At 32.2% G+C, this 64,985-nt stretch overlaps 2 protein-coding genes across 2 annotated transcripts in view; one reads left to right on the forward strand and one right to left on the reverse strand.

The window, feature by feature from the left end:
- LOC127709506 (zinc finger protein ZFP2-like) overlaps window positions 1-6,300 on the reverse strand; it is a 7,350-nt gene extending 1,050 nt beyond the window's left edge. The window contains exons 1-2 of the mRNA XM_052215113.1: window positions 6,000-6,300; window positions 4,945-5,208 (exon numbers count right to left, since the gene is read on the reverse strand). Of these exons, the coding sequence (XP_052071073.1) occupies window positions 4,945-5,208; window positions 6,000-6,300 (565 nt within the window). The remainder of the gene's footprint in view (window positions 1-4,944; window positions 5,209-5,999) is intronic.
- A 20,297-nt stretch (window positions 6,301-26,597) lies between these two features.
- LOC127707580 (zinc phosphodiesterase ELAC protein 2-like) lies at window positions 26,598-60,168 on the forward strand. The gene is made up of 21 exons (XM_052212176.1): window positions 26,598-26,992; window positions 31,591-31,641; window positions 32,317-32,390; window positions 32,727-32,791; window positions 33,465-33,519; window positions 34,906-35,109; window positions 36,363-36,451; window positions 38,057-38,115; window positions 38,837-38,897; window positions 41,498-41,549; window positions 42,421-42,577; window positions 43,639-43,860; window positions 46,445-46,575; window positions 47,273-47,363; window positions 48,602-48,740; window positions 49,359-49,513; window positions 51,538-51,646; window positions 54,282-54,402; window positions 57,266-57,344; window positions 57,976-58,123; window positions 59,894-60,168. The coding sequence occupies exons 1-21, from the start codon at window positions 26,628-26,630 to the stop codon at window positions 60,059-60,061; spliced, it is 2,595 nt and encodes an 864-aa protein (XP_052068136.1). The 5' UTR covers window positions 26,598-26,627; the 3' UTR covers window positions 60,062-60,168.
- The last annotated feature ends 4,817 nt before the right edge of the window (window positions 60,169-64,985 follow it).

Genomic DNA, 64,985 nt, shown 5'->3' on the forward strand with positions numbered 1-64,985 from the left:
GGTATATTCTGTAACAAGTCCTTTTAACTGAAATAAAACTCATTTCATGTTCTGATATCTTCTTTTCACAGTCTTGTTGTTATAATGATTTACTGCTGCAGACACTTATTTCCTCTTTTTATTCATAGAAGATGTATCACTCTGTCAATTTTCCCTGCAAACATAAGAAAAGTAGTAAGAACAAAGAAATTGTAATAATAGCTTATTAATTTTGTTGTTGAATTCTACTGGTACTGAACAAGCTCTAAATAGAAGATGCAAAACTACATCATATGAATGTTTTAGTTTATGATTATTTTATTCGAACAATTGACTTAAATAGAATCAGACACAAGTTTTACTTCTGTATACAATAGGATAATAATATTATATTAAATTGAGTATGCATACATACAAAATTATTTAATTCTAACATGAGTATAAGTTAACCAATTTGAAAATAAAATGCAAGGCTCAGCTTGATATGACTGACCACAGAGGTATATAGACCAATTTGAAAATGGGGCCCAAAATCAGAAATCTAACTTAACGATTAGATTCAGCATATCAAAGAACCTCAAAAATTCAATTTTTGTTGAAATCAAACAAAGTTTACTTTTGGACCCTTTGCTTCTTAATGGGGACCAATTTAAAAACGGGGCACAAAATTAAAATTTTAACTTAACAGTTAGATATCTCATATCATAGAACCAATAAATAATTAAACTTTATATGTCTTCAAACGACAAAGTTTAAATTTGTACCCTAGGGACCTCAATGTGGACCTATTTTAAAAAAGAGGCCAAATCTATATACAAGTAACAAGGTTTGAAAAAATAAAATAAAGACTTTGAATTAAACACAATTGAAATTGGTCAAGAAAAAAGCAGTTTATACATGTACAAAGAATAAACAAAGTGTTATTTTTGGCCCCTAATGCCTAAACTGTTAATATGGTTAAGGCCATAACCCCTAAAATCAATCCAACCTTCCTTTTGAGGTATGGAACCTTGTGCTGTCATAAAGATACATTAACTTAAATTTGCGACTGTATAAATATATCATAGATATAAGAAGATGTGGTATGAGTGCCAATGAGACAACTCTCCATCAAAGTCACAATTTGTAAAGTAAACCTTTATAGGTCAAAGTATGGTCTTTAACACAGAGCCTTGGCTCACACCGAACAGCAATCTATAAAGGGCCCCAAAAATGTTTGTCAGTTCAAGGGGAACCTTTAGTGATGGGGCAATGATATTTGGTATTCATTTGTATTAGTATTGGCACATCACATTTCCATGGAGATTATTTGGCCCTGTACATTCAGTCATGTTTTTTTTATGCCCCTGCAACTGAAAGTTGGGGGGCATATTGTTTTACCCCTGTCCGTCCGTCTGTCCGTCCGTCCATCCCATTATGGGTGTATAGTTAATCCGCATAACTCCTCCTACAGTTTGAATCCTAGGAAGTTTTCACTTTGCTGTCTGTTTGTACATATATTGAAGGTGTGCATGTGGTCAGGGTTTTGATTTTTATTAATATTTGCTCTTTTGGGAGATAGTTGAACTTTGTCAATTTTTGGAGTACCGGGTATTTACTTTCATAAGAGGAGCGTTTCCAGATAACTCCTCCTACAGTTTGAATGCTAGGAATTTTTCACTTTGCTGGCTGTTTGAACATACATTGAAGGTGTGCATGTGGTCAGGGTTTTGATTTTTATTAATATTTGCTCTTTTGGGAGATAGTTGAACTTTGTCATTTTTTGGGTGTAAGCGGTTAAATGTTATAGTTATTTTAAAATAACACTTTGCATCTGCGGGGGCATCAATTGTGTCTCCTAGACACAATAATATCTCAAAGAAAGTCCTACATTGACTTTGTTATAATACAGTTACTTCAGAGTGGAGTCACTTTGTCTAGTTTTCATTTCAATTTTACACAGGGAAATCACCACATTGGTTATGATACATATAAAAAAGATGTGGTATGATTGCCAATGAAACAACCCTCCACAAGAAACCAAATGCCACAGAAATTAAGAGCTATAGGTCACCGTACGGCCTTCAACAATGAGCAAAGCCCATACTGCATAGTCCGCTATAAATCACAAATGTAAAACAATTCAAACCAGAAAACTAACGGCCTGATTAATGTACAAAAAAAAAATAACTAAAAAAAACAAATATGTAACAACAAACAACAACCACTTAACTACAGGCTCCTGACTTGGGACAGGCACATACATACAGAATGTGGCAGGGTTAAATTTGTTGGGGGAATCTCAACCCTCCCCTAACCTGGGACAGTGGTGTAACAGTACAACATTAGAACGAACTAAAAAAATCAGTTGAAAAAGGCTGAACTCATCAGATGGATACAAATAGAAATACATACAACAAAAACACAGAGTGGACGTGGATGGGTACTTGTACATCCCAACAACAAAAAGACACTTAGTACAAATCTGAGAGTGCAGATACTGACAGCTAGTTCAAAGCCAATAACAACTTAAAAAAAATGCATCTAAGAATAAATTATCAATCAGTACACATCCAACATCCAATGGATTTAGTGTAAAGACATCATAAACAATCAGAGAAAAACATGACCTGGTGCAATGCCAAGATACAGGAAATGACAGATTGTAGATCCATGAAAGTGCATATGTATATAATAATAATGTTTACTAGGGTTGTAAACTATAGATATATTGAGAATTTTATCACATTGTTGTTTACAAAGCAAAAGCAACACTCATATTAGAAGTAAAATAAAGCTTTCATTATGTATGCTTAAAGAAGATAATATTATAACAGTAAATAAAATTCTTTTTTTTTATCCTTTCAGATGAAGAAACTTTCAAAAGAGTGGAGCATTTAGAAGACAAAACAATCAAATATTATTTGTTACTATTTCAGTAACTTTTCAAATGTTAACTGTTTAGAATATTCTTAAATATAAATATAATTGAATTTAATGTGGAAAGTGTTTTGTTTTTTTTAACATTTGGTAACATATGCCTCTGTTAGGGACAATTTTTTAATCATAAGCTGATTATTTTTAGATTTTAGATTTGTCATGGTAAACCTGCGTGGGACACAACTCTTGTAGAATGAACATTGTAAAATAGCTAGTCTGTATTGAATTGTTGTTTGGTATACATTTGGTTTTGCATTATTTGTTGTGCAATTTCGAATTCGACTTCTTTTCAAACATTGTATAAATTTAAAATGTAGCTGACTTTGACATTGGTATCCATACTTTTAGATTTTTTTATGAATTGTCAAACAAACGCGATTATAAAGCAAGAATTTCAAACAAACAAAAAAAGAAATACTAACAGGAAGATTCGAAAGGTTTCAAACATGTAGAAATAGTCTCATGGTTTAAATAAGATTTGGATTTATATATATATATATATATATAAGTTTTAATGGATGCTAAACATCCAGCCGCAAATATTACATACATATTCAGGATGATAACAGGTAAATAAAACATGCATATGAGGTAACTGATAATCAATATAAGACAATTTATTGATGTATAACTCACTTTTACAGTACTTTTACCATAAAGAACCAGAGAAACTTCTTCAAATAGAGATGACTAAGAACAAAAAATGATATGTGACGTCAATGAGTGCAACAAAGACAATATTTCATTTTTCCAAGTGGCTGCTTCACATAAAAGTCTTGTTGTATTATCACGTTTATATCACGTGGCTTTATATTAAACGTGAATATCACGTTGTATTATTATGTGGATTTATATACAACGTGAAAATCACGTGTGACGAATGTTTATTTCACGTTGTGCTCACAACGTGAATATTACGTTTCTGCTCGTTTCACGTTGTACTCACGTGGTGTGGACAATGTGAATATCACGTGATTCCAATGTTAAAATCACGTTGGAAAAAATTGCCTGTGTATGTCTTGCCAAATTTCCTGCATTTTGATACTTATTTCCACATGTTTCACATTTGTAAGGTTTATCACCTGTGTGAACCCTCATGTGAACTTTTATTGTGTAGCTATCAATAAAACTTTTATTACAAACATCACAATTAAATTTTTTGTCACCCTTGTGGTTTCTAATATGTCTATTGTAACGTGACCGAGGGGAGGTCAACACCGACACAGACGGACGGACATAACCATACTATGGCACGACAATGTATCCTGTGGTAATTTCCAGTAACTAAATAATGCGATATATATTTACAAGTTTATTAACAAATGTACATTACTTCCGACTTATTGACAAAGTTAGCTACAAAGTTAAAACATATAAACTTTAAATACAAGTCCTCCAGAATCTACTGATTCAAGACTTCAAGGAAAATCACATCCTTCCAGTATCACAGCTGATACACAATCTGCCAGTCTCTGCCCAACTGACCTTGATCATAGAGTTTAATTACTTTCACTCTAGACAAAACAAATAGGCATAACTTATTTTATTACCCTACACCCCAAGACATCGCTACTTGTCTTAATTACATCTGACAGTTCAACTTTAACTGCAGATAATAAAACTAGCCATTTGTCAAATTAGCCTTGCGTCATTAATTTTCTCTGTACACAAATAAACAGTTATAAAGTCAAATTAACTAGAGGTCAATATTTACAAAACATTAAAATATTACACTATGCAGATTGCTATTATTATTGAACATCTGACCACAAGTGTCACATTTATAAGGCTGGTCGCCATTATGTGTTCTCATGTGTCCCTTTACAGTGTAGCTTTCAGTAAAACTTTTATTACACACACTACACTTAAAAGGTTTGTCGCCACTGTGGGTTCTCGTGTGTTTTATCAAGACACTTCTGTAACCAAATCGCTTTCCGCATACATCGCATGCATGAGGTTTCTCGCCGGCATGATTTTTTTTATGTCTTCGTAAATTACTGATATTACAAAGTTCTTTGCTACATATATCGCATTCGTACATTTTACGGTCTTCATTATTGTGTAATAAACCATGTTTTTTTAAGCTGACATTGCAACTAAATTTTTTCCCACATACGTCACACTGAAAAGGTTTCTCTTTAGTGTGAGTAATCATGTGTTTCTTTACATAACCGCTTGACACAAATGATTTTCCACATACATTACAATAATATGGTTTTTCTCCCCCATGTGTTCTCTCGTGTTTCTGAAGGTTTCCTTTCATATTAAACATTTTACCACATACATTGCATGTGAAATGATTAAAGTTTTCTCCAATATGTATTATCATGTGGGTTTTAACGCTACTTTGCACACTAAATTCTTTACTACAAACGCCACATTTAAAAGGTTTTTCGCAATTGTGCGTTCTCATATGTTTCTTGAATTCACTACTTTTACCAAACTGTATCTCACATACATCGCACGTGTATTGTTTACTTCCGGTATGTGTCTTCAAATGTTTCTGAAGGTTAGTTTTCAGACCAAATTTTTTGCTACATACTTGGCATGTGAAATGTTTACGATTCTCAAGGCTATTTTGCTCACTAAATTGTCTAAAGCACACCTCACATTTTAAATATTCATCGCCAGTGTGTATTGTAGAATGTCTCTTTAAGTTACTTCCTTCCTTAAACCGTTTCCCACATACATCGCATGCGTATGGCTTATCAACAGTATGTCTTTTCACGTGTCTTCGAAGATATTCATTCGAATAGAATCTTTTATCACAAATATCACATGCATAGGTGTTTTGATTGTCCTTTTCTCTGGTATGTATTCGCACGTGGTTTTTGGCGGTTATTTGATTGGCAAATGTTTCTCCGCACACGTCACATTTGAAAGGTGTATCACCAGTATGAATTATCATGTGTTGCCGTAAATATTGATTCAGTCTAAAAGCTTTATCACATAATTCACATTTGAATCTTTTTTCGTTTGTGTGTGTTGTCTTATGTATTCTCAAACAAGTGTTCCATCTGAAACTCTTTCCACATACATTACACTATAAGGTTTATCATCGGTATGTATTCTGATGTGTCCAAGTAAAATTTTATTCATACTAAAACCTTTATCACATATATCACATTTGTAAGGTTTATCTCCGTGCGTTTTCGTGTGTATCTTTAAGGCATCTTTCCAAGAGAACACTTGGTCACATATAGCACATTTGTAGACTTTATCGTGTATTCTTTTATGACTTCTCAAATTTTGCCGCACAGTAAACCTTTTATTGCACACTTCACATTTGTAAAGTTTTTCGTCACTGTGTGTTTTTATATGTCGCTGTAAGTGTTGATTTTGACTAAATCCTTTGCCACACTCTGTACATTTGTAAGGCTTTTCACCCGTGTGTATTCTCATGTGAATATTGATATATTGCTTTAAGCCAAAAGCTTTACCACATATTTCACACTTGTAAGGCTTTTCTTTTGAATGTCTTACCCTATGCATGGTCAGGGTTCTTTTCATATCAAAACTTTTACCACATTCTTCACATTTGAAAGGTTTTTCTCCACTGTGTATTCTCATGTGTGCTTTTAAGGCGTCATCACGAATAAACCCTTTACCACATTCACCGCATTTAAAAGGCTTGTTTTCTGAGTGTAAGAGAACATGTGATTTTAGCGATTCTTTCTGAGGAAATTTTTTTCCACACACATCACAAGTAAAAGGTCTTTCACCAGTGTGTTGTCTTGTGTGTCTCTCCAGTGCACTGCTTGAACGAAAATTCTTCCAGCATACGTTACACTTTTGACGTTTTTCACAATTATGTATTTTCATGTGTGTCCTCAGACCTGATTTCAAATCGAAAGTTTCATCACAAGTGTCACATTTAAATGGTGTGTCTCCACTGTGTCTTCTCTTGTGTTTCTGTAAGGATTTTTGACTCGCCAAACTTTTCTCGCACACGAGACATTTATAGGGTTTTTCGCCTGTATGTATTCGAACGTGTGCTTCATAAGTTTTCTTCTTACAAAACCTTTTACTACATACATCACACCGAATAGGTTTTCCACAAAAAAGTCTTCCACACGAACCACAAGTGGGAATTTTTTCATTATTTCTACTTTTCTTAAGAATTTTCTTTTGTCTTAATTGTTTTACAGTTTTATTTTGTTTTTCGTCCATTATTTCCTTATCAACTATTCGGGAATAAATATATTATATTCTATCATCAAAGCAATGAAATATGAAAATTCGACTCCTAGAGTAAAGTATATTTGGACCTGTTATTATTTTAACTGCACATACTTTATAATGTGATATCCTACTGTCAACGTTTAAACAATTTGTGGTTTTCACTGAATACAAAATTTAAAAGTCAGACGATGATGTTTCTGTATGTTTCCTGTGGAAGATAAAAAAAATATAGAGAAAACTGCGTTTTACATTGTAACAGAGGTTGGTTTTTCTATATGTTCCCTGTCGGAGATAAAAAGAACATTTGGAGAAAACTGTGTTTCTATTGTAAAATATGATGGAATGTATGTATGTTCCCTGTGGAAGATAAAGATAACATATGGAGAAACCGAGTGCAAAATTATTACAATAGATGGTGGTTTTTAAGTATGTTCCCTTAGGGACATTAAAAGAACACATGGGGAACACTGTGTTAACATTGTATACGATGGTGGTATTTCTGTATATTCCCTGTGGAATTTAAAAAGAACATATGGAGAACACTGTGTTTACATTGTAACAAATGGTGGTATTTCTATATGTTCTATGTGGAAGATAAAAAGAACATGGAGAAAACTGTGTTAACATTGTAGCAAATGATGGTATATCTATATGTTCTCTGTGGAAAATAAACAGAAAATGTGCAGAAAACTGTGTTAACAATGTAGCAGATGATGGTATTTCTATATGTTCTACGTGGAAGATTGAAAGAAAATATGGAGAAAATTATGTTAACATTGTAACAGATGATGGTATGCATATATGTTCCCTGTAAAAATGTTGAGAAAACTGTTAACATTGTAACAGATGATGGTATTTCTATATATTTCCTGTGGAAGATAAAAAGAAAATATGAAGAAAACTGTATTAACATCGTAAAATATGATGAACTATCTTTTATTTCTGTGAACAATTGATAATTGCATTAGTCTCAGGCTTTTCAAAGTAAACATATTATTATCGTTAGCCTTGACACTCATGATTATTTACTGCTACCATTTTGTTTATTGATTTTCTACAAAATTATTTGAAAATCATTTTACCAATTCCGTAAAAAATGTTCACTGTCCTTGTAAACATTTTAATAAAAATCTTTATTCTGATAAACCATAAGTCAGAATGGTACAGAGATATACATACATAAAGTTATGGAAACAAACTCATTTATAATAACACAAGCCACACAAACATACACACAAGTATACAACAATTACAGTTCTAGTTAACATTTTAGGTAGTCTTAATTACCCTTACCACCCCTATTTGGAAATTCTGTTAAAATGTTCACCTCTGCCAACGTTAAACATATTGTAGTTGTTATCTAAAACCATGGAAGTATTATAATAAAGTAAAATAAAAGATAATAAAAGGAATATAATACTGCCATGCTAAAACATAGAGACATTGAAACATTCTCTAGAGTAAATAAATAAAATGTTCTTTTATGTATCTGAAACGGCTTTCCTCTGTATAAATTATGTTTTTAACAAAATTGCATTTCGTTATATCCTATGGAGACATTAATGTTTTGTTCATATCTACTCATACAACTTGAGTATCTCGTTTTTTTTTCTCCCAGAGTATACTTGTTTTTCACTAATACTAACACTAGAAAGATAAATGAAAAAAATAGATTTGAAAAAAGAATGATTGAAATGGCGTAAGAATAATTTTTTTCCCAAGTTTACAGTGATTTAATTGTAATGCCAAACTTACCCAGCAACAACTATACAGTATGTTTAAGGCAGGCGTGGATTAATATACTTAGTAATTACAATTTGGTAATAATTTCAAACTATCAATTTGATAATAATTTCATACTATCAATGTATTACTTTTTCTGGTTTATCCATTACATGTTTGAAAACATTTTTCCTGAAGCAAATAAAAAAGTGTCCTCTGTTTCCCGTACAATATCAAAGACAAAGAGTATGTGTATTTGATAGTCAAGTCTGAATAATATTCTAGGACACTCTCGGGGATCTTCGTTTAAATCGATGGCCGAAACGTTGTATAACATTTATCAATTTTCTGGATACGAGTAGAAAAATACCGCCAATCCGCCAACGATCTAGCTAAATCATCATGGCCTTGTTCTGAAATTATTCACATGCAGCGATACAAAAGTAAATGACATTTGTGCAGATTTAATCCACATCAAATGGGACTGTACAGGATGACGGTTACATTTTATCGAACAGTATGGTCAGCGACATATATATAATACAATGTATTATATGTCACTCGCTGGTATGGTACATTATTTTAAAAATATTTGAAAATTCAAAAATGTTTTATCAGATTCTTGAATTACACAAATAAATTAAAGATAACATCATTAAATAGATTGTAATAGAACAATTCTTTAATTAATATTTTATTTTCAAGCTCTACATGTATTTATTTAGTACTTACATAATACATTAACTCTCGAGTCGTAACAGTTGGATAACCAAATCAAATTACGAAGTTGAAAAGCACAGTCTCAGAAAACAAACAATTCCAAAGAGTTGTGCCTAATCTGGTTGATAGATATAGGAAGATGTGGTATGAGTGCCAATGAGACAACTCTCCATTCAAGTTACAATTTATAAAAGTAAACCATTATAGGTCAAGGTAGCTATATATGCCTTTGTGTTTTGAATAATTCAGCATTTTATACAAATTTTATAGAAAATAACCTATCAATCAGTAAACGAGTGCTGGCTACCGACTTAACTAGTGATATCCTCCGGTTCAACTACCACCAGCAGTGACATTGTTCAAGCAGTTTTAAAAACTAATCAAAGATACGATTTGGTATGCCAAACGACTCGCGTTTAGTCTACATACATGCAAGTCTCATATAAGTCAGTGGCGCTCAATAGGCCACTCCATGCGGTTTATTGTAGCCATATTGATTAGGGAGCAACCATTTAACTTCAAGGGGAGGGGGGTTATGGTTTTTTGTCCGAGTCAAATTTTTTTTCGCGCAAAAGGCGAACTTTTTTTTTTAGTTTTTCGACGCTATTAATCAACTTATTTTATTTTTTTTTGTCATCTGCTTGACCACAATATTTTTTTTCCATCAAATTGGGGATCAGCATATTTTTTTTAGGAAAAATCCATAACTCCCCACCCTTTGAAGTTAAATGGTCGTTCCCTTACGGGTAGATTTCTGGATAGAGGTGGAAATAGTATGAAAGTACAGGAAATCCTATGCATGATTCCAAGCAACTGTTCTGTTTCAATTATGTTGTTTTCCCGTATATTTCAAACTATTTTCACCCCCTTTGTGAAAATCTGCCCTATTCAAGAGGGTAGGAATACCCTTTACCGTCAGGCGTCAAACGGTCATTTTTGGCTACCGTTAGCGTCAAATTGGTTAAAATTTTACCGTGATTCATCAAAATATCCTTATCGTGATTCGTCAGAGGTCTCAAATAATTATCGTTACCGTTATTTTTGAAAAAAAAATAACGTGATTCGTCAAAATCAGTTGATTTTTTTTATCGTCTAAAAGAAAGTGTACATTTTATCGTCATGCACCAAAAATTACCGTTAACGTCATTTGACAAGAATTTTTACCGTTGTTCGTCATGAAGGTACCCCCATTACGACCTCATTCGATATGGCTGCAATAAGGGTCTATTCAAACGGAAGGCAAAAGCAAATACGACTGTCACATTTAAATAAAAAATATCATGTGCGGCGTAGTAAAAATCCTGAAGTGTCAAAAATACCTTAGACACGCATCATCCTTAGACTTTACGCGGTGGACAGGACCAACCAATCTTTCATCGTTTCAGCCGGTTTAATTGAAAACATGATTGCATAATTTTTATATGATAATAAATTGTAAACCAAATAACAGATCATAACCAGGCTTCAAATATTCTTTTAAACTAATGCATACATATCCTACAAGAAAATGGTGGCGTGAGATCTCTTACCATCGCGGCAATTTTCATTCCATGTCATTTCTATTTACAAGGGACATACCTCTTGTAAATATTGTTGATCTGCTCCGACAAGGACGTATAACTAACATATACATGGGACACAATAAAAGTATACTAGTCCCAGCATATACGTCCTTGGTTCCGATTATTGAATTTCTCCAAGACCTTGCTGGAATAAACCTTTGATATAAATTTCATAAAATTCCGAAAAAAGATAGACCTAAGAGTGCTTACCATGTTAACGTTATATCAAAAATAAATAACATTCCAAAGGACATATTTCCTTTTAGAAAAGACTGATCGTATTTTTCGCATTCGTCCATGACTGATATGAACTGTTGATGCAAATTTCATAAAAAATCTTACATGAAATGTAAGTTTCAGCTTACAAAGCAATTTTTCCATATAATAATTTAAGTTTCAAAGATACAGAACTCCAAGATGATCACCACTGATTTTCGAACTAGTCCGAGACATTGCTGATATAAACCTTTGATATGAATTTCATAAAAATCAAGCAAGAATTGTACGCTTGAAAGTGCTTACAAGATCGGACGGATGGACGGACGCACAGAAATTCCAAGGGGCATAAAATAGTTGATCGGCACTGACTTTTCGAATTCGTTCGAGACATCTACACAATACTTCTTAACTTCAATATAACATTGCTGACATAAACACAATAAAAACTGATAACATATTTTAGTGTGGAATGTTTATCTACACTTGAAATCTGCAGGATATCTATCCCCGTACACACTGTAAATATAACAGACGCCTGACGCGTCCGGACGCGTTCAAAACTTGTACACCGAATGTTCAATATTTTAGCGTCATATGTTCATGCTCAGAGACGTGTTCTAAATTTTAACGTTCGTGTTCAAAATATTAACAACTGTGTTCAGACGCAGTGAACACCGGTGTTCAAGTTCTGTTCTAAAAATGAAGATAGTTGTTTGTCCGATTTTCTATCCTTCCAATTGACAAATTCAAAAATAAATTCTTTAAAAAATATGAATGTATACGCAGGATGTTGATCTTGTGAATTTTTGGTTAATATTTTAGTAATTGTGAAATATAAAACTTCCCAACTTGGGTGGGGGACAAGAGGATCTTAAATATGAAAAGGTAGCCAGGTAAGAGCTAAAAAATAGGCATGATTAGTGACAGATTAAAATGAATACTAGTAATAAATCCGCAAAATATAATCCTGCCCCCTCCCCCTCCCCAGAATATCAAACAGTCTTCTTCTTACTGTTATTGTCCGTGTAGTTCTTATATTTATCCAGCTTATCGTCCTACAGGGATGTCCTACTAAAGCTGTCATACCTTAAAAACGGTTATCACACAGCTCAAATTCTATTATATCTGCATTCATATATTTATTAATGTCATTTAGACTAAGCGACGCCATGTCTGTTATGTGCCTCTGCCGTCTAAACTACCTATTTAAAAGGAAGATGTAGAAGAGAGCCAGAAGATCTTCAGAATGTAAAAAACAGAAATTGACCTCTTCTGGCTCACTACCGAAGAACAAAAAACACGCCCCTGTATCACTACCCTGGGGCGTGTTTTATTGGTCTCTTCTGCACATCTCAAGAATGTCTTCTGGTTAAGAGTTCAAAAAAAAAATGAATCTGGACCCTCTTCTGGAGATATACTACGGAAGATCAATAAAACAAAAATTCAATTTGCCGTCGAATATAGCAGATTTTTGTTATGTTGGATGACATATTAAATGAAGTTTACGATGATTTTATAGAAAATTAAGATACGTCCGGTAAACATGACTGTAAAAGTGTGCTCTGTTCGTGACATTTTTCTTTGTTCTTTCCTCTAACTCAATTTTGCTAGACAAATCAGGCATAAACCCCCACTATTTGATTTTTAAGAATAATCTTAAACTGCACAAAAATTCGTCAATGTTTGTCTCGAATATGATCAAAAAGGACATCATGTCTATCCAATTTTTCTAAAGTAACCAAACTGGATTATTTTTGTATAAAGCAAAGATATCGGAAAGTTCTCAAAATTATTTTTCTCTGGTGGTCCTTGAAGAAAATCTTCTGGTCCTAACTATTATTTCTATTGCATAATTTCGATGGTCAAAACCTTCGGACCACCACTTTTCAAAAACTTTCATTGTATATGGATCTATATGCAAGTATACAATGTATACCAGACATAACAGACCAAACTGTTTTTTCTTCTTTTTTTTTTAATAAATCCGTTGGTTGTGTACTGATTGATATTTCAGTCTGGGAGAACAAGATTTATTTCAGTACTTTGTAATTAGCTTTGAACAAACTTCCAGTAATTGCAAATACTCTTATTTCGGTGCTTTGTGTCTATTGTCTTAATGTAATATTTTTTTTGTGTGTCTCGTACCGATCTTTTGAGTTAATCTAATTCCAATTGATTTGTGCAGGTTGTTCTATATTGTACTGTTACACCACTGTCCCAGCTTCGGGGAGGGATGAGCGCTCACAAACATGTTATTGTACTGTTACACCACTGTCCCAGCTTCGGGGAGGGTTGAGCGCTCACAAACATGTTATTGTACTGTTACACCACTGTCCCAGGTTAGGGGGCTGGTTGGACCGGATCCCGCTAACATGTTTAACCCCGCCACATTCTGTATGTATGTGCCTGTCCCAAGTCAAGAGCCTGTAATTCGTTTGTTGCTGTGTTACATATTTGTTTTTCGTTCATTTTTTTGTACATTAATTAGACCGTTAGTTTTCTCGTTTGAATTGTTTTACATTTGTGATTTCGGGGCCTTTTATAGCTGACTATGCGGTATGGGCTTTGCTTATTGTTGAAGGCCGTACGGTGACTTATAGCTATTAATTGCTGTGTCATTTGGTCTCTTGTGGAGGGTTGTCTCATTGGCAATCTTTGTTTTTATATCAACCCTGCCATATTCTTTGTGTGCCTGTCCCAAGTCAGGAGCCTGTAGTTTAGTTGTTGTCGTTGGTTCATGTCTCGACTCATATTTGATATTTTGTAAATTATTTTGTTATGTATAATTAGGCCGTAAGTTTTTTCGTTTGAATTGTTTCTCACACTTTTCACGTCGGGCCTTTTGACAGTATCGGGTTTTGTCATTGTTGAAGGCCTTAATTACGGTTGCCTACAGTGGCGTAGCTTGACCATTGTTAAGTGTACGCCCGAACCTCCGCGAACCAGCGGTTCTAGGGCAGAGGACCCTTGTTAGTGGGTTCGAGGGACGTTATCGAGAAAAAGATACAATCATGCTTTAGAGTCTATATTTTAGTTTTATGTTCAATTCATTTATTGTGTTTATGTGGAATATAATGATCATTGATCTTCGGGAAAATGTCCAAAACCAGTTACTGTAAAATATATCAATGTTGTCGTTAAATTAATTATTTTGACTTCATCTATTTTTTTCCTATTTGTATGCGCAAATTCCGTTAATGAATACATAAGAAATAGTTAATTATCATAGATTGTCAGGTGTAATATGAAAATTCAAAAGGGATTCGTGGAACCCTGTATCTGGCTTGGGACTGCTGCTGTCCGTTTTAAAGTGTAATGTTGACTGTAAAAAGAATACTTTTATCATGCAGTCAGTCAAATACAGGATTTTAGAAAAAAAATCAAAAATTTTTTATTTAGATACTTTTTCTTGATCTTGATCATGCCAATTAGATTATTTACAAGTTTCATACTAACAATCTATGAAGGTGTACACATTTTATTATGTAAAAAAAAAATAATCCCAGACCGTTTGTTAATTGCAAAAAGTCGATAAAATACTTCCAAAATAAAATAAAAAAACAACCAATACATGTACTTTCCAAATTTTGCTTCTGACATTATCTCCTTATCATAAAAATGCTTCTGAAAAAGTTTCATTCAATTCGACGAAGGTTTTGACAAAGTAGTTGATGGGTAACAAAATTTAGCATTAGACTGTTACTATACTTTTTAACTATAAAGCCACAAAATACGGAAAAAAGTAAAAATATATTTCCATTATGCTCTGGATACTGACTTTTAGTATAAAAAAGCTTGTGTCCTATTTCCGTAAAATTCCATGAAGGTTTGAAAAGTTATTGATGTCTGAAAAACATTAACCTACTTTAAGACTGTGTCCAAATATCAACTGTAAAAAAAAATCCGTCCATTTATCAGTTAGATAAAAATATATTTCAAAAATTTGGCTACTGTCTTTAAATTGATCATAAAAAGCTACTGTCCAAATTTCGTAAAATTCCCGGAAGTTTTGACAATGATTTTAATGTTTTAAAACAAACTTTAACCACAGACTGAACCTAAATGTTGATGATGCGGACGGAATCTAGAATCGCTAAGACTCGTTTCGCAACATGAATGACGCATGCTCGAGAAAAATGGAAACCGCATATTGTACCTCAACATATAATAAATTTCTTTTAACAATAGGATACGAAGTAGAATTCACAGTAGATTCAGACTATAACTGACAATAAACAAATACATAACATACCATTTGATTACAAGTAAATTTTGTCACTTTTATCTCCAAATACAAGCCTTTAAGAAATAAGTACAAGATGTACGTGCTTTTCACCAGTTCTTTAAATTTATTTAGATTAAATTATTTTTATCTTCTAAGAGTTTACCTAAAATTTGACAAACTATGCACTCGCTAAAACTGCGTCTACAGTTTGTCGTTCATCGTTTGTTAGTACAAACGTTACATTTGTTTCTAACTTCAGCCTGATTAAACGATGTGTTTGTTTCAACTTTTGTAATAGGTCTGTTTACCAACAACATTTGCATGCATTATTGAAAGTTCAAACAGGGTCAGTAAACACTGATTAAACGCTGTATTTGTTGCGTGAACCCCTGAGGGTTCACGCATATTTATTAGTTAGAAATATAGTCTATGGAGGAATATTCGGAAGCTAAATTATTGTTCATTCGGAACACCTATTCAACTTATCTGTATTAGCTTCCTGCAATTAAGAGCACCTCCATACGGTGTATCTAAGATATTTAAAACATGGCAATAAAGAATTTTCACAGATCGCTAATTCACTTATCTGATATATGATAATAAACAATCTATAGATCCTTTTCAAACATGTATATTTAATGTAAAGCTATATTTTATGCACTGCAAGGGTTTACTGACTTGAGCAAAGTTGACAGTTGTACCCTTTGATAAACAAGTGAAAGTTAAATGGTCAAGATTTAATTATAACGACCTATGGTATCAAACATCTGTGTCTAGATATTGACAGAGAGATATTTTAAACCAGTGCTGTGGTTTCTACATAATGAGTTATAGCTAGTGGGCTTTGGGATTTGATGTGTAACAATAAAATCATTATGCACACTTGTCATTTTGACAAATCAAATAAAAAAAAATCTGTTTCAAATGAAAAAAAACAAGTAAAATAAAGACTGTTCGTTAGAATACATTTTTACAACTTTTACTGTTTCCTTTTTACAGTATTCTTTATCAATTAAGGTATCTTGTAAGTTGATTAAATGTTTATTTAATTCATTGATGTCACTATTATTTCAGTGACCGCTGCAGAAAGTCTTGATTCGTTCAAGAGACTACTGCATGCACATTAAATTTCAAGTCCCATGTTTTTATTTGCACCATGTATAAATGTTATGTACAGCACAAATTATTTCCTTTCTGTTAAAATCATTTTTGGACTTGTTAAGTATGCAAGCGCACACCAAACAGTGACAGGATAGTCAACCAAATGACGGTGGTCACTTAGTGGTAGATGTAGAAATTTCTTATATTATTCACACACTGTAATGCTTTTAAATTTATGTGTATTTTGGATGTGCACTATAGTGATTGGTAAATATTGATACGTTTCTGTGTTTTTAATATATGTGACTTAACATCAAGAATTCCATTATTATGGAATCGTTCACTTTTGTACACTTCGGTATCTAAATAGAGGGTGGTAAAAGGGAGGGTCTGAACACGGAAACACGTGAAATTACAAATCGCAAAAACGTTGCACGGAAAAAAAACACTCTGGAAAAACGAAGCCAAGGAATAAAATCGTAAATATTAAGGAAAAAAGTACCAAAAGTTATTACTCAGCCGTTCTTGGAGATCATGCAGTCATTATAAATGGACATGGCGACCCTGCATGTGGTCACCTTTTAGCGTCCGTTAGTTGCATCCGATTTATCATAGTAATACAATAGGCTATTAATAAATATCTTGGGACCAGTTAATTAGTTTATAATTTAAAACAATATTTGGGCTGACTTTGAATTAGTCCCGGTTTACTTTTTAATCAAATGCGGGACAACCACAAGAAAATAAGAGTACCGACACAAAACACGGAAAATAATTAAGGGAAAACACGAAGCACGCACATCGAACCAAACACGAGAAAACGAGAAATAAAACGTCGAAACACGGAAAAATGTGAAATAAAAAAGGCCGAAAACGTTGCACGCAAATAACCCTTTACCACCCTCTAAATAGGCCATACTAGATGTCGACACCTCATATTAGAACTTAAGTAGATGGTCAATTTTGTTTGCAAGGTTAAAGAAATCTTCAACTTGATCTAATTTGCCTGTGAAGACCATAAAACCGTCATCCCTATTGATAATGTAATTTGATGTTTTCTCTCCATTGGAACTTATCTAAGATTTTAATGAGTACAAATTAATAAGTCTGGTTGGTACGCTCCTATAATGTGTTTGTATAACAGTCCATTAAACTCAAATTCATTGTTTCTAAGAATTAATTTAACAAATGCAGTTAAATCTAATTTGTTGAGAATCTTTAAAGTATATTCTCCTGTGTGTCAATAAATTCTAATGCATTGATAACAATTTCTTCTAAATTGTCAATGATCATATTTGTGTACATTGACGTACATCATAGGCAATAAGAATGCATACTTTTTATACGACCGCAAAAAATTTTTTCGGTCGTATATTGGTATGACGTCGTCGTCGTTTGCGGTCGTATATTGGTATGACGTCGTCGTCGTCGTCGTCCGAAGACACATTGGTTTTCGCACTCTAACTTTAGTTTAAGTGAATGGATCTCTATGAAATTTTACCATAAGGTTCAATACCACAAAAGGAAGGTGGGGATTGATTTTGATGGTTATGGTACCAACAGTTAAGGAATTAGGTGCCAAAAATAAGCATTTTTGTAACTTCCAGACATAACTTGTGTGTTAGTGTATGGATCTCTCTGACATTGTACCACAAGGTTCCATATCAGAAAGGGAATGCTGGGATTGATTTTGGGGGTAATTGCCTCCAAATTTTAGGAATTAGGGGCCAAAAAGGTGCAAAAAACAAGCAGTTTTCTAGTTTCATGACATTAACTTGTGTTAGTGTATGGATCTCTCTGACATTGTACCACAAGGTTCCATATCACAAAGGGAATGCTGGGATTGATTTTGGGGGTAATTGCCTCCAAATTTTAGGAATTAGGGGCCAAAAAGGGGCAAAAAACAAGCAGTTTTCTAGTTTCATGACAATAACTTGTTAGTGTATGGATCTTTATGAAATTGTACTACAAGGTTCCATATCACAAAGGGAAAGCTGGAATTGAGTTTGGGGGTAATTGCCCAAAACGTTTAGGAATAAGGGGCCAAAAATAAGCATTTTTCTAGTTTCCAGACAATAACTTGTGTTCAAGTGTATGGATCTCTCTGAAATTGTACTGCAAGGTACCATACCACAAAGGGAAGGCTGGAATTGATTTTGGGGGTACTTGCCTCAAAATTTTAGGAATTAGGGGCCATAAAGGGGCAAAAAAAACAAGCATTTTTCTAGTTTCAGGACAATAACTTGTGTGTAAGTGTATGGATCTTTATGAAATTGTACTACAAGGTTCCATATTACAAAGGGAAAGCTGGGTTTGAGTTTGGGGGTAATTGCCCAAAACGTTTAGGAATAAGGGGCCAAAAATAAGCATTTTTCTAGTTCCAGACAATAACTTGTGTTCAAGTGTATGGATCTCTCTGAAATTGTACTGCAAGGTACCATACCACAAAGGGAAGGCTGGGATTGATTTTGGGATTAATTGCCTCAAAATTTTAGGAATTAGGGGCCATAAAGGGGCAAAAAAACAAGCGTTTTTCTAGTTTCAGGACAATAACTTGTGTGTTAGTGTATGGATCTTTATGAAATTGTACTACAAGGTTCCATATCACAAAAGGAACGCTGGAATTGAGTTTGGGGGTAATTGCCCAAAACGTTTAGGAATAAGGGGCCAAAAAGGGGCCACAAATAAGCATTTTTCTAGTTTCCAGACAATAACTAGTGTTCAAGTGTATGGATCTCTCTGAAATTGTACTGCAAGGTACCATACCACAAAGGGAAGGCTGGGATTGATTTTGGGGGTACTTGCCTCAAAATTTTAGGAATTAGGGGCCATAAAGGGGCAAAAAAACAAGCATTTTTCTAGTTTCAGGACAATAACTTGTGTGTAAGTGTATGGATCTTTATGAAATTGTACTACAAGGTTCCATATCACAAAGGAAAAGCTGGGTTTGAGCTTGGGGGTAATTGCCCAAAATGTTTCGGAATAAGGGGCCAAAAAGGGGCCAAAAATAAGCATTTTTCTAGTTTCCAGACAATAACTTGTGTTCAATTGTATGAATCTCTCTGAAATTGTACTGCAAGGTACCATACCACAAAGGGAAGGCTGGGATTGATGTTGGGAGTAATTGCTTCAAAATTTTAGGAATTAGGGGCCATAAAGGGGCAAAAAAACAAGCATTTTTCTAGTTTCAGGACAATAACTTGTGTGTAAGTGTATGGATCTTTATGAAATTGTACTACAAGGTTCCATATCACAAAGGGAAAGCTGGGTTTGAGTTTGGGGGTAATTGTCCTAAACGTTTAGGAATTTGGGGCCAAAAAGGGGCCAAAAAACAAGCTTTTTTCTAGTTTCCAGACAATAACTTGTGTTCAAGTGTATGGATCTCTCTGAAATTGTACTGCAAGGTACCATACCACAAAGGGAAGGCTGAGATTGAGTTTGGGGTGATGAATCATAAGGGGGTTCAAAAAATTTGGAGGGGGGAGTTTTGGGGTTTCCCTTTTTTTTCTTTAAAATTTTCCAAATCAAATTGGTTATTTCTGATTTATATATAAAAGCAAATAATAATGATATGGTTTGAATAGGTAAATTAAAAATTTTTACGTTCTTAGACCACATTTATTCTGTGTCAGAAACCTATGCTGTGTCAAATATTTAATTACAATCCAAATTCAGTGCTGTATCAAGCTTGAATGTTGAATCCATACTTGCCCCAACTGTTCAGGGTTCGACCTCTGCGGTCGTATCAAGCTGCGCCCCAGCGGAGCATTTTATTTACCTCGTGTGACTCTATTTTATTAATGATTTTTTTTGCATCTTGAATGTAAAAGTTATGCCTCTTCAATAATTGGATGTTGGATGTGTACTAATTGATAATTTAATCTTAGATGCATGATTGTTTTTAATTAGTTGTTAGTGGCTTTGAACTAGCTGTCAGTAACTGCGAGTACTCTCAGGTCTGTGCTTAGTGTCTATTTGTTGTTGGGATATACAAGTACCCGGCCACGTCCACTCTGTGTAGTATTTCAGTTTGTATCCATCTGATGAGTTAAGCCTTTTTCAACTGATTTTTATAGTTCGTTCTTATGTTGTACTGTTACACCAGGTTAGGAGAGGGTTGGGATCCCGCTAACATGTTTAACCCCGCCACATTCTGTATGTATGTGCCTGTCCCAAATCAGGAGCCTGTAATTCAGTGGTTGTCGTTTGTTGATATGTTACATATTTGTTTTTCGTTCATTTTTTGTACATAAATTAGGCCGTTAGTTTTCTCGTTTGAATTGTTTTACATTTGTCATTTCGGGGCCTTTTATAGCTGACTATGCGGTATGGGCTTTGCTCATTGTTGAAGGCCGTACGGTGACCTATAGTTGTTAATTTCTGTGTCATTTGGTCTCTTGTGTAGAGTTGTCTCATTGGCAATCATACCACATCTTCTTTTTTATATTTATAATTAGACCAAGTAAATATCTCTCGCGGGAGAGTTACACTTATTGATGATTGGTCGGTAACGAACATTAATGTGTCCTGCTAGCTGACCAGTTCGCAATGTCTCATTACTTATTTCTAGATTAATTTTATGATTTTTTGGAAGAAGGTACATATGTCCTCCATGTTTTGAATTATTATTATTCTTTAAGAAATTATACGTCTGGGAATCTTTTTTTTTTCTCTCCTTGCTTTAGATTTAACACTTCTCTCAACATGCCAAAATTGTAATGATTTACAATAAAAAGAAAATATTATCCTCCACACACATGGCCAAGATAACACTGATATATGATTTCTTATTCAGTTGAATAAATAATTAGAATAAAAAAGTTCTAAGGTTCACGTGTTGTCTTTTTTTTTAAAAAAAAAAGCAACTTGTTTCTACTTTTGTAGCGTTTAACAAACGATAACAAACGGCACGCAACGTTTAAAAAATTTTGGTTAGAAAGAAATGCACCCAAAATTAATGTGTACGCCCGGGCGTTTTGACGTAAACGTAGCTACGCGCCTGGCCTATAATTGCTTACATCCACTTCATATTTGAACTCCGGTGGATAGTTGCCTCATTAGCATTCATACATTTCTTCGTTTTTATTTATTTACCTGACTTTTAAACTTGTGTTTCCTGAACCGAGTCCTGAACATGCATGACATATTTGTCACTGGGCGTTAAAAATTAGCAACAAACAATCAATCAATTTAAACTTGTGTTAAATAAGAAGAAAAACCATTTGATATTCATTCATTTATTGGGGTGGGGGCAGGAGGATTTCATATATGAATATGGTTGGCCGGTAAGAGCTGAAAAATAGGCATAATAAGCGACAGATTAAAAAAGTTAGTAATGCCCTCTTCCCTTCCCCATTCTTCGTCTAAAAATTTAAACTGACCACCACGGAATAGCCCAACTTAGTGTTGAAAGTAGCGTTAAACACCAATCAATCAAAATACCTTCCCTAGAATATTAAATAGTCGTCCCTTAACTGTTATTGTCCGTGTAGTTCTTATATTTATCCAGCTTATCGTCCTACAGGGATGTCCTACTAAGACTGCCATACCATAAAAACGTTTATAACACAGCTCACATTCTAATATATCTGCATTCATAAATTTATTAATGTCATTTAGACTAAACGACGCCATGTTTGTTATGTGCCTCTGTCGTCTAAAGTACCTATCAAAAAAGAACGAGGTGGAAGAGAGCCAGAAGATCTTCCCTATGCAAAAAAAAAAAAACAGAAATGAACCTCTTCTGGCTCACTACCGAAGAACAAAAAAACACGCCCCTGGCAACAGTTGCAGGTGCGTTCGACTGCGGGTCTTAATTGTTTTTTTCTGCCGAAGGTCGGTCAGAAGCGGATTTAGAGGGTTTTCCAAGGGGGCCGCCCCCCCCCCTTTTGTGGGAATGAAATTTGGTTGATTATTTTGGGAATTACTGAAGCTTGACTGGAGCGGGCCCCCTCTTAAGCAGTCAGTGGCCTCCCTTATGAAAATTTCTTAATCCGCCACTGTCGGTGGTTCTCTCTCTTATTTACTATCAGAGGCCGCTGTGAAGAGGGGCGTAAAGGGGGGTATCTGCACGGAAGAACGCGAAATAAAATTGCCATTTCAAGATGCATGAACGAACAATTAAAAATTTCTTGCACGTTGATCTTTCAAGTTACCGATTTCAGAAAACACGGTGAATAACAAACCTTTTTCACGGCTGCACGTGAAATAAAAATGGCAAAACACGTTGCACGAAAATAACCATTTACCACCCTCTGTGACTAGTTAACTAGGAATTGATAGTAACAGACATATAAGACATATAATTGTACTTTTATGTACATGTCTCTGGTAGTAAATAGCAAATGCATGTATTTCTAGTATATTCATGTTAATAAGGGGACGAAGTCCCCTATTACGGTAGAAAAATCAATAAAAAAAAAAGTGCCTGTGTCTGAACCGTGCCATCAAAGATCATCAAATATGACCGCCACTGCTTCTCGTAGAAAATAGAAATACCGGGCAACACACTTTCTTAATCTTTATAAGGGGACGAAGTCCCCTATTACGGTAGAAAAATCAATAAAAAAAAAAAATCGGGAAAATTTCCCGAAATTTTCATTGTACTAATGAACTCAAAATCGTTAACTTTTTTGTTTTCAGACTTTTTTATTTTCCCGCATTTGCGCAGAAATCTACTTCCTTTTTCCGGTCTCGTTTGCATGAGTTTTTGAGTAAAATATATATTTATCAGTCTAGTAAAATATAGGAAGGAACGCAATACCAATTCCATTTTTAATAATTCCTTGAATGGCTTGATATGAAAAAACGTTACCTGATAGCGTTTCTTTGTTTACATCGAATATGACGTCATAACATAAATAACGTCACAACTAAAATTCCGAACAACAGAACCGAAATCGGAAACGTAAGGGTATTTCCGTTTCTTTTTTAAACAGATTTTGAAGTTAAAATATGTTTGAATTAAAAAAAAATAATTCATACAGACTTCGTCCCCTTTCACAGGTAACGCCTGCCTCATATTATAACCAGCGGCATAGATATAAAACATGTATTTTTGCATCTGATTTTACACAGAAAACAGAAAAGATCAGAAAATAATTGAAATTAAAAGAAAACAAAAACTGAATGATGAATCACGGATTTTAGAGGGGGAAAAATAGGAGGAGAGCTAAAAAATAGTTCTGTTCACAAGTACCTATGCTCATCCTCCTTGCGATTGATTTTTGTGGATAACCCGAACTCACAGGAACTTGTCTCTGAAAAACAATTCATATGTCACGGTATACCTTGATTTTTTTTTCAGACAAGTGCCTGTGTCTGAACCGTGCCATCAAAGATCATCAAATATGACCGCCACTGCTTCTCGTAGAAAATAGAAATACCGGGCAACACACTTTCTTAATCTTTATATGGGGACGAAGTCCCCAATTACGGTAGAAAAATCAATAAAAAAAAAAAAAAAAAAAAAAAAATCCGGGAAAATTTCCCGAAATTTTCATTGTACTAATGAACTCAAAATCGTTAACTTTTTTTTTTTCAGACTTTTTTTATTTCCCCGCATCTGCGCAGAAATCTACTTCCTTCTTCCGGTCTCGTTTGTCATGATACTTTGAGTAAAATGTATATTTATCAGTCTGGTAAAATATAGGAAGGAACACAATACAAATTTCATTTTTAACAATTATTTGATATGAAAAAACGTTACCTGATGATAGCGTTTCTTTGTTTACATTGAATATGACGTCATAACTTAAAAAACGTCACAACTAAAATCACCTAACAACAGAACCAAAACCGGAAACGTTACGGTATTTCCGTTTCTTTTTTAACATATGTTTGAATTTAAAAAAATAATTCATACAGACTTCGTCCCCTTTCACAGGTAATGCCTGCCTCATATTAAGGGGACGAAGTCCCCTATTACGGTAGAAAAATCAATAAAAAAAAAAAATCGGGAAAATTTCCCGAAATTTTCATTGTACTAATGAACTCAAAATCGTTAACTTTTTTATTTTCAGACTTTTTTATTTTCCCGCATTTGCGCAGAAATCTACTTCCTTTTTCCGGTCTCGTTTGCACGAGTCTTTGAGTAAAATATATATTTATCATTCTAGTAAAATATAGGAAGGAACGCAATACCAATTCCATTTTTAATAATTCCTTGAATGGCTTGATATGAAAAAACGTTACCTGATAGCGTTTCTTTGTTTACATTGAATATGACGTCATAATATAAATAACGTCACAACTAAAATTCCGAACAACAGAACCGAAATCGGAAACGTAAGGGTATTTCCGTTCTTTTTGAACAGATTTTGAAGTTTAAACATATGTTTCAGTGGCGGATCCAGAGGGGGGCGTAGAGGGCGTACGCCCCCCCCTTTGCTTGCACTTTTTTTTTTTTGTAAAATGATTAATCAGACTAGACTTCTCGAACTTTGCCATTTCCCGTGTATTTAATTTTTATGCGACAATTCTTTACTTATAAAGATATTTTTCGCTCGTATTTACTGTAATATATTATTGATTATGTCAAAGTCATGTGATTCGCTACGGTGGAGTTGACCAGTACGTCGGAAAAAACGTCATTCAGTCATTTTGAAATTCAAATTAGTTTTACAGTAACACGTTGCTTAGGCTGATGATGACAAGCATGACGCCTTCAAAGCGACAAAGTATTGAGCAAGAACGTATTGACTTCTATTTCACAATTCCACCCAACAGAAAGTAATACTCTATAACACTCTCATGAAAAAAAAATTTCCACAGCAATATTATTTACCTACGAAAACATGATTAACCCAACACGCCCCAACCCATTAATAACATTGCTGAATAGTGATCCCCAGTCAGTAAGCTCTAGATATAGATTTAAAGTCTAAGGTACGGACCATTTGATTTGAGGGGGTAGTCTGAGATATTTTAGAGAAAAAATTCTGACCCTGATTTTTGCCTTAAACAAAAATTCTGGCCGTATCTGGATTGAAAACAATAATCTTGTCCACTTTTTTGCTATTAGAAAAAAATATTTTCAACAAAATTATTAAGCATTAAATGAACATGATGAATAAAAAACGGGCGTAATTTTTTTTTTTTGGGGGGGGGGGGGGTTTCATGTGAATCCCATATCTGACCGGAATGTCTGTTTCGCCGAACTAATATACTGAATACTTTTTTCAAGGCCCGACTGCAACCTGCCTGCTGGGTGTGGCCTATATGTCTCCATGTGTCGACCGTCATTCACAACTTCATTGTCATTTCCGACTCATTCGTAGCCTTTGGTTGATTTGGAACCCCTCACTTCCCTTGTTGGTTGAAACATTTCAACCAAACATTTGGATAAAAATTGCTTGTTTCTCTTCCTTCGTGTCGGTCGTATTGTAAATTTCATTGAATAGCCGTATATCTTGTTTACAACAAGAAATCTGTGAGGTTATGCTAACTAACCATACAACAAACGAGAATTTTCCATGTCCATTTTTTACTGACAAATCCCACATCAAAAAATATTAATTAGTACATAGCTTTGGATCTATCCAATCATTTTATAATAGACAATTAATGGAGAGAATACGACACCAAAAATGTCCAACCCCTACACTTTAACTATAAAATGCATTTTACACTTATTTTATGTTTTTTAGCCAAAAAAAGGTCCAAAATTTTTTTCGCCTCGCTCCGCTCGGCGAACTTTAATACTACGCCCCCCCTTTCCAAAATCCTGGATCCGCCCCTGTGTTTGAATTAAAAAATAATAATTCATACAGACTTCGTCCCCTTTCACAGGTAACGCCTGCCTCATATTAACATCTATAGAATCAAAATGTTATAAGAATTGTCTATCAACCAGTGCTGGTTCTCAGGAATGCATGGTCGTACACTTATATTTTCCCTCGCAAAACTTTTAAAATACAGCTTTGTTACCTCCCTTTGTAAAGAGTCTTCTCAAAGAAAATAAATAAATTTGTACACAAATTGGCGTGTTTTTATTTTTCATGCAGTTTCGTCAGATGTTCTACAGAAAAGCTCTGACACATAATAGTTTGCTGGAAATTCTTTTCAGACTAAAAGCTTTTAAAGTGTCATCGAAAAGCAAGACATATATATCTGAAAATTTTAGACTCGAAATAAAAGAACGAGTAAAAGACATTAAACATAGAAGCCACAGAAATATGGATAAAACTGCTGAATCTAAGAAAACATTTCGACAAGAAGTTAACGGAGTTGACCTGGTACGAAGAGTTAAGTACAAGGATAAAAAAGACAGCCTTCCACCTCCAGGAACCATTGATCTTCGTGTCATATCCAGTGGCGGTCGTGGTACTCCTAAATCTGTACTCCTGAATACAACAAATGAAAGGTGTGTATGTGTACAAATGTATATGAGAATGTGAATGGTCTTTGTTGTCAAGCTTCAAATGCTATGGAAAGCCATAGCTGTCTTAAGTGGTACTCTGATATTACGTTATGTTGTAATATGAGGCATGCGTTACCTGTGATAGGGGACGAAGTCCGAATCAATTACTTTTTATTTAATTCTAACATATTTTAATGTTCAAAAAGAAACGGAAATACTGTTACGTTACCGATGTTGGTTCTGTTGTTAGGGATTTTAGATGTGACGTCATTTTAGTCATTACATCGTTTTCAAGGTAAACAAAGAGACGCTATCATCAGGTAACGTTTTTTTTTCATATCAGAGAATAATTAAAATGAAATTGTTATTGTGCTCATTCCTATATATTTGACTGAAAAATATATTATACCCAAAGTCTCACGACAAATGAGACTGGAAGAAAGAAAGAGATTTCTGCGCAAATGCAGGAAAATAAAAAAGTTAGAAAAAAAAAGTTAACGATTTTGAGTTCATTAGTACAACTGGAAATTATTTTTTAATTTTTTTTTTTATTGATTTTTCTACTGTTATAAGGGACTTCGTCCCCTTAGTATTAATACTTGATGATATTTTGTCTTTACATAATATGGATTTGGCATTATGTACTGATGTTTTGATTTTACTCAGTATGGAATAGTCATTACTTAATGATATTTCGGTATTACATGATATGGTTTCGTATGGACTGGATATGGTTTTGTCATTATTCGATGTAGTTTCATCATTATTTAATGTGGTTGTGTTATTAGGCAATGTGGTTTTAACATTACTTGACATGCTTGATGTGTATGTGGCTTAACGTAATGTAGTTGTTTCATTACATGATGTTGTTTTGTTATTTCGTAATGATGATTTTCCAATTCCTTATATGGCTTTAAAATTACATAATGATGTTTCAAAATTTGATGATTTTACAGTACATGATGTGTTCGTATCAGTATTTGATGTGGTTCTGTCATTCTTTGATGTGGTTATCACATTACTTGATGAGGTAAAACTTTGTGACTATTTGGGAAAAACTAGTTCTATTTTTAAAACCGAATTCTTTTTTTTATTTACCCTGGATGAGTGTGGCAATCCATCGAGTTAAGAGTTCAAATTAAAGTTCGGGTTACTGTTTCGAATTAAACTTGAGTTAGTTTTCGAGTTGAACTTCGAGTTTGAGTTACCTTTTGAGGTAGAGTTCGAGTAAGACTTCGAATTTGAGTCTCATTTAGATTAAGATTTCCAGTTGAAATTAGAGTGATCTAATACATGAGTTCGTATTTAAATTTTCTATTGCAGATCAAGGGCTTTTGCTCAGGCTTCCGAAAAAAGGGTTAAGGGGTATGCGTACAAAAGATAAACAATGTTTTTATGAAATTACTTTGAGTTTTATCGAATTTGTGATTTCTTCATTTTTATACGACCGCAAAAATTGAAAAATTTTTTGGTCGTATATTGGTATGACGTTGGCGTCGTCGTCGTCGTCGTCGTCTTCGTCATCCGGCGTCGTCCGAAGACACATTGGTTTTCGCACTCTAACTTTAGTTAAAGTGAATGGATCTCCATGAAATTTTACCATAAGGTTCAATACCACGAAAGGAAGGTTGGGATTGATTTTGGGGGTTATGGTACCAACAGTTAAGGAATTAGGGGCCAAAAAGGGGCCAAAAATAAGCATTTTTGTAACTTCCAGACAATAACTTGTGTGTAAGTGTATGGATCTCTCTGACATTGTACCACAAGGTTCCATATCACAAAGGGAAGGCTGTAATTGATTTTGGGGGTAATTGCCTCAAAATTTTAGGAATTAGGGGCCAAAAAAGGGGCAAAAAACAAGCATTTTTCTAGTTTCATGACAATAACTTGTGTGTAAGTGTTTGGATATTTATGAAATTGTACTACAAGGTTCCATATCACAAAGGGAAAGCTGGAATTGAGTTTGGGGGTAATTGCCCGAAACGTTTAGGAATTGGGGGACAAAAAGGGGCCAAAATTAAGCATTTTTCTAGTTTCCAGACAATAACTTGTGTTCAAGTGTATGGATCTCTCTGAAATTGTACTGCAAGGTACCATACCACAAAGGGAAGGCTGGGATTGAGTTTGGGGGTGATGAATCATAAGGGGGTTCAAAAAATTTGGGGGGGGGGGGGGGGGTTCTTTTTTTTTCTTTTTTTCCTTTTTTTTTTCTTTTAAAATTTTCCATTTTAAGTTGGTTATTTCTGATTAATATTTAAAAGCAAATAATAATGATATGGTAGGAGATACACACCAAACAGGATGTGTAAATTATTATATAATAAGTATTGTGCAATAGCAAGAAATTTTCAATTGCACAGTATTGCACAATTGCAAGAAATCTTCAATTGCACATTATTGCGCAATAGCAAGAAATCTTCAATTGCACAGTATTGCGCAATAGCAAGAAATATCCAATAGCACAATATTGCGCAATAGCAAGAAATTGTCAATTGTACAGTATTGCACAATAGCAAGAAATATTCAATTGCACAGTATTGTGCAAAAGAAGATACTTCGTATAAATTGCTTATTTCTTGATCAATTTCAATGGGGTTTTATTCTTGAATTCTTGGGGTTCTTTAATATGCTGAATCTAACCGTGTATTAAGTTTTTGGATTTTGGGCCCCGTTTTTAAATTGGTCCACATTGAGGTCCAAAGGGTCCAAAATTTAACTTTGTTTGATTTCATCAAAAATTGAATTATTGGGGTTCTTTGATATGCCGAATCTAACCTTGTATTTAGATTCTTAATTTTTGGTTCCGTTTTCAAATTGGTCTACATTAAGGTCAAAAGGGTCCAAAATTAAACTTAGTTTGATTTTAACAAAAATTGAATTTTTAGGGTTCTTTGATATGCTGAATCTAAACATGTATTTAGATTTTTGATTATGGGCCCAGTTTTCAAGTTGGTCCAAATCGGGGTCCAAAATTAAACTTTGTTTGATTTCAACAAAAATTGAATATATGGGGTTCTTTGATATGCTGAATCTAACCATGTATTTAGATTTTTGATTTTTGGGCCCCGTTATCAACTTTGTCCACATTGAGGTCAAAAGGGTCCAAAATTAAACTTTGTTTGATTTCATCAAAAATTGAATTCTTGGGGTTCTTTGATATGCTGAATCTAACCATGTATTTAGATTTTTTATTTGTGGACCAGCTATCAAATTGGTTCATATTGAGGTCAAAAGGGTCCAAAATTAAACTTTGTTTGATTTCATCAAAAATTGAATTATTGGGGTTCTTTGATATGCCAAATCTAACCGTGTATTTAGATTTTTAATTTTGGGTCCCGTTTTTAAATTGGTCTACATTAAGGTCCAAAGGGTCCAAAATTAAACTTAGTTTGATTTTAACAAAAATTGAATTCTGTGGGTTCTTTGATATGCTGAATCTAAACATGTGTTTAGATTTTTGATTATGGGCCCAGTTTTCAAGTTGGTCCAAGTTGGGGTCCAAAATTAAACTTTGTTTGATTTCAACAAAAATTGAATATATGGGGTTCTTTGATATGCTGAATCTAAACATGTATTTAGATTTTAGATTTTTGGCCCAGTTTTCAAGTTGGTCCAAATTGGGGTCCAAAATTAAACTTTGTTTGATTTCAACAAAAATTGAATATATGGGGTTCTTTGATATGCTGAATCTTACCATGTATTTAGATTTTTTATTTTGTGGGCCCGCTATCAAATTGGTTCATATTGAGGTCAAAAGGGTCCAAAATTAAACTTTGTTTGATTTCATCAAAAATTGAATTATTGAGGTTCTTTGATATGCCAAATCTAACCGTGTTTTTAGATTTTTAATTTTGGGTCCCGTTTTTTAAATTGGTCTACATTAAGGTCCAAAGGGTCCAAAATTAAACTTAGTTTGATTTTAACAAAAATTGAATTCTTGGGATACTTTGATATGCTGAATCTAAACATGTGTTTAGATTTTTGATTATGGGACCAGTTTTCAAGTTTGTCCAAGTTAGGGTCCAAAATTAAACTTTGTTTGATTTCAACAAAAATTGAATATATGGGGTTCTTTGATATGCTGAATCTAGCCATGTATTTTGATTTTGGACATTGGACCATAATAGGTAAATTAAAAAAATTGAAGTTCTTAGACCACATTCTTTCTGTGTCAGAAACCTATGCTGTGTCAAATATTTAATCACAATCCAAATTCAGAGCTGTATCAAGCTTGAATGTTGTGTCCATACTTGCCCCAACTGTTCAGGGTTCGACCTCTGCGGTCGTATCAAGCTGCGCCCAGCGAAGCATTTTATTATTTATTCTTCTTGTAATTGATTATTTAGACATGTTACATAAGAACATTGTTAACCAACTAGTATAAGAAATGTAGATTCCATAAGCAGAAACTAAGTAAGGAGAATTAATAATAAATTTCATACACTATGAAATCTTAAGTAATATAACAACTTGTAAAGGTCCTTTATAATCCCCAAAGAAATTGCTAAAGTGAACAATCCTCCCCCCCCCCCCCACACCATTTAAAGAGTTTATATGTTTTGCAGCTGTTATAATGTGTCTGTTTGTTATTTTATTTTCAGTTACCTGTTTAACTGTGGTGAGAACACATATAGAATAAGCTGTAGTAGCAGGTAAAGTATAAAATACATTCAGATGGAAATTTTGTTTTATGAGTAAACAAAATATATTTTATGGTCAGTGGACTTAAATCATGTTGTCTTTTGTCATTTATCGTTTGTAAGAAAAAAATGTCTTGCTGTGGCAAGGATTTACTTGTTAATTGTTATGCATCTTCTGCTTCTGGCTTTTATTTCATTTATTTGTACTCTGCAACAGCATGGTTATGTCCACTTATCTCCACTGTATATGAATAAAAAAAGATGTGTGGGTACATGCATTGAAACAGGAACCTAACATAGATATTGATCTATATTCTTCACACTCTTATATATACAATGTACCGTGACTGAGGTACAAAAAATATTTCATAATATGGTTAATTCAGTTGGCTTTATTATTCAAAATTCAAAAAATGTATCTTATTAGCTAATCACAGTTTAATAATGTCAAATTTTATCATCTTGTGATGATATTCTGTATTTAGCATACTCTTGTTAGTATCAACTACAAAATAGTTTGGATACCTTGAATTAAAATATAAATCCATTCTAGTTGGCTAAAACATTATATTTGATGAATTATTCTATTTTGATAGAAACTGTAACTATAAAATACAACTGGAACAGAAAGTATAATATATATGAATCAATTGAATACTGTTAATATTTTTCAATTAACTATTTCAGACTTGATAAATTTTCTAAAACAGAAAACATTTTCATCACACACAAATCTTGGGACAACATTGGAGGATTACATGGTAAGTTGGATTTTACTTAATTTTTTTTATTCAACCTCAAAGTGTTTACTAAAGTGTGTTTCAGACTAGAAAAGTTATGATATTTATGAAGCCGTAAACTTTGTTCTGTAATGCTTAAATCTTCAAAACTCTTGAAGGCAAAAAATCACAAAACAATTTTGATAACTGCACAGCTTTAAATATGAGCATCATGCTACAAATATATAATATATATGTGGTATGATTTCTAATGAGATAACACTCCACCAAAGACCAAATAAGTTAACTATATGTCACTGTACAGCCTTCAACAATGGGCAACAGTTATATATAAGTTTATTTTTTTTTTTTTTACAGGTATGGCATTATCTTTAGAGGCAGCAGGTGTCCCAAAAGTAACATTGCATGGTCCTACAGGAATAGTATGTACTAACAACTTGTATATATGACAAAGATTACTGAAAAATATAACATTGAGGAGTAGATGCTTACATGAGACAGCATAAAAAAATACTTGATGAATCCGATATAAGAAAAAGAAACATTGATCAGTATTTTGAAATTCAAGATAGATAGATAGATCTTTATTCTCATTAACTAAATTACATAGTTACCATGGTTACAGAGATGATAATATACACAATATAACATATTTTGCATATTTAGACTTGAAAATTTGTATTTCGTGTGTTGATGAAAAGTGGTATGGTGTAAAAAGGTCAATGAGACTGCAAACAAATTTAATCCATCAAGTGGAGGCCATTTGAGTCATAATTGAAAATTCTCCATACAATAATTGTATAAGCTCTAATTCACTGAAATTGTGTAAGCTCGAATTTGTGCCAATGGTGTAAGCTCTACTTCACTGCAAATCTCAAGTAGTTGTGAATGGACACAAAAAAACATTGTCAGGGGCTGGTCTGGCTTTGGACTGAGGACAGGCACATTAAGATCTAGCAAAGTTGAATTTTTACTCTATGTTTCCCTTTCTGAAGGCAAGCTCAAAGTTGATATATAATATATATTTGTACAATTAATAAAACATACATTTGTATGAAACAATGTATTAAGAATCATCGTTATCTTACTTTGTAGGAAACTGTGACAAGGGATGCTATATTTTTTGCAGAAAGTTGCAGAATAATAATTGGTAAATAGTTTACATTTATTTACTGTTAGATACTTTATGAAAGATAAGGACAGGAAGGAGATTCGAAATAGCTATTTATGAAACATTTCAGATTATCCCTTCAATGAGATGTTTGGGAAACCTAAATTTTATGGCTTGCTTTATGATCTAAAATGTCTGTTGTGCACTTATTTTTGCATTCTGTTCTGGTTAAGAAATTTATTATCAGATCAGGTCCATAAATTAGGATGAACAAACAGAAGTTTAATAAATTATAGGTAATGGAAAAAAGAAAAACATTGCCTTTATCAAAGTATAAAATGTTTCATATTTACTGTAGATTCATTTACATTTGTTGGAAATGTTCAACAAAATACAAATTGTTTACAGGCTTTTATCTCACCTCTGGTAAATTAGTGATGTTATGATTGGTTTAAGGGCATACGATACAGTTACAGGGGAGGTAATGACGTGGCTAACATAAAATGCGGCGTCAACAATGTATTAGTTTGTGATTAGGTCTAGTTTATGGTGAACCACTAGTGGTAGGTCAATGATATTTGGTATGCAGTTGTATAAGCATTGGCATATTTCATTTCCAAGGAGATTATTTGGCTCCGCCCCCTCAGTCATGGTCTATTGACTTTGAAATTTTTGCTTAGTTTACATGTATTAGTTTGTGATTAGGTCAGTTTAAGGGGAACCGTTAGTGGTAGGACAATGATGATTGGTATGCAGTTGAATAAGCAGTAGCACATCTCATTTCCATGGAGAATATTTGGTCCTTACCCCTCAGTAATGGTCTATTGACTTTGAAACTTTTGCTTAGTTTACATGTATTAGTTTGTGATTAGTCAGTTTAAGATGAACAACTAATGTTAAGTCAATGGTATTTGGTATGCAAATGTAATTGCATTTGCAAGTTTCATTTCCATGGAGATTATATAACCCCATCCCCTCATTATGGTTCATTGACTTTGAAACTTTTACATAGTTTACAAGTTAATGTTTGTGTTTAGGTTTGTTTAAAGGGAACGACTTATGAAAAGTCCATGGTATTTGGTATGCAGTTGTATTAGCATTGGCACATCTCATTTCCATGGAGATTGTTTAGCCCTGTACCTTCAGTCATGGTTCAGTGACTTTGAATATTTGCATAACTTACATGTTGAAGTATTGCTATTTCAATTTCAACATTTGCATTACCAAAATAACAAATAGGCAAGACATATCTCTGTGTTGACAGTTTATTTATTCAACTGATTTAACTTGAAAACAAGTTCATGGTTACCCACTAAAATAAATGAATCCACAGTATACAAGAAGATTATGTTGCCTCTGTACTTTATATGATGTTGCTTTTTCTTATAAATATATTGAATTAAATTATAATTATTTTTATAACAGGAAGGCAACAGCCATGGATGACAACCTATAGTGATGACAATGTCAACATTACATATGTTCCTTTATTACCTGTGGAGAAAGAACAATTTCATAATCCTTCCAAAAATATATCTACCTCAAATAACTCGGATGAAAATACCAACTCAAATATAGTCTGTCAAGATAGTTCAATAACATCAGAGGGAGCATCAAAATTGTCTACAGGTTGGTAATAAAGAGCACTGAGTAATGAAGAGAACTGTAATGATATAAGTCTTTTGTGAAATTTTACTTATTTTAAGATTGCTACCATTATGAACATAGTTTTGTATACTTTAAAATCAGAAATTAATGAGTGCATTTAATGAATGACTATTATTTATTTTGAATTTATTGAACCATAAAATTAATTTTTGACTCTTCACATTGAATAATCCGCGAAGCATAAAATTAATTTTTGACTCTTCACATTGAATAATCCGCGAAGCGGATTATGTAAAATGTGAAGAGTCAAAAATTAATTTTATGGTTCAATAAATTCAAAATAAATTATTGTCATTCATTATAAATAAATTTCTATCAAAATAAGGCTCAAAGAGCTTTTTATATTATTTATATTAACAATAACAACGTACACACAGTTGGCGTATGAATACACAACGTCAGAGTGGGCGTGTCGCCATAAAAATTGACAACATTGAAAATAAAGGTAATATTTTTAACGAATCAGAAGACAGTACATACACCAAATTTATTTATTTATTGTTGCGAATCCCTGATATCTTACAAAAACAAAAATTCAAATCTAATTAATGCGATTGCAAAAATTTTATGAAGGAAAATCATTCCTGAAATTATGAATGCAAATTTTTATTATTGCGAACATGATACCGGTACTGTCACTGTAATAAAAACATTGCATTAATTTCTTAGTTAACAGTATTACAATATGTTAACTGTTTTACAGATTTAGTAAACATTACATGTAATATGCAGATATTCTGTGTTTTAATAACCATACAGACACTTTGGAGTCTGGAGCCTCTAGATTATTTGTATGAAAATGTAAAATCTGAAGGAGAATACAACCTTAATTCTTAACTACATACTGGGTATATTATATTTAGACTATATGGACCCAAAAACCATAACTTTGCAGAAAACCATAATAATGCTTTATATGAGAAAAGATCTAATGACAACCAGTAAGATCAACATGAATATAGGAGATTAAAAATAACCTTCAACGAGAGAGCAACCCAACTCACATGATTACCAAAATCAGATTATAAATACAACTTGACAGCATTGAAAGGAAAAATTTGAATATATTTTAGTTGTCCTACCAATCCTTTACATTATAAACATAAACATCTTAGTTTTCAAACAGGCCAGTAAATAGTAATTGAATTGCTTCATTTGAGGTCAAAAGGCATATTTGAATTTACTAAAGTAGCTAAAATGTTGAATAATTTCAGAACCATCTAGTCCACCAACAAAAAAGAAGAAATTATCAGTGTATACGCCTTTAACAGATCCAGATTGTACTTATGCATACATTATTAAGGTATTATAGTGAATAGTGAATAGTGATAGTTGTTTGTTTTATTTTCATATTTATTTTAAGACAGCCATTAAAAATGTCTTACTTGAGAAGTCTTAGCAAGTGAAGCAACATTACTCAACATACATATATCATAACAAACTGACAATGCCATGATAAAAAAGACAAACATTAGTACACAACAGCATAGAAAACTAAAGACTGAGCTATACAAACCCCACCAAAAATCAGGGGTGATCTTGGGTGCCTTGGAAGGGTAAACAGAATCTGCTCCACATGTGGCACCCGTCGCATTGCTCATGTAAGAACAAATTTGGTAATAAGTCTAATTTGGTAGGTCACATTCAAGGAAGAGAGGAGGGGATAGTGGTTGTGACAATTGGAACATATCCGTCTTAATCTGTAAACCATTCGAATTAATCTTACTTTGAATTCAATACGTCACATAATTATGGTGTTTGTTCAGTAGCTAGTCAAAAATTTCACTAATATAGTACATAAATAACCTACCAGAGAATGTCTATAGATATCTTAAGTATATATTACTGTTCTATTAAAAAAATTAAAAAAACATTTGGTTCAACAAACCAAAAGTCACTTAAAACTAAAAAAAAGACACAATTGTAAATGACCTTGCCTTTGTACTACCAAAAACAATCAAATTCATTGAAAATTTGTCAAGTTTTAAATTAGAACATTTCATGGTAACCCAAGTTAAATTCATTACATCTTTTTGAAATCTGAACACATTTCTGTAGGTGTTTCCTTCGATTCTTTTTTTGTTTAAGAATGTCTTCCCTCATCAAATACACTAATTTTTACTTCAACAACATTGTTTACTCGTGCAAATGAAAAGAATGGAATATGATTTTGACATTTCCGAAGTTTAGTTTCTTTGAATTGACAGAGGCTTCTTGATTGTTTTTTCTGGGGTTTTGCCTAACTGAAGAATTGAAAGTAATATTTATATCAGGGATGGGCACGATTACTGACAAATGTAATCGATTAATAATCGATTACTTGAAGGATTTTTGTGTAATCGATTAATAATCGATTACTCTGATTTTTGTATGTAATCGATTGCAATCCATTACTGTAGCAAAAGTAATTACATTACTTTTCGATTACTGTCAATTACATGCTACAAAATTACAAATTAAATAAAGTAAGTTAAACACAAAGTCAATTATGTTGTTCAATGTATGTATAGTGGAAATTTTGAACTTTACAAAAATAGCATTTAAAGCATTGTTTCCAAATTTTATGTTGACATTTGTTTTCTAGATGGAAGCTCTTACTGTCTAAGGATCCGAAATATTCAAAAATTCTAGAAATTTTGTTTTTCAATATGAATGATTTGTGATAAAGTTCTTGCAATGGCATCACATTGCATCAATCACTTCTTTATATTTTAGGTTATTATCTCCATATTTTTGCAAAAAATTAAATCCTCACTGTAAAGCTTTATTATTTTTTTTTTATTTCAGAACACACTATAGGAAACCAGTATATAAATTTTATATACTGGTTTCCTATAGTGTGTTCTGAAATAAAAAAAAAAATAATAAAGCTTTACTATGAGGATTTAATATTTTTTCTATATTTCAGCCACATCCACGTCCAAGAAGTGTTGATTTGAGCAAATGTGCAAGTTTAGGATTAAAACCGTAAGTAGATTTATAGATATTTCACACAGAACTACAAAATATACTAAAAGTTTCCATAATATCAAAAGGAATTTTATGTTAACTCTACTTAAGAATGTATGTTTTGAATATAAAGAAAATTGGACAAAAATGTTGTTGATACTCCGGTTTCATAACATATAGAAGACACTTTACAAATATAATATGCTACTCATTATTTTATAAGCAGCAAATGGTGGGAATGGAACATGTTTTTCAAATTATATTATTTGTCAACTATTTTGATATAGAGATTGTTTATATAATAATATGCTCATATATCCATTTGATGCTTGTCTTATACATTATTTTAAGAAAAGAATATATGAGAAAATGATGTGCTATAAGAAATTCATCTTACTACCCAGCTGTATTGTATGTGTAAAATGTACATTAATTATTATACCCCCACTTTAAAAAAGTGGTGGTATACTGTTTTACCTCTGTCTGTCCGTCTGTCCATCCATCAGTCCATCTGTCAGTCCATCAATCAGTCTATCTGTCAGTCAATCCATTACAAGGATTTCTGAAATTTGGTTTCAGGGTTTATATGAGTCAGCTATACCGTGTGATGCGTTTTCAGATTCATCACTCAACAACTTCCTATTTACCTTATACTTTTAGCGGGGTGGGGGTATCATTAGTGAGCAGTAGCTCACTGATTCACTTGTTTCAGTTTGTTTATCCTTGATTTATTTTTTAGTGGTCCTCTGATTGGGAAGTTAAAAAATGAAGAAAGTGTGACCCTACCTGATGAAACAGTGGTAAGATCTTCAATAATCTAGCAATAGACATTTTATTGTTTTTAATTTTGTTAACAATGTAATCTGATAGGTATTTCATCATAATTAAATTGTTTCTATTACTTTACAATTACTTAAGTCTCACAACTCCTCCCTGTAATATTCCCAACAAGAAGTAACTTTTCCCTGTTTTTGTAGTAGTGTGTGCCTTGAGCATCAAAAGCTTTATTATAGAGGCATGTTTTGTCTTGGTTTTTGTTCTTTGTTATATAATAAATTGATTCTTAAATCAATCATTTGTCATCATGCCAATCAAATTAATAAGATATAGTGAAATTGTGAGCACTTACAGTAATTATTGTAATAAAGTACATGTACTATGTTAAAGGTATTTTACATACTAAGTAATTAACATTTGCCTTTACAGACCACCAGTCTTGTAGCAATATAAACCAATTTTTGTACGACCACAAAATTTTTGTAGTCTATAATGTTATGGCGATGTCAGTGTCGTCGTCATCCGAAGACATTAGGTTTCCAGACTATAACTTGAGAATAAATATAAGGATCTCTTTTTAAAATTGTACCACACGGTTCCATACCACAAAATGAAGGTTGAGATTGATGTTGGGGGTTATTGTCCAAACTGTAAAGGAATTAGGGTCCAATAACAAGCAATTTTCTTGTTTCAGGACAATAACTTGTGTATAAGTCTATGGATCTCTATGAAATTGTACCACAAAGTTTCATACAAAAAAGAAAGGTTGGGATTGATTTTGCGGGTTATGGCCCTAACTGTTTGGGAAAAAAGGGCGAAAAACAATAATTTCTAATACTTTGTATAAATTGCTTATTTCTGGACCAATTTTAATGTGGTTTAATTCAAAGTCTTGAATTGTTGGGGTTCTTAAATATGCTGAATTAAACTTTGTTTGATTTCATCAAAAATTAAACTATGGGGTTTCTTTGATATGCCAAATCAAACCGTGTATTCAGATATTTAATTGTGGGGCCAGTTTTCAAATTAGTTCACATCAAGGTCCAAAGGGTCCAAAATTAAACTTTGTTTGATTTAAAAAAAAATCGAATTCTGTGGGATCTTTGATATTCTGAATTTAACCGGGAATTTAGATTTTTGATTCTGGGACCTGTTTTGATTGATTTTGGAGGTTATGATCCTAACTGTTTAGGAAAAAGGGGCCAAAAACAATACTTTTCTAATACTTTGTATAAATTGCTCGTTTCTTGACTAATTTCAATAGGGGTTTAATTCAAAGTCATGAATTCTTGTTTTTTTTATACGCCCGTTTACGGGACATATTATGGTATACCGTTGTCCGTCTGTCTGTCCGTCCGTCCGTCTGTCCCTCTGTCCTTCCGTCGTCAACATGTCGGACATTTACTCAAAAACGCTTTAACCAATTTGCATAAAACTTTGGTGAATTGTTTATATCTATTGACGTCAGCTCCCTTTCGTTTTTTATAAATTTTAGAATTTACGTTTCTGAGTTATGGGGTTTTATTCATTAAAAAAAGGGGGATTTTCCAGTTTTCGGACAATAACTCAAGAATGCTTTCACTAACTTGCAAGAAATTGTGGTGAATTGTTTATATCTATTGACATGAACTCCCTTTCGATTTTTATAAATTTTAGATTTTACGTTTCCGAGTTACAGGGTTTTATTCAGAAAAAAGGGGGATTTTCCAGTTCTGGACAAAAACTCAAAAATGCTTTCAGCAGTTCTTATGAAACTTTGGTGAATTGTTTATATCTATTGATGTAAGCTCCGTTTAGAATTTTATAAATTTTACATTTTACATTTCTGAGTTATAGGGTTTTATTCATTAAAAAAGGGGGGATTTTCCAGTTTTCAGACAATAACTCAAAAATGCTGTCAGCAATTCTCATGAAACTTTGGTAAATTGTTTATATCTATTGATGTAAGTTCCCTTTTGATTTTCATAAATTTCTAATATGACATTGAGAATTAATTGAACTTTATTTGTGTATAGTCTGAAAACAGATTTACTAAGTATTGCGCAACAGCACAGTGTATTACACAACAGCAAGAAATCTTTAATTGAATATAAATTCAATTCATATAACCAATTTCAAGTTCTTTGACTAGATTTATTCAGAAACCTATAATATGTCAAATATTTAATTACAATCCAAATTCAGAACTGTATCAAGCTTGAATATTGTGTCCATTTTTGCCCCAACTGTTCAGGGTTGGACCTCTGCGGGCGTATCAAGCTGCGCTCAGCGAAGCAGTTTATTTATTATGCTGAATTTTACCGTGTATTTTTCTCAGTTCTTTTACCACATTCTATCTGTGTTAGAAACCAGTTTCTTCTAGTCCAACTGAAGAGCATTAAGCTACTGTGTAAGACTTTAAACAACCAAAACCATCTCAGATGAGCTTGGCAGGAAGTTATTACTTATGATTATATACTGATTGTATGACAAATAATATTAATTACAGTTTATACCTTCTTTTTTGTAACAAATAAAAATTTCCATGACTGCATAAAACTCACATGTAACTGTATTATTTTATGAATAAGTCCAATAGAGAGGATAAATGAAAATTAGATAATGGATTAATAAATCTTTTCAGATTCATCCTGACCAAGTGTTAATGCCCAAGGAAAACCCAAAACCTATTGTAGGTGAGTATAATAGTATAATATTTGAATATTTGCAAACTTCAATTGGCGAATTGATGATTGAGCATTGAGTTTTCTGGAGATGCATGAGTGTCACCAGTAAACAAATATTTGTCAAACTTGGATCTTTTCTAATATGAATACTTTATCAATTTAAGGTAGATCATAGGTATATATTTCTTGAGATAGAATTTTCTTATACTTTGCCAAAATGAAGATTTTACTATGCTTTTTTCAAATATAATAAAAAGTATGGGTCACCGTGCTATTTTCCAAGCTATGAGTCGTTGAAAATTGCCTAAATTTGGTTAGATTGTTCATGAAAAAACACATTTGTGTGCATAAAAAAAAATCTATGAGATAGAATTTTGAAATAAATTGTGAGAAGATAGGTTTTATAATATGTTTTAAGAAAATAAAAAGAAAAAATGGTGTCACCGAACTTGTTTTCTTGCTACAAGTAAAAATTAAAAATTTCCCTATCAGTCCAGTATATATTTTTTACTAAAAGAGTTATCTTCCCTGAAATGGGTTATTTGAAAAAATTGATTCTAAAAACACAATATTTGATATTTGTTTAAATATTTTGAGTTATACAATAAATCACCAATTTTTATTTACATAAATAAACAGTCTAACCAATAAATTGTAAATCTGTCTCCAAATTTGCAGATTTAGGCAAATAACTAGACCGATTTTGTACTGGGATTGTACAATCCAAGATGGCAGTATACCATGAATCTACCTTAAGAAAAGCTAAAGAAACTGGTTGCGAAGTCAACTATTTAGTGCTTAATGAGAAAAAAAAAATAAGTTTGTTTACAGCATTTGAATACATTTGAAGCATATAAACATTCTGTATATTTCTTTGCAGTTGTAGAATGTCCAAATGAAGACTATTTGTACAGTTTATTAAGATCTGAGAAGTTATCTGAATGTCAAGGTGACAACGACAACTCAGCTGAATTAATTGTACACATGTCATCATATGACATTGTTAATAATCCACAGTATCAACAGTTTATACAGAGGTAACTAAGTGTATATCAAATGACAAAACATATGACTGCTATTGATTCATTATTATTCAAGGGATACCAATTTTCGGTAAACCACAAATTTGAATGTTTAACTAAGTACAAATTTTCTATAGGCTTGTATGCAGGCTTTTGTAAAACCATGAAATCATTTACATGTAATATCCCCAAAAATATGATTTTCCTCATTCCCCGAAAAATTTGTACCAAGGAAAAATAAACAAATCCACAGTATGTAAAAAATCCTCAATATATATAGTTTATAGTATGTGTAGGTCAAAGGAATATTGTTTGTATTGCTGTTCTTCATCTTGACAGTTACTGGTAGGTATTTAGTGTTGAACTGAAAAGCTTACACTGGAAACAAGATAAAGACTGTTCCTTGTGTTGGACATAAGCTGTTCTTTTTGTCTCCCTTTCAAAAAAGTTGTAGAAACAAGACTTAGGTGTGTTGTTCCCAGCATCTTAGGTGTCAATCGTTGTTAAAGTTTGAGATGAGTTTACATAGGTCCAGTGTAAACAGTTTATTGACATTGCAGGAGTTGTCAATAAGTTATTTAAACAACCAGTTATTTCTTTTTGAAAGAAATACATACTATAATCATGAGTTGCATGACAATAGACTACCATCACAGGGCCAAAAGTATTGAGACAACTTGTTGAGGCCAATAATGATATATTTATCAGCTATTTTATACATTGGTTTGAAATATGATATTCAGTTTGATATCTAAAGGGTGTTAGGTGTACAAGTATTTCTCTTACCTGGTTCTTATAAAGTTAAATTATATGTGTATGAATTAAGGAAGATGTGGGGTATACCTCAATGAGGCAGCTATATATATTTAAACTAAACTTTAACTAAAATACATCTAGAGCTCAAATTACTGTTTAAGTGATAAAGTGTCTATGTCATTCACTTTATATAAAGAAAGCAGTTGTGTGCAATCTGTATGCTTACATTTATAACTAAACAAAAGAAGGTAACTACATACCATTTTGTTAACAGTGATGGTATCTTATTTCAACTATCATAAAATGATTTTATATTTCAGATTTGCCAGTTCAACACGCCATATGTTTCTACATGAGAAGACCAGTACATTATCATTAACTGCAGTGTTAGAACTTCAAAGCAGCCTAAATATGCTCAATTCAACAATATTTCCTCAATTACATATGCCAAAGCAGCAGATTGAAGATTACAAGAGTGAAAATCATATATTAGCCAAACCTTTCATGAAATACTCTTATAGACCAAAAAAAATTGTATCAGTGTAAGTATCAATTATATTTGATATATTACATTTTGAGAGAATACATGGCAATATCAATTAATCAGCTGAAAAATCTCTTCCTTTGAATCAGTTGAAACTACACTTGACTTATAATCATCCCTAAGCGTGTATTCTGTCCGAATTGAAATTTCATCCATGTTTTTTAGATGTTTTACACCCTAAAAGGGAAATTTGCAGAGGTGTAAGTTTTTTCATGGTTCCCTTTCTCGTTCAACAAAATGACCAGTTTTAGGTAGAGTAACTGAATACTGCCATCTTGGATTGTAATATAGCAGTACACAAGTGTTTAGTTCTTTGCTTAAATCTGCAAATTTTGAGACAGATTGACAATTAATATGTAAGACTGTTTATTTCAATAAAGAAAATAACTTGTTTATTGCAATTTTTAGACTGTTTTAACAAATACCAAATATTTGTTTTTGATTGTATCAATTTTTTCAATTTAGCCATTTAAGGGGAGATAACTTTAAAAGTAAAATTTTTTTAAAGGAATGTTAATGAAATTTTTACTTTTTATTTGTAGCAAGAAAAAAAGTTCGGTGACCCATTTTTCTTTTCTTAAAGCATACTATAAAATCTATCTTCTCATATTTTATTTCAAATTCTATCTCATAGATTTCTTTTTATTCACAAAAAATGTTTTTTCATGATATTCTATGCAAAATTGCCCTTGTAGCTTGAAAAATAGCATGATGTCTGATACTTTTTTCATATTTTTGAATAAAAAGTATAGAAAATTCTATCTGAGGAAATACATACCAGTGATCCACCTCAAGTCAAACTTAATTCTAAATCATTCCTAGGACCATAGTATAGAATTTTTTTTTGGCAATTAACCAAAACTTTCAATTTATTATTGGAATAAAACACCAATTTCTTACTTGGAAGTTTTGTTTCACCTGCAACAAACATCCAAGAATGCAAACCATAAGAATACTTATCCAGCAATGTTAGCTTTTGGTAAAAAATTGGGTGTGTTGCTCAGATTCTATAAATAAATATATGACATATTCAACTTTATTTCATGAATAGAATGTTTGTAATATGGCTGTGTCCATTTGACAGAGTTCATAAGACCTTCACCTCATTGTAATGGATCATTGATTATACTCAGTTTTATCTGATACCTTGATCTCAAAGACTTTCAACATAAAATCAATCATAATCAGTAAAGGATGAGAGACTTTTCTGCGCTCTTGTTTTATATTGGACGTCAAAGGATAAAAATGGTCTTCTGATAAAGTAGGTCAATTTAATGAACACTACAATTCAATAAGTTTAAGCATATATAATTTTAAAATCTGTTGATATGTGTCTATTGATAACCATTGTTTTGAATTAATGGTACTCAATTTTAGTCAGTATTATGCATAGAAACCAGAAAATAACTATAGTTCCTTGTCAGTTGAAATATTTATAATTAAGTTATAACCATTGGTATTTGTATATACTACATATAAGCATCCATGAGTCTTCTTGTCAAAATAAAACTTGCTCATATAAAACACTAAAACTCAGGGAACTTAAAAAGTACATTTATTGCGAACCCAATGAAAGTTTTCCACAGTGCCATCTCTATCTTGACCAGGTATTTAAACTTTTGCAAGTTCACCTGTCCTATTGAATGAATACAATAGCTATTGTTCTCTGTGTAGTTTATTCACTGGGACCTTTAAATTTCTTCTAAGAGAAATCTATCATTCATTGATTAAATTACCTGTGTAAAAAAAAATTCTTATATACAGACAAAAATACTTTTTTTATACTCATTAATTGCGTGTGCTGATGTATTTATTCAATATTAATAATATATTTTCATTCAGTTTAATATAAACATTGATTCAATCCTAAAAAGTTGATTTCTAACAAAAGTTTTATCAATGTTCCTATTGAAATTTGATTTTTTTTTGTTTAGTTATAGAATACATTTAAGAAGATCTTAATTTGAAACATCATTATTTTCAAGTTCTTATTCATGTCAAACAAATTTTTTTTTAAAAGGAACAATGTTGAAAGTTTTGTCAGAAATCAAATTTTTATGATTGAATCAATGTTTATATTAAACTGAATGAAAATCTATTGAATCAATGTTTATATTAAACTGAATGAAAATATATTATTAATATTGAATAACTACATCATCACATGCAGTTAATGAGTATAAAAACAGTATTTTTGTCTATATATAAGAATTTTTTTTTACTCAGGTAATTTAATCAATGAATGATAGATTTCTCTTAGAAGAAATTTAAAGGTCCCAGAGAATAAACTACACAGAGAACAATAGCTATTGTATCTATTCAATAGGACAGGTGAACTTGCAAAAGTTTAAATACCTGGTCAAGATAGAGATGGCACTGTGGAAAACTTTCATTGGGTTCGCAATAAAATGTATCTGGGTTTCATTTGCGATTTGCTTCAGCAGTGAACATTAGTTAAACTACTGGTACCCTTATTGAAATAAAAATATATCAGATCAGTTTCAAGAAAATGTGAATATGGTTTGAGTGTGTGTGTTGTAACAATTGTATGATAATAAATGTGCATTATAATTATCTTTTAGTGAAGATTGTTTACCAGAAGATTTTGAATGCAAGACAAGAGACCAGATAGCTGGTGACAGTAACATTATGAAAACCGTAACAGATTATAAAGAAGTGATTTCATCCAAACAGTCCACAACCAAAGATAAAGGTTAGTTTTGACAATTTTTTTGCCCTTTTAAGAAGTTTCATGTTTAAACAAAACTATTTTGGCTATAACATTTGCATAAACAACAAACAGAAGATAAAAATTGATATAAGAAAAGAGGGAATTGATATTCGAGTGAGCTGTCAAACATTGCTGTTCCTTAAAACAATGTCTATCCATTTTTTTAATTGAAAAATTTTCATTTGAAAAACACAATAACAATATTTTGTCATTTTTTTCCATTAAATAAACCACTTGGAAGCCAGAGATAGCCATGTTAATACAATATGTAAAACTTATCATGAAAAATAATGCTCCCTCTCCTAAATATGTATTTAGTTTGAAGATTTTTTTTGGCATGGTTATAAATAAAATATACGAAGGGGCTGTCTTAAACTTGTAATGAGGTGAGCGTTTTTTTTTCCTTTTTGCTCTGTGTTGAAGGCCTCACTGTGACTTTGAGATGAAGAACAGCAAAAAAAGAACCTTTTTTTATATAGGAAATTAGTAATACGATATAACATCTTACCTATTATGGCCAATAAAAAATCAAAGGGATGCGAAGTGTGTGAAGAGCGGACAGGATATTTATACATAACATTTCACCTTTTATCACAACAAGGTATTTTAATTTAAATAGGTAATTTCCAGAATGATATGTATTAATTTATAAAATGCATTTCTTGGTTATATTTTTCAGGATCTGATTTCCCAGAAGTTGTGTTTTTAGGAACAGCTTCAAGTGTACCAGGAGCTTTTAGAAACTGTACAAGTATTCTTCTTCATATGGAGTGAGTTTTATCTTGTAATATACTGAGACTATAACATGATTTGATCAGTTTGTATATTTTCTGTATGATGTAATCACTGTAACCACTGAAAATTATTTTTATGACAATGTTATGCCATACATAATATATTTTCTGGTTCTCCAACACTTCAAAAATAATGAATCTGAAAAGCTAATAAGTTTATGTGACCTATTAAATTGATAGATATTAATGTTATTTTCTGTCTAATCATATGTTTGTCTTGTGGATACATGATATTAAAACCATGTGTTATGTTTAAATGAATTATTTTTATTTCAAATCAGTTTTTTGGGGGATATAATGTATTTGATTCAGTTTACCCAATGAACTGGAATTTTTCGATGACTGGTATGATTATTTATTTAGTTTTTAATTTCAAAATTTAAATTGCTGCTTTTTATAATATCTAGTTTCAAAAAATAATCAATGATCCTGCTGTACAACCAAAATGGTCACTATTCATAAAAATAGCCAAAATTGTGTAGATAAATATTCAGTTTAAAAAATTCTTCAAAATGTGAATAGCTTATAAACTTTGCAATATTTGATGAACCTAATTCCCATAAGCTATATCTGTAAATGTAACTAAAAAAAAATATATAAAGGAAGACTTGCTATTTAAAATTATGGAGGTAATAATTTTTGTATCCCCATTTGTAGTTTTGGTTGATACTCCACACTTACAATTAAACATGAGCTTTACTGACACTAAAAAAGACCTCTGGGCGGGTGTTAAACTCAACCAAATGTCTAATAATTTTCTATGATAGTTTTAATCATTGTTGCTGAAAATGATTCTGTTTGATGTAGTTCTCCTTCAGAAAATTGCATTTAGGCATCCTGGCCCTTTATTTATACTTTGAAAGCATTAGTTTTATTGAATTTTAGGGAAGCTTTTAAGCCAAGTGTGTGGTACATAATACTTGGAGCCTTTTGTTTCTTTGAGTGAGACCAGCTAAGCATGCTGAGTAGGGAAGCCATGCCCAACTATTTTTTGTATGCAATTCAAGAGGACTTTTGATATGATGTAGGAACTGCTAATTATAATTATTTAATTTTCAATTTAGCAATATTTTTTAAGCAAATATTTTTATTAAAAGTTGAGTATTTTGGTTGACCAATCAATTCAACAATTTGGTATGTGAAGACAAGTTTTTAATTTTTACCGCATAACTTATGATATTTACATATATACCAAATCATCTTTTATCTTTCAGTGAAGAAACCAATTTATTAATGGACTGTGGAGAAGGAAGTTTAAGTCAGCTATTAATGTTATATGGAGATAAAACAGATGAAGTATTAATCAAACTTAAAGCTATATTTATATCACACTTACATGCTGACCATCATCTTGTAAGTACAGAAAATCTGATGGGTATTTGGTAAAAGTAAAAAAAAGCAATGTCCACTGATTATTCCTAAAATTAAAGTTAAAAAAATCTATTGAACAAAATCAAATTACATATATAATTTATATACAGTACAAAGATTTCATAATTCCATTTTTTCTAAATTCAAATGGATTCAGTTTAATAGAAATGAAACTATGAATAGTAATTTCACATTATATTAAAAAGTTTTTTCTATAAGGTATTAGCTCAATTTTTATGAAAATTCACATAAATAAATCAATTTAAGGAACAGATTCTTTTTTGTTCAGTTACTGAAAAATCAACTTATTTCTTTGAGCAATTTATTATAAATGTAACTTCCTTTGGTAGCAAAATACCACAAATATAAATCTTCACAAATTTCCCTAATATGGATCATCTCTTTATGATTGCACCAACAAAGTTAGAAAATCCTGAATATCAATTTTCCACAAAGTCTACTAATAAGAGCTCAATGTTAAAAAGTATTTGGTAAACTAAAATGGTTTAAAGTATGTAAAAGGAAAAAAAATTAAAGAATAACAATGGAACATATACAACTTTGAAGACATTTTTTAAGAGTTACTTTTCACTTTTGTAGGGTATGTCAGGTTTAGTATTTGAAAGGAAAGCAGCATTAGCCAGAGCTGGAATGGAAATAACTCCCATCCTCCTGATAGCTCCTGTACAGATCATTAGCTGGCTTAGAACCAATGAGGAACAGTTTCGTGTAAACAGTCTGAAAGAAGTTCTACAGTAAGTGATACGACTCAAACACTTTTTATATGACCGCAAAAAAAATTTTTGCGGTCGTATATTGGTATGACGTTGGCATTGACGTCGACGTCGTCTGAAGACAAAAAAATTTTGCGGTCGTATATTGGTATGACGTTGGCGTAGACGTCTTCGTCATCTGAAGACTCGTTAGTTTTCACACTCTAACTTTAGTTTAAGTGAATGGATCTCTATGAAATTTTACCATAAGGTTCACTGCCACAAAAGGAAGGTTGGGATTGGTTATGGTACCAAGAGGTAAGGAATTAGGGGCCAAAAATAAGCATTTTTGTAACTTCCAGACATAACTTGTGTGTTAGTGTATGGATCTCTCTGATATTGTACCACAAGGTTCCATATCGCAAAGGGAATGCTGGGATTGATTTTGGGGGTTATTGCCTCAAAATTTTAGGAATTAGGGGCCAAAAAAGGAGCAAAAAACAAGCATTTTTCTAGTTTCATGACAATAACTTGTGTGTTAGTGTATGGATCTCTCTGAAATTGTACTGCAAGGTACCATACCACAAATGGAAGGCTGGGATTATTTTTGGGGTTAATTGCCTCAAAATTTTAGGAATTAGGGGTCAAAAAGGGGCAAAAAACATGCATTTTTCTAGTTTCAGGACAATAACTTGTGTGTAAGTGTATGGATCTTTATGACATTGTACTACAAGGTTCCATATCACAAAGGGAAAGCTGGAATTGAGTTTGGGGGTAATTGCCCAAAACGTTGAGGAATAAGGGGCCAAAAATAAGCATTTTTCTAGTTTCCAGAGAATAACTTGTGTTCAAGTGTATGGATCTCTCTGAAATTGTACTGCAAGGTACCATACCACAAATGGAAGGCTGGGATTATTTTTGGGGTTAATTGCCTCAAAATTTTAGGAATTAGGGGTCAAAAAGGGGCAAAAAACATGCATTTTTCTAGTTTCAGGACAATAACTTGTGTGTAAGTTTATGGATCTTTATGACATTGTACTACAAGGTTCCATATCACAAAGGGAAAGCTGGAATTGAGTTTGGGGGTAATTGCCCAAAACGTTGAGGAATAAGGGGTAAAAAAACAAGCATTTTTCTAGTTTCCAGACAATAACTTGTGTTCAAGTGTATGGATCTGTCTGAAATTGTACTGCAAGGTACCAAACCACAAAGGGAAGGCTGGGATTGAGTTTGGGGGTGATGAATCATAAGGGGGTTCAAAAATTTGGGGTGGGGATTTTTTCCCCCTTTTTTTCTTTAAAAATTTTCCATTTTAAATTAGTTATTTCTGATTTATATATAAAAGCAAATAATAATGATATGGTTTGAATAGGTAAATTAAAAATTTTTAAGTTCTTAGACCACATTCATTCTGTGTCAGAAACCTATGCTGTGTCAAATATTTAATCACAATCCAAATTCAGTGCTGTATCAAGCTTGAATGTTGTGTCCATACTTGCCCCAACTGCTCAGGGTTCGACCTCTGCGGTCGTATTAAGCTGCGCCCAGCGGAGCATTTTATTAAATGTTGTTTACAGTTATGTTCATACATTACAATAAGTCTTGTTTTGTTTTTATTTCTTTGTATGTTTTTGTGTTTTTAATAGTCTTTGATTCAAGAGTTGAACAATTGTATTTATTTGCTAAACAATTTAAGGGAATTTGATTATCAGATTTTTTGGATTCATTTGATTTTATGTTCTTGTCTTCTAGTTTGGTCTGTAAAGAAAAGTTGATAAAAGTTTGTATTTGATTGAAGTTGTTTGTATATGTCCAAGAAGTCCATGGAAGACATTGTACATATGAATATGTTCATAAATGTAGAGTGTAGAAATATAAATCATTTGTCTTAGTTATCTTCTTCCTTTTTTATTTATTTCTGTACTTTGAATTTTTAGTAAGATTTACCAAAATTTTGATACATATCTCTTTTTTGTAGAGTATTATATGACTTATATAATTGGGGCATATTATTCACATTTTAATTTAAAACAATTTGATAATCTGACTTATGTTGTACTTTTCAGATTAGTATATAGTCAGAATTTAATGAGAGAACCATATACTGTTCCAATTAAAAATGAAAGAGACCCAACTTTATTGGAAGTAGTAAAGACTAAACTGAATTGTACAGATGTAAGTTTGTTATACATTGAACAATATAGAAATAATGAGATTTGATATGGTTTCCACTGAGACAACAATCCACCTAAAACAAAAGAAGAGATGTGGTATGATTGCCAAGTATGTAGAACTAGTCATACAAGACAAATATGAACATTTAATTCTTCTATTATGTATATTGTAGTAAAAGGTTTTTTCATGAAATTTGAACAAAATAAATACATAAAATTAAATATGATGCAATGGATAATTTGCTTAACTTATATGGATATGTTCAAAAGAATAAGGGGCCATGGTGGCCTAGTGTTCTAAGTAGTTCATCTACTGCATCACTAGCTTGTCAACACTGCGGTTAGGTCCAATCCCGCATGTGGCAGTTTAACTCCAATCTTCATAGACAAGGATTGTCAGTTTTCCTGCCGAAAAATCAGGTTCTCTCCGATACCCTCTGGCTTCCTTCACCAATAAAAACTGATAGCCACAATATGGCCAACAATGCTCTAAGTGGCTTAAACACCAACAATCAATCAGAACCAAGTGCCAGTGATTAAACTAGACAATGAAATAAATGTAAAACTGGTACTAGTCAGCTCACAGCTTTGAAGAGTTAGAGATAATATACTAGCTTTCACAATAATGTGTATTTGGAGTACTATGTTGTTTTCTTTAGAACGACTTTGAGTTTGCTTCAGTTTTATGAACACCCTGCATTTCTTGCAATTTGTACTTGGAAACATTCAATTTTTATGCCCCCGCCGTAGCGGAGGGGGCATTAAGTTTTACCCTTGTCCGTCTGTCTGTACGTACGTATGTATGTACGTACCAAAATTGGTTTCCATTCTCTAACTTTAGTTTGCCTCAACCAAATGATATGAAACTTATACACAATGCTTATTACCACAAAACACAGATCAAGTTCGAATTTTGGTAGCATCACTTATATACCATTCTAGAGTTATGCTCCTTTACAAATGGAAAATTGCTGAATTTATCGTTTCCGTTCTCTAACTTTAGTTTGCCTCAACCATGTTATGAAACTTATACACAATGCTTATTACCACAAAACACAGATCAACTTTGAATTTTGGTGGCGTCACTTTAACCGTTCTAGAGTTATGCCCCTTTATAAATGGAAATTGCAAAATTTTAAGTTTCCGTTCTCTAACTTAAGTTTGCCTCAACCAAATGTTATGAAACTTATACACAATGCTTATTACTACAAAACACAGATCAACTTTGAATTTTGGTGGCGTCACTTTAACCGTTCTAGAGTTATGCCCCTTTATAAATAGAAAATTGCAAAATTTTTAGTTTCTGTTCTCTAACTTAAGTTTGCCTCAACCAAATGTTATGAAACTTATACACAATGCTTATTACTACAAAACACAGATCAAGTTTGAATTTTGGTGGCGTCACTTTAACCGTTCTAGAGATATGCCCCTTTATAAATGGAAAAATTGCAAAATTTTTATTTTCTTCTAAATATCAAGTCATTTCTAAAATTGGAGTTATCTTCCTTTGTCCATGATTATAGTTGAATAAACTACATCAATACTTTATACAATGCAATGTTTAATTTTGACTTCCACTGATAAAACACAGATCAAGTTGAATTTGGGTAGTGTCACTTTAACCATTATTGAGTTATGCCCCTTTATAAATCCAAAGATTGCAAAATTTTTAGTTTCCATTCTGTAACTTAAGTTTGCCCCAACCAAACATTATGAAATCTATACACAATAATCATTACCACAAAACTAAGATCAAGTACAAATTTTTTGTTTCTGTTTTCTAACTTTAGTTTGCCTCAACCAAATGTTATGAAACTTATACACAATGCTTATTACTACATAATACAGATTAAGTAAGAAATTTGTTGGCAGCACTTTTACCATTCTTGAGTTATGTCCCTTTTTAAACATAAAAATTGCTGAATTTTCGTTTCCGTTCTCTAACTTTAGTTTGTCTCAACCAAATGTTATAAAACTTATACACAACCGTTCTAGAGTTATGCGTGTTTACAAATAGAAAAATTGCTGAATTTTTAGTTTCTGTTCTCTACTTAAGTTAGCCTCAACCAAATGTTATGAGACTTACACACAATGCTTATTACCACAAAACTCAGATCAAGTTCAAATTTAGGTAGCATCACTTTTACCGTTCTTCAGTTATGTCCCTTTATAACTATATGATATGCAAGCGGGGGCATCATCTGTGTCCACATGTGGACACTATCCACATTTATTTTCCCTTGTTATGCTCAGGGAATATCTTGGTAAAAAAAATCCTTTATCTGCCAATAATGATACTCTGATAAAAAGATAACTGCTAATTGATTAAAATGAGATAAGCATATTGTAAACCAACCAAATTTGGCATGAGTAGAAAAATAACACGAATATAAATTGTTGTGAATATTTAAAACTTGGATCTTTCCTTTTTAAACTATATTTATCAGGAAAATTTGAAATTAAATTGCCGTAAAGTGGGCTAGAAAGAGCTAAACACGAAATAAAGTACTGGTATCCACAAAAATAAGTTGGTTTATAGTATATATATAGTAATTAAAAAAAAATTAGAAAATTGTTGACTGCTTTTTGAATGAATTGTGATAATCATACAGTATACACATTGTGTATATTTTCAGTTTTTACCAGTGCCAGTTCTACATAGTAAGCATGCTTGTGGACTAGTCATTACACATAAGTCAGGCTGGAAGATTGTTTACTCTGGTGATACTATGCCATGTAAAGCTCTCATTGAAACAGGTCAGTTTAAGTACCATTACACCTTGTATTGCACAGTGTAAATATTTTTGTAATAACGCACACAAGTACAAATCAGTTAACAATTGATTTTGTGATACCCATTAGATCATGCTCCTTCCATGATGACATGACCTGTTAATTTGTATCATTGTATTTTATTTACATTAGATGACAGTTTTTTTCCTTTATTTATATAAAATATGACCCAGTCCACGGTTTTTGTAATGTATTTTATTTCTTTCAAAGCTTAATAGATAAGTTATTTGACATATTTTGGGCAAAAGCTGGGCTCTTTTGTGTTTAAAAGAAAATCTGCTTTAGTTGAATCTTTCCAAAGCATGTGAAATATTTAAAAATTAAACGTTTGGTTTATGATGAAATGATTATCTGTCACCTATTTATAGCCTTGATAGATAATTCAAGTTACTGTGGATTCATTATTATTCGTTGGATACCAATTTTCGTGGGTTTCGTGGATACAGGTGAACCACGAATTCAAATGTTCAACGAATAACATATTTTCAATAGGCTTTGTATACAGAGATTGGCAAAACCACGAAATCAAATATCCACGAATATGAAAGTTTTCAGCAAACCACGAAAATTGATACCCACGAAAATAAATGAATCCACAGTAAAAAATAAAAAATACAAAATATTGTTTTTAACATATTGGATAGACTGAAATATCTAGAAAAGCTAATGATGAAGGTGTGCCAATATTTCTCACAAAATCAGTAAAGTGTCTCTGCTATATTATATGACTTTGCTAGTAATCTGTTTTTGTCCTGCCTTGACGGAGTCAAAAAGGGAGACATAGGTATGCTGTTTCCGGCGTCGGCGGCACCAACAATGTATTAGTTTGTGATTAGGTCTAGTTCATGGTGAACCACTAGTGGTAAGTCAATGATATTTGGTATGCAGTTGTATTATCATTAGCACATCTCATTATCATGGAGATTATTTGGCCCTGCCCCCTCAGTCAAGGTCTATTGACTTTGAAACTTTGCTAAGTTTACATGTATTAGTTTGTGATTAGGTCAGTTTATGGGGAACCACTAGTGGTAGGTCAATGATATTTGGTATGCAGTTGTATAAGCATTGGCATATCTCATTTCCATGGAGATTATTTGGCCCCAGCCCCCTTATTCATGGTCTATTGACTTTGAAACTTTTGCTTAGTTTTCATGTATTAGTTTGTGATTAGGTCAGTTTAAGGGGAACCGTTAGTGGTAGGTCAATGATAATTGGTATGCAGTTGTATAAGCATTGGCATATCTCATTTCCATGGAGATTATTTGGCCCCAGCCCCCTTATTCATGGTCTATTGACTTTGAAACTTTTGCTTAGTTTTCATGTATTAGTTTGTGATTAGGTCAGTTTAAGGGGAACCGTTAGTGGTAGGTCAATGATAATTGGTATGCAGTTGTATAAGCATTAGCACATCTCAATTCCATCGAGAATATTTGGCTCCGCTCCATTAGTCATGGTCTATTGACTTCGAAAATTTTGCTTAGTTTACATGTGTTAGTTTGTGATTAGGTCAGTTCAAGGGGAACCATTAGTGGTAGGCCAATGTTAATTGGTATTCAGTTGTTTAAGCATTAGCACATCTCATTTCCATGGAGAATATTTCCCCCCCCCCCCCCCCCCCCCCCCCCCCCCCCCCCCTCAGTCATGGTCTATTGACTGAAACTTTTGCTTAGTTTACGGCATGTATTAGTTTTTGATTAGATCGGTTTAAGATAAACTGATAATGTTAAGTCAGTGATATTTGGTATGCAAATTAATTGGCACTTGCAAGTATCGTTTCCATGGAGATTATATAGCCCCCACCCCCTCATCATGGTTCATTGACTTTGATGAAACATTTACAAGTTAATGTTTGTGTTTAGGTTTGTTTAAAGGGCTCGACTTATAATAAGTCAATGGTATTTGGTATGCAGTTGTATTAACATTGGCACATTTTATTTCCATGGAGATTTTTTAGCCATGTACCTTCAGTCATGGTTCATTGACTTTGAATATTTGCATAACTTTCATGTTAAAGTATTGCTATTTTAATTTCAACATTTGCATTATCAAAATAACAAAAAGGCGAGACATATCTCTGTGATAACAGTTTATTATACTATCTGAAAGGTAAATTACAAAAAAGGTAGTTACAGCATAATGTGGCATGTCTATCAAACAAAAGGAAAACCATATCAATTGTAAAAAATTTAAACCTTAAGGTAGATAGGGTGTCTTCCTCCATCTTGGATATTGTAATACCTGAAAACAATCGGTCTAGATCTTTAATAGAATGTGCAAATTTTTAGAGTAGTAGGTATTCATGTGTAAGAATTTTCATTTCAATATAGAAAATGACATGTTTTATCATATTTATGGTTGTATTTTACAAAAAACAGAAAACTTTTGTTTGATTCAATTTTTTCCAACTTTGCCACATAAGGGGAGGCAACTCAAATGTAAGGGCAGATAATTCAGATAAAGGTACTTTTACAATAGAATGTGTTAGGAATTTACCTATTTTATTATGTAGCAAGAAAACGGGTCCGGTGACCCCATTTTTTCTTTTTCTTATCTGAAAGCATACTATTAAAGCTATCTTCTCATATTTTATTCTCAAAATTCTATGGTGTAGTTTTCGTTTTATGGCAGAAAATTGGGTTTTCCATGCATAATCTATACAAAATCTGTTAATTTTGAACAACCTGTAGCGTGAAAATAAGCCCCGTGACTCATTCTTTTTGTCATTTTTTTTTAAAAAGCTTGATATAAACTACATTTTGGCAAATTATTAAAAAATTCTATGGATTATAATTTAGACACCCCATCTACCTTAAAACATCTTTTGTAGGGAAAGATTGTGATTTATTAATCCATGAAGCTACCCTACAGTCTGATATGATTGCTGATGCTGCCAAAAAAAGACATAGGTAATTATGTTTTACATTATATACTGTGTTTTGTCAGATCCAGAAGGGGGCCTGTGAAGTTTGAACCCAATTTTTCAAGATTATTTTTTTGATTTGCATAAGATGCAATAAAGAAATAGGATGTACCTTCTTAAAATAGAACCCCTTCATAAAAATATCCAGATCCTTGGCAGCTGTGTTTTACTCATTTAAGACTTCCATTAGTAGAGGAAATGTATTCCATTTGTAGAGATCGTATTTGATTTGATGAGGAGTTACTGTAAACCATCTAATTTTCACGAATTTTTTCCAGTTAAAAAAATAATAACGTGGATTTAAATCATAGCGAATATATGAAATTTAAATCTTCCCTTATACAAATATATCAAGAAATGAAAAGATCGCAGTAATAAATCGCTGCGAAATTAAATTGAAAAAACTTAACGTGGAATAAAGTATGTGTGAAATTAAGCTGGTTCACAGTATTTCACAAAAAAGGCTTTAATGTACAGTAGATGATCTTTCTTAAGAAGAACCTTGAAAGATCCAGAGGGGACTGCTGTAAATTTTATCTTCATTTCTTTCCAGTGTTTTAGTCTTCACTTGCCATGCTGAACTTTTAATCTTTGAAATATATTTATTGTATATTTAGCACTGTAAAACAAGCTATAGAGGTTGGGATTCAAATGGAAGCAAAGTTCCAGATGTTGACCCATTTTAGTCAGAGATACAAAAGAATACCACTCGTTGAGCATAAACAGTTCCATAATAAATTTGGGTTGGCATATGACTTTATGAAGGTAGGTCAATAAACAAAAGTAATTGTGAGGACAAAATTAGCACAACATATTAAACTTAAGACAGTTTTAGCACAACATATTAAACAAATAGAAGTAATTTAGACAGTTTTAGCACAACAAAACAAACATGGTAGAGACCACAAAAACATGTTGAACAAACAAAACTAATTGATACCACAGTATTAGCACAACTTATTGAACAAACAAAAGTTATTGAGACCACAAAAGTCATGCTACATATTGAACAAACAGAAGTAGTAATTGATACCACAGTATTAGCACAACATATTGTACAAACAGAAGTAATTGATACCACAGTATTAGCACAACATATTGAACAAACAGAAGTAATTGATACCACAGTAATAGCACAACATATTGAACAAACAAAAGTTATTGAGACCACAAAAGTCATGCTACATATTGAACAAACAGAAGTAATTGAGACCACAGTAATATCACAACATATTGAACAAATAAAAGTTATTGAGACCACAAAAGTCATGCTACATTTAGAACAAACAGAAGTAATTGAGACCTAAGTATTAGCACAACATATTGAACAAACAAAAGTGAATGAGACCTCAGAACTTGGACAACATATTGAAAACGTAAAAATGATAAAGACCATGATTTAGCACTGCAAACAGCACGAGAATGTTGAATCTCAGCATTTTATTTATTTATTAAATCAATTTTAACTTAATATTAAGCATTAATTTTTGCTTTATTCTCTAAGAAAAATACACTCTGATACATAGGTAGAAATTGCTATAGGTATCAAGTAATTGGATACCTGTACATGTATTTATTTAATTATAATCTAGTTCTATATGTCTTATCATATCTAATGAAAATTAAAGGTGTGTTAAGGTAGATCAGGTGTCTTTTTCTGAGCATCCCTTCTGGGCATGTTGCAAAAATATTTTTTGGAATATATTTTTCCAAGTATCATTCAATATACAACAAAAACACATAACACTTTAAATTTAAAGATTAAACTATCAAAAAATTAAGTGTCATAAAGTATATTAAATTTTCTGAAAAAAAAATCCTTTTAAAATCAAAGGGAGATAATTATACTGAATTTAATAGGACAATTTGTGTTTTGGGAATTTTCAAGAAAATCGGGCTGGTGACCCTCTATTATTATTCGATATTTTGGAAGTTTTTATAAGAAGCAATGTTCATATTGCATGTAACCAATTCTATCATTTAATGTTTCTTCAATAAGGAAAAATTTAGTTTTCCCTATATAAGCCATATAAAATAACTGTAATTTTGTTAATTTCAATGTATTTTAATGAAAAAAACAAGGTCCGTGACCCCCAGTTTTATTTTAAAATAAAATTAAAAAAGAACATTTACACACGAGTCTTTAACAGATGTTTAATGAAAATCTATGGTCCATCATTTGGACACCCCAGCTACCTTAATGGTTCATGATGTAGAATATTACAAATTGCAATATACATGTTGATACAATACATTGTTATATAATTTGTCCTAATGTTGCAGGAAATTGACAAAATTGTTAATTTGTGAACCTTAAAAACTGCATAAATGTGGAAATGTTCAGTGTTATAGGATAAATTTGTGAAAATAAAAAGATGTACATAAAAGGAGATCTAATGCAAGTCCACAGGTCAACACCGCAAAAACAAATATCAACCAAAATACATCATCTGATAATACAACAACAAACAAAACTGCATTAATTCAATACATTAATTAGAAATATGTATATTTATAATACTTCATTATTTTCAGGTTAAATTAAGTGATGTTGGAGTATTGAATGACATGATAGATCCACTGGCAGAAATATTTAAAGAGGACCTTGAATATGCCAGAAAAAAAGAAATAGATAATAAACAGAAATCTAAACATATTTCTAAAAGACTAGGAAATTTATCAGAAGTACTGAAAGCTGTGTGATGAATATAAGAAAAATAAACAATGCATTTTCCATAAATGAAATTTGTGATAAAATAAAAATAATAAGTTGAAATGAATTAATACAAAAAATAAAAAATTAATTGTTATTGCTTTGTTTGGTTTTACTCATTATACTCCTGGTGATCGAGTATTCCATCCATTTTCTTTGGTTTTCCTGTCATATTACTATTGTACCTGCAACTGATCCTGGACCAAATGGCAAAATTTTGTGAAACTTACAAAAAATCTAAATCGCATAATGTTCCTTTTTTACTGCCTATTTCATTTCTTCAGATGAATGATTTGTATCCATCATTCCGTCATTCTGTCATTTTATTATTCCGCAACGAACAGTTATACTGACTTTTTTTTCTAAACGCCTTCACAAATTGAGTTGATTTTTAGTATGTGAGTCTACTAGGATGAGTTACAGATCAAGTTTACATTTGGTTCCACTCTGCTGATTTGTTCTGAAATTACTGGCTTTAGACTTTCGTGAAAATAACAGTTATATCGACTTTCATTCTCACTTTTCCACTCCTAAAAATGGCTTCAAACTTTTAATGCAAGTAGGGCCATTCCTATCATTCCGACATCTAGTTTGGGTTAAACTTTTCCATGGCATGAATTTTATCAAATACACACACAACTGCAACTCTTCCTTAATCCCTAATCAGATTTGATTAAACTTTCTCAAAATCTTCCCCATATAATGCCATAGTCTACCTCACATTTTGTATTTTGATCAGAATATTTATTCAGGTTTCTAATTTTATAACCAAAACTCCTCTTAAACCCCTTATTGGAATTTATGTAACTGGCTCAGATTTTTTATGACTCAAAGTAGTTGTGCACCTATTTTGTTTTTTATCCGAATTATTTTTGGCTTTCATAAGCAAATCATAGACTTTGCTGTTGATTTATGATGGGATTTGGTATCATTTTCTGAGCTTTAAATTATTGCATTGATAAAAACCATTAATAATTTTTGAATTTTTAGTACATTGTTAATGGCCCAAAATATTAAGCTGGAATCAGTACATAAATACTTTAAATTAGGAAACTTAAATGAAATGTTTACACAAAACCTTGGACAATTACAAACATAGTGATACCATTTATACAACCAAATTTTATTGTTGATATATATGTTACACTCCCAAACGTGTCCATCCCCCCAAACTTGTCCGATTCCCCCAAATGTGTCTATTCTCCCCAAACGTGTCCGTAATATTCAATATTGCCCAAATGTGTCCGATTTCATAACCCCCAAACTTGTCCGATAATTGTTATTCGCCAAAACATGTCCACTCTTAAACGCCAGAACGTCTCACGTCTTTTAGCACTTATACATGTATGTCCTAAACGACATCAATAACGATTACGGCAATTCTATGATGGGGGAACATAGTTGATGAAGTGGTCATTTATTATCATTAGTTTGTTCAATGCCGGTTGTTAATGATTATCATAATTGCAAATTTAACCTGTAACATATGAATTAACTTTTGACTGAAATGCAAGTTGCAAGTATTGCATGCTGATTTAGAGTGAACATACAAATAATTTAGTACAGTTGAATTAGTTGTTTACCAAGTGAATTATTTTGTACTAATAAACTCTGATGATGCCTTTTATATTAAACCGAGTATTGCACGGCGGGCTTTCCGCAGAATTGACTTCCCTTTTTTCAACAGTTCTGGTATTTTAAAAGCTCTTCAAATCACAAGTTTACTGTTTATCAGGTTTTGTAATAAATTTTAGGTTTCAAGCATCACTAAAGACACACAAACAAGAGACATAACGTCCAGTGTCAAATATTTCATGCATTATTTGAACGACATCATGTTAACAATAAATACTGTACATAGGTTTTATTATCATACCGGGAATTTAGGATTAGGCCTAAATTTTTACGGTTATTCGGGATTAACACTAGTTGGGATTTTAATATAAAAAATTTAAGAGCCAGTAAAGACCGATTTTTTTATGACTTCAGTAAGAAACTACTTCAATCTCCGTTATGTAATAGAGGCTGTTTTAAATAAAAGTTGCGGAAATTAAAAAAAAAAAGAATATTGCCTTCCAAAATACAACTGATGGCACCATGAAAGAGTGAATTGCTACAAAGGTTTTAATGCGCAGAGAAAGTGACATTCTCCCTACACGAGGTATTTGATTTAATATCTTCAAATTAACTGAGCATGGCTGCTTACATTTACATCCAACATAGCAGAACAGACGCCCCCACTTTTACCCAGGAGATACTGCCGGTTAAAAAAAGACCTAAAGTAATTTATTTCTATTTTTTAATGAAATAGTAAAATGAGTATACGTTAATGAAAAAGCAATAACCAAATAACCTACGAATTTATAATATGGACACGAATGATAGTTCCAGTAAAAGAAAAAAAATAAGCTTGATATGGACACGTTTGGGGGATTGAACACGTTTGGGGAATTGGGCACGTTTGGGTGTTTATACAAATGACACGCTTTGGCGCCCTTTTACAATAAGACATGTTTTGCATTACAGTGACATGTGGACACGTTTGGGGGAATCGGACATGTTTGGGGGGAAGGACACGTTTCTGAGTGTTACATATATATACATATAAATTGAAATCTCAAAATGACAACATGTAAATCATTGCAGAATTAATTTTTTTCAACTGATTGAATATTTGTTAGACATCTACTTCAAATAACCCATAGTTAAATAAGGAGATGTGGTATGATTACCAATGAGACAACTATCCACCAGAGTTCAAATAATGTGGCTGTAAGCAGTTATAATAAAGTCACTGTACAGACATCAACAATGAACAAAACCGGTACATTGTTTTCATCCAGCATATGAAAGATAGGATTTGTGGCTTGGTGGCTTTCCAGTGGGGACTTACAAGGGGTACTCCAGATTCAGAAAATAAAGAAAAAAAGAGAGACCAGAAAAACAGGATTTAGATGCTTGACTATATATAAAGTGTCCCCTTACTTTACCTTAGAGGAGCTGCTCTATACTTAAAAAAGTAGGATGTGTTGGGGACTTAGCCAGAGCTGGGACTATTATACTAACCGGACTGGATACTGATTGGTCTGTTGAGATTTCATTGTCCCGATAGCGGATTATTGGTTTTTGGTTTTGATTGACAGCTTATCTTGTCACATGGTTAATTAGCCTTCGATAAATGTAAACAATAGATTTCAGCGAACAAGTCAGCCTATAGAATACCATTAAAATTGGTGGATTAAAAATGAAAAAATAAAAATACATAAATATACAAATAATAAAACCATTTTAACTAAATTTACTAGAAAGAAATGTTTATACACACAGATGAATTAATGCCGATTAAAATAATGTTTTTCTTAATTTTAACTAAATCATCAAATTTGTTTCGGAAAAGATAAATACTTTTCTTATAGTTTAATAGTATAATAGTCCCAGGCCAGAGCGAGCAGAATTTTGAGACATAGGAACAACAGAGTAGAAGTGGGGCCACTATATATATATATATATATATATATATTGATGGCAGTTGCTATTTTACCAGCTCGGGCAAAATAGCTTCCTTAGTTTTAGCCTTCAACAAAACAAATGCTACCACTGCAGACATGAACTGCACATAACACTTGTTTCTTGATGTCTGCATCACTTAGTTTGCAAAAATTGCAAATATTTACATTAAATTCAACTTTGACAAAATAAATGCTGTCAATAGATTGCCATGCATCGTATGTACACTATATCTAAATCAACTTTATATTCACTAGTTTGTCTAGATATGAACTTGAAACCATTTCAGGGCGAGTTACTACGTGTTCCCAGCTATGGGTAAATAGTCGGTTAGATGAGAGTCGTAGCCCAGTAAGGCAACTCATCTAGGAGATGGTAAACTTCGAAAAAAACAAACCTGGATAGAATCGATTCATTAGCTCAGGACAGCAGCCCTTCTAGAGGATGGAAACCTTGACCACAAAATTCCCTGGTCCTCCAGGTTGGAGTGTTGGGCATTGGGTTAACTGCCCCATCCTGTAAAAACTATCACAGTTACAGAAATCACAAGAATTGAAATTAGAGTACCCTCTGTTATAGGTTCAATGGTTGACTCAAACATCAGCAGAATGACTTCTACTAGTGAAAGCCATATTGTGGAAACTAGGAAAATTATTCATATGAGTCTTTGGTAAATGAAAATAAAGTCACAGGAAATAAAGTCATAGTAAAACAAGTCACAATATATGATGGAGTAAAAGTATTTAAAAGAAGTAAGTTAAAATGCACATGAAAAATTTACTTTGTACTTGTATGCAATAAATAATTAAAATGGAGTTTTTGAATGCATAGAAAAAAGTCATAATATACTTGTATTAGATCAATTATTTTAAGTGGTAGATTTTAAAATGTATATAGGAAAAGGTCACATTATAGCACAATTTTATCAACAAATTTTATGATTTTTTTTTTGAATTAAAGTAAAAATTACTATTTTTCTTCATTTATTTTTTTATGAGTGAATAGATTAGTAAATAAATATTAACTAATAAAATTATGATGTATATGAAAAGGTCACATTATAGCACAATTTTATCAACAGATTTCATGATTTGTTTTATGAGTTTAAGTAAAATTAATATTTTTCCCAATTTTTTTTTATAAATGATATTATTATTATAAATAAATAATAAATAAATATTAACAAATAAAAGTGTAATACAATTTTTTTTTAAAACTGACTCTTAAACAAACAGGTAAAGCTTATTGTTTCCTTTTCTTTAATAAATTGTATTTCATCAGTATGGCTTCCTACCAATAAAGGAAGTTAAAGGTCTACAAAAACAAAAACAGTCCTCATCAATAATTGTTGTAATAAATTAACAATTATTAATTGGTATGATTTGTTTGTTTAACACTACATTTAAG

Source organism: Mytilus californianus, unplaced genomic scaffold (genome assembly GCF_021869535.1).
Source record: "Mytilus californianus isolate M0D057914Y unplaced genomic scaffold, xbMytCali1.0.p SCAF_7, whole genome shotgun sequence".
Classification (NCBI taxonomy): Eukaryota; Metazoa; Mollusca; class Bivalvia; order Mytilida; family Mytilidae; genus Mytilus; species Mytilus californianus.

What these genes read in the sequence shown, in the direction of transcription:
- LOC127707580 (XM_052212176.1), top strand. Translation starts at nt 26,628, where the DNA reads ATGCAGTTTCGTCAGATGTTCTACAGAAAAGCTCTGACACATAATAGT. An exon ending in CTTATGCATACATTATTAAG is followed by an intron (nt 36,452 to 38,056) that starts GTATTATAGTGA and finishes TCTATATTTCAG; the next exon opens with CCACATCCACGTCCAAGAAG. An exon ending in AGTCTGAAAGAAGTTCTACA is followed by an intron (nt 49,514 to 51,537) that starts GTAAGTGATACG and finishes TGTACTTTTCAG; the next exon opens with ATTAGTATATAGTCAGAATT.